Source organism: Lolium perenne, chromosome 6 (assembly GCF_019359855.2).
Source record: "Lolium perenne isolate Kyuss_39 chromosome 6, Kyuss_2.0, whole genome shotgun sequence".
Taxonomy (NCBI): Eukaryota; Viridiplantae; Streptophyta; class Magnoliopsida; order Poales; family Poaceae; genus Lolium; species Lolium perenne.
Window position 1 is genome coordinate 223,000,702 of NC_067249.2, and position 72,089 is coordinate 223,072,790.

General features: G+C 45.2%; 1 long non-coding RNA gene across 4 annotated transcripts; it reads right to left on the bottom strand.

Annotated features, from left to right (window-relative positions):
* Window positions 1-13,067: 13,067 nt before the first annotated feature.
* Window positions 13,068-16,742, bottom strand: LOC127305791 (uncharacterized). 4 transcript variants are annotated; one of them, XR_011747707.1, is made up of 4 exons: window positions 16,602-16,742; window positions 16,454-16,515; window positions 13,964-14,076; window positions 13,068-13,885 (listed from the first exon to the last, which is right to left on the bottom strand). It is a non-coding gene; the product is annotated as an uncharacterized lncRNA (long non-coding RNA). The 4 variants fall into 4 exon arrangements; XR_007854165.1 differs by having other exon boundaries at window positions 16,597-16,742; XR_007854164.1 differs by having other exon boundaries at window positions 13,068-13,593; window positions 13,839-13,885; window positions 16,454-16,742.
* Between the last annotated feature and the right edge of the window lie 55,347 nt (window positions 16,743-72,089).

Sequence of the window (72,089 nt, forward strand, 5' to 3'; positions counted from 1 at the left end):
TGTGAACACCCATGCGGCCTTAAAGGACACGATCGATGTTTTTGGGCCTAACAATCGACCATGTATTACTCCCTCCATTGCTTGATACAACCCATATAGTTTTAGCTCGTTCTAAATAAAAAAAAAGTTTTAGCATGGAAATTAAAAAATGGATATTGAGGGAAAATTGCACCAGATTTGGACGGAATTACTGTTGGACAATTGACATGGGAAAATAGATAACTTTGCATAAGATAAGAAAATGTAAAGTAATCCCAAAGAAAATTGCCCGGACAAGTGGTGCAGTGCAGCGCAATACACCTTATATTTTGGATTTTGATTCTCAAAATACTATATGCCTTATATCTAAGAAAGGAGGGAGTACCATTTTATCACGACTCACAAGTATTTCGGCATTTTGTCACGACTCACAAGTATATCATAATCCAATTTCCCACCGAAAAGCCATAAGATTGCATAAGGACTACTTTGACTCTTAGAATTTATATACAAATTGTGTAGAATTTAGGTCCTAAGAAAAACTTCCTACACAAGTTATTTAGTTTATAGGAAAAATATCCTATAGAAACTAGTCCTATATAAAATTTATAGTGTAAATAATATAGGAAAATCATTAAGTCATATATCATGGAAAATTTCTTCACTACAATTAAAGTCACTTCATTTTTTATAGGAATCAAGCAAGGGTAAGAAAATCGGTAATCGTTAATTGCTCGGTCTGCTTGGGAGTAGTGAACAATCGGAATTTGGATGGGCTATTAATCGATGCAACCTACACAAATTAGCACCCAAAACACATCTATATAGGAACAAAACAAATAGTATATGGGTCTCTATATGCATTTCCTACTTCTCTAGAGCCCAAAATTCTATTACAATATGTACATTTCTCCTCTATGATGTAATCTTCTAGGTCATGAGTGACAAAGGAGTCACAAACAGCCACCATGTTCCTTTCTTTTAATTCTCCTTGTTTGCCCTTTGACTCCCACCACCTATCTAGGGTCCTGCCCCTCTAACACATCAACCATCTACCCCATTTGAAGGCGTCCTGGAGCTCTTCGACGAGCTCCTCAAGGCGGTCGGCATCCTGTATCCAAGGTTTTGGTGGGCAATGGTGATTGTTCAGCAACGGCGGGAATCGATCTCTTGGAGGTAAGAATTGAGTTGAAGCTTCGCAATTTACTTGATTTGGTGGTAGCGGCTGGACGGTTGGAAATTTTGCAACTTTATTGATCAAAGTGGACTAATTAATCGGGAAATTTCATAGTAAATCGGGCCGCCAAAGCAATTAATTAGGTTAAAGGATTAACACGAGCGATTAGACGTAATCGGCATATTCTTGCCCCTAGTACGTAGCGATTAATCGGCTTATTAGTCATTGATTCGGCCTAGTATTTGAACAGTGGAATCAAGTACACATGACATTTGAATCCATTGTATTTCCTATTCTTTTGTTTTTCCAATTCTATGAATCAAAGGAGCCCTAAAAGAGAAACGTACAATAAAATACAAAGTTGATTTGTAAGCGTAAAATGGAAGATTGTAAAAAACAAAAGTTCACGAATAATAAACTTTGATGCGCATCATTGTATTATAAGGATGAAGACAAGAAAGTGGTATATTGATTAATAATGTACACGGATTTGACACGATGACATTTATTTCATCCCAAATCTTCTTCGTCTTCTACCACACTTTCGCTTCAACTTGTTCAAAGACTTGGTTGCCGATGTGGAAATAGGTGTGCTAGCCCGCTCATTTCCGCTAGGAGCAATTATGACGCGCAATATCAGGGTGAGTCCAAGCATAATGAAACCCCATGTGGACTGAAATTAAATTAAAATAGTTTACACTGAACTTGTATACTTTTGTTGCAACTTGTTTTAGGCATGTGTAGTCTTGATGGTATCATTTTATATTATTTATATCCCATAGCTAACCACATAACAAAGTTAATAAATAATAAATGTAGTACTATTTGTTATATTTGGAATTTATATAGTTGAAACTTAAAGTGTATTCTGTGATATTTTTCTCTGTAAATTATCTCTTGACAACTGCATAAACCATTTTCATATATACATATTATGGAAGAGATCCCAGAAAGATGTGGTCTTCACAATATTTGATACTCCATTCGGACTAAAATATTTGCCGTGGATATACTCAAAATATAGGCTAAATCTATCTACGTTCACTGAAACTGCAATAATATTTTGAGCCAGAGGGAGTAGTAGTTTCTAGTTAGGTAATCATATTTATGGAAATTTTGAGAGTATAAATTAAATTTTTGGCATGATTCTTTACTGCTTTCTCCTGGTCAAATGTCTCTCGTGAGTAACAGTTTGTTAGTACTAAGTTGATGGTTCTACTTGGTAACGAAATTGCAAACAAGAACTGAAATAATCAACTAACAATAAAAAAGAATAATTCTATTCTCTTTGCCATACAAAAAGTCTGATATGCTCATCTATAACGTGCATGGTATCATATATGGTGAACAAGTGCTCCTGCGAGTTTATGAAACAAGGAATTCAGGTTAACACAGATTTAATACGACCTGTTAAGTAACCGTAAAATTGAACTACCTAGAAGCCACCATAGTTGTTTGACGTTCTGAGCCATCCGATCAAGCCATTGAACGTCCTAGATCTTCAGATCGTCTCACCGAGCATCTCTGCGTATTTTCACCGCGCCTGAACGCACGTGACGGCCTGTTAGCATTACTGGGCTGCTGCTCCGGTAACAGACCTGGGCGTCTTCTGATCAACCGGGCTGAAACGTGAATTGTGCGGCATATTGTACTATGCGTTCATCTAAAAAATAATGGACCCAAATCATAACAGAACAGAGTTCCAAGCGAACTCGGACTTTTCCTCTCGCCGGCGACGCCGCGCGTTGAGAACTTGCTCCGATCCCAGCCAGCATCTCCCCTGGTTCTTTCTCAGGCTGATTTCGGGAAGCTCTTCGCACCCTTCCCTGGCCTTGGTTTGATCTGGTGTATTGTTTCTGAGCTGGGTTTCGATTTCTGCTTTCTGTTTCTTGGTCTCATATGGCGACGGCGAACGAGAAGACAGCCTCTGGGGGAGCAACGTCTGACAAGGCTTCCTCTTCGGAGTCTGCGTCGGTTGTTGAGGATGTTGATGGTCTGATGGCGAAGTTGGGCCTCCGTGAGGAGGATCTCGACGACGTGGTGTTTGAAGAATTGCCTGAGAGAACGGACGAGGCTACCCGCTGGCTTGCAGTTGGAAAGGTACATACAGAATCAAATTTCAGTCATTTCTGGTTTTTCAAAAACATGCGGACTGCTTGGGATTTGGCCAAAGATGTTAAGATCAGAGTTCATGGCGACAATCTTTTTGTCTTCCAATTTGCGTCCCTGGGAGATTGGGAGAAGGTCATGGCTGGTGGGCCCTGGGTTTTCAGAGGGAAGACGGTTCTTCTAGCTCCATACGATGGATTCACAAAGCCATCAACGATTGATTTGAACACACTTCTGTTATGGATCCAAATTCATGACCTCCCAGTAGGGTATAAGGATTTGGTGAAAACTCTTGCAAGCAAGGTTGGCGAGTTTGAGGCAGCTGAGCCTCAATCATTTGACTACACTGGAAACTATTACCGGGCTCATGTTAGAATTGATGTTCGGAAGCAGTTAAAGCGTGCCGTGTCTATTATTCGAAACTCAAAAAGGCAGATCTTCTTGGTTAAATATGAAAGGCTCCCTGACTGGTGTGCGGTCTGCGGTTTTCTTGGCCATATTTACAAGGAACATGGAGATGGTGTTCACCCTCCGGATGCTCTCATCTTCAAGGACCTGAAAGCTGATGGTGGTTGGCGTCCCTCTATTCGACCACCAGCCCGTGGGTTTGGTCGTGGTTCTGGTCGCGGTGGTAGAGGAGGCCGTGGTTCTGATGCTCTAAAGGATTTTGACACCTTCAACCAGTCTTTTGAGGAGGGAAATGAAAATGAGATGGAAGAGGATGATCAGTTGACGAATGATCCAAACAAGAAACGTCCTGCTCCTCAGCTCCAATTGGTTGGAGGTCGACAAGGGAAGTTTGAAGATTTAAAAAACAAGTTTGACCCTGATTTTTCGTCTCCCTCATTTGTTCCACCTATTTCTTCTTTGAAGAGGGATGTGAAGAGGAGCAGGACCGGAGTTTCGGATGCTGCTGATGAAAGTCACCTTAATAAGTCTGGATCGGCGGGCCTCCTCGAGGGGTACCGCCGGGATCAATGAGTCTGTTTTTCTGGAATTGTCGCGGCTTGGGCAACGACGCGACAATTCGAGAATTGCGCAACTTAGTTGCGCAAAACCGCCCCTCGGTTCTCTGTGTTGTAGAAACTCAAATTCAGAGTGGCCGAGCTCGGAACCTGTCTCGTTCTTTTGGCTTTGATAATTGCTGTGCTGTCAGCAGTGATGGTCGTAGTGGTGGTTTAGCTATGTACTGGAATAATAACCTACGTTTGGAGTTGATCCACTTTTCGCAGTATCATATTGACATGATTGTCTCTGAAGCAGGAAAGGAAAAGTGGAGATTGACTTGTATATATGGTGAAGCTCAGACGCACCTCAGACACAAAACCTGGGATCTTTTGAAGTTCTTAAGTACTGAGTCAGACCTTCCTTGGATTTCTGTTGGAGACTACAATGAAGTTCTCCGTCCTGAAGAACATCTGGGCGTTGGTCAAAGGGATCCTTTGCAAATGCGTGGCTTTCGTGAAGCGGTCGATGTTTGTGGCCTCATCGACCTGGGTTACATTGGCCGTGATTGGACTTTTGAGAAAAAAGTCCGTGGGGGATCTTACACACGAGTTCGTCTCGATCGTGGCTTGGCCTCTCTCCCATGGTGGGAACATTTCCCGAATGCTGTTGTTCGTCACCTCACTGCAGCAAAGTCCGATCATTGCCCTTTGCTGGTCGTCTTGGATCGTACTGAAAGCAGCCATGTTAGGGGACATCGCCAGTTTCGTTATGAGTTAATGTGGGAAGCCCACGACTCTTTTCACTCTTTCTTGGAAGATAAATGGAAAGAAAAAGGAACGGCAATGTCTTTACATGAAGTGACATCTAAGCTCCAGAATTTGTCAGGTGAGCTTTCTAGCTGGAGTACCGACGTGTTTGGCAATGTGAGAAAGGAAATTCATTTGCTGATGTCAAGATTAGCTGAGCTTAGGGATGATCCTCATCGTTTGGGCCCATCTCATGAAGAAAACAAGATCTGTGATAGAATTGTGGAACTGAACCATAGAGAAGAAGTTATGTGGCGTCAGAGGTCAAGGGTCCAGTGGCTACGTGAAGGTGATAATAACACAAAAATTTTCCACCAAAAGGCATCTATGAGGAAACGGAGGAACAAAATTGAGCAGCTTTCTAAAGCTGATGGGTCTGTAACTGAGGATGTTGAGGAGATGAGAGGCATGGCTAATGATTTCTTTAATTCTCTATATGAGGCGGAAGGCACATATAATATGGATGTTGTTCTCAACACGGTTCCTTGCAAAGTATCCAGGGAAATGAATGATTTGCTTCTTGCTCCTTACTCTGAGAGTGAAGTCAAATTTGCTCTGTTTCAAATGTTTCCCACAAAGGCCCTGGGTCCTGATGGGATGCCTGCTCATTTTTATCAGAAACATTGGGATTTATGCGGCCCTGAGATTTCTACAGCAGTGCTAGATGTTCTTAATAAAAGGGTGTCGCCTGAGAATATCAATCAAACTGTTCTGGTTCTCATTCCAAAGGTATCTCATCCAACCCTACTGTCTCAATTTCGCCCAATAAGCTTATGCAATGTCATTCTAAAGATTGTGTCAAAGGCTCAGGCTAACAGACTTAAGGTGATCTTACCTGACATTATCTCTGAGGAGCAGTCAGCCTTTGTCCCAGGGAGGCTGATTACTGACAACATCATTTCTGCTTTTGAATGCCTTCACTTCATGAAAAAGAAACGTCCACAGAACCAGCATTTTTGTGCTTTTAAGCTGGACATGACGAAAGCATATGATCGGCTGGAGTGGAATTATCTTCAAGCCATTATGCTGAAACTTGGGTTTGATCATTCTTGGGTCTCCTCTATTATGAGTGTGGTTACATCGGTTTCCTTTTCTGTCCTTTTCAATGGTAGTAAGTTGGATGATTTCAAGCCCTCTAGGGGGATCCGCCAAGGAGACCCCATTTCACCTTATTTGTTCTTGTTAGCAGTTGAAGGTCTGTCTTGCTTGTTAAGGAGCAGGGGTATGTCAGAAAATTTGGTGGGCATCCAAGTGGCGCCTACTGCACCCCGGGTCAATCATCTTCTTTTTGCAGACGACAGCTTGCTTTTCCTCAAGGCAAATTCTGGTGCAGCAGTTGAGCTTTCTGAAGTCTTACAACTTTACTGTCACGCTTCGGGACAAAGAATAAATCTGAGCAAATCATCTATACATTTCAGTAAGGGTTGTCCACGACTGATTAGGGAAGATGTAAAACAGATTCTTCAGGTGTCCAATGAGTCACTTTCTGAGAAGTATCTGGGCATGCCAACGGAGATTGGACATTCAGTGAACGATGCTTTCAAAAATATCAAGGAAAGGATCTGGAATAATATTCTTGGGTGGATGGAAAAGTTTCTTTCTTTTGGTGGTAAGGGCATTCTGATTAAATCAGTCATTCAGGCTATCCCCACTTTCTCTATGTCTTGTTTTAAGCTGCCCAGAGGGTTGTGTGAACATATAAACTCAGCGATTAGAAGCTTTTGGTGGGGTTCTAGTCAGGGTAAGAGAAAAACTCACTGGGTTTCTTGGAGCGATATGACAAAACCAAAATTTGATGGTGGTTTGGGATTTAGAGATATGGAGCTTTTTAACATTGCGCTTCTGGCTAGGCAGGCATGGAGATTGCTTTCTAATCCTACCTCTCTTAGTGCAAGAATCCTCAAGGCGCTTTATTATCCAGAGAATGATATCTTGACTGCTGATTTGGGCCCAAGACCCTCCAAGATCTGGCGGGCTATTAGTGAAGGTAGAGATGCTTTAAAACTTGGGCTTATCAAACGTATTGGTTCAGGTGAACAAACTCGGATCTGGTCTGATAACTGGCTGCCAAGAGATTCAAGACGTTGCCCTGTAGTGTCCATTAATGAGTACTCGCCTGTGTGGGTGTCCCAACTCATCGACCATGCTAACAGATCTTGGAACTTGGAGCAACTCAGGTTAAACTTCCTTCCAATGGATATAGAAATCATCCGCTCCATTCCACTGGGTTTGGCAAACCATGAGGATTTTTGGGCCTGGCATTTTGAGAAACATGGAAATTTTTCAGTAAGGTCTGCTTACAGGATGTTATCTAAAACAAAAAATGAGAGGGAGGCTTGGCTGGATGGGACGGCCAGTTCTAGTGGCTGTAATAACTATAAGAATTGGACATCCATGTGGCATACTAAAGTTCCATCAAAGATATATAAGGGTCTTTCTCTGGAGACTCTCACACCAATCTCTCCCCACAGGAAATGTTCTTCACCGACGTCAGATGTCTAACAATTGCTCTTGTAGCTTATGTCACGCCCCTAATGACTCATGGAGACATTCTTTATTACAGTGCAACATGGCTGCGAGCACCTGGGCTCTTGTTGATGAAGAGCTTGTCGAGCATTTGTTGGCTAACAATTGTGGAAATGCTAAAGAATGGCTATTCTTCTTGCTGGAAACTTTGTCACATGAGGATTTTGTGAAAGTATCTGTGACGTTGTGGGCGATCTGGACTGCAAGAAGGAAAGCGATACATGAGCAGATTTTTCAGAGTCCTCTTTCAGTTTTTGGCTTTGTCAATTCATTTCTGGCTGATCTCAAATTAACTGATGGTGTTCAGACTAAAAAATGCCCTCTTACTCGCCGGCCAAACCATCAGCATGTTTGGGTTCCTCCACCACCAGGAATGTACAAAGTAAGTGTTGATGCAGCGTTGTCGAAAACTAGAATTGCTGGAGCAGTTGGTGCGATCTGTAGAGATGAGAACGGTGTTTATTTAGGTGCTTCAGCTCGTGTCTTCGAAGGCATTTCTGATCCTGCAACTTTGGAAGCTTTTGCTTGCTCGGAGGGGCTCGCCTTGGCTCAGGATCTCTCACTTAAAAATGTTCAGGTGACCATAGATTGTTTGGTTATCTCGCGATCCATCGATGAGGGAAGTCTGGCTTCTTATAGCCCTGTTTTGATGGAGATTAAGGATCGTCGACGCCAGTTCAATAGGTCCACTGTTATTTATGAACGAAGGACCTATAATGTTGAAGCTCATAATTTTGCAACCTTTTCAGTAGCTTTACAAACTGGTCGTCATGTTTGGCTGGGTTCCTTCCCTGATCCTTTCTTTGTACCCAAAAATGTTACTATATGAATAAAGGAAGGATTGGTTACCTCAAAAAAAAAAAAAATCTAAAAAATAATGAAAATACTAGAAAAGAAAAGAGAAAGTAGAAAAACAAAAAATAAAGAAGAAACTTCTCTACTATATAAAAAGGGGGAACTGGTTCTGTTTCCTTCGATCAAAGGTTTCGTCCTCCATATTTTTATCTGACCATTTTGCCCTCCCACTAAATCACATAATACTTACAGATGCCACTGTACCGATTCATTTATTTCTAGGTCGTCGCCTTTTGTCGCGCTCCTTGTTCCGCGTCTCTCGCGCACAAATAGGTCAAGCCTAACAAATCACTCACGATACCGCATCGCACCTACTGCAGTACACTGCATCTCACAAATCACTGAATCTCGCCGGTTCGCTGGCTTGTCGGTAGGTCACGTTGTCCGGTGGAGGCTCAGGGCTTCGGCGCCGGGGTCGGGGCTGCGGAGTACATGGAAGACCCTAGCGCCGAGGGCTTGACGGGGACTGGGGGAGCGACGGAAGAGTAGCCACTGGCGGAGCGGATCCGAGCAGCCTCGGCGCCGGCGAGGCCGAGGCGGAGACGGCGAGGGTGAGGGCAAACCGGACCACACCATCTTCCCAGCGTCTCGCAAGGAAGCAGTTTCTCACGCCAAGGTCCGTCTCCCGGTCTCCCGTATTTCTTGAGGTTGAGCGACATGCCGCTTCTTGATTCGGTCTTGGCAAAATCGATGTTGTCTCCTGCAATCAGCTAGCCAAGATCCATGAGCTTCTGCTCTGAATCTGGGTGCACGCAAACCTCTGCCGCCACCATCCGGACAGTAGAACTCTGAATCCCAATCCTAAATTGTTTGATATCCTTTACTGTCACATGGGAATGATTTTTTTAGAAAGTCAACCGTGAATGTATGGTTCAGTCCGTAGTGTATTGCTTTTCCAGTTTCATACTACTATCTCGAATTTTTGTACAATGAGAAGATTGTTTGTTGTCTTCATATTTAAGAATGGGGTTTCAATTTACATGTTCTTGAGAAAACAATTGACTGAAACTATTGTAGGGAAACAGCTGTGGCCTGAAACTATTGCTAATAGGTTAGAACTTGGAACAAGCCTGAAACTATTGTAGTCCTGCATATAAATAAAATAGTTGAATAGAAAAAATAATTATTTACAGTTTGCCTTGTGGATTATAATTCTGTGGATTTGGTTATTTATAAACCACATGTTGTTTATAATCGTGTCTTGTCTAGAATGGATCAATCGCCATGCGACTTATTCATCTAACATAACAACATTTTATTTCCATGCGCCTGAAGCTTTGCGATGAGACTGGATCCAGGGTCATGGGCGACCAAGATGCTGCATCGCTGCCTACTCCCCCTAGGATGGCTTTGTTCCCTACTCGCCTTCTTCTTGCGGCTGGAATGTCTCCCAGAGGTGGAGCAGCCCGAGGAAACCATGAGGGAGATGGACTCCCACGCCGGGAGGGAGGGACCGGCAGTGGGAAGGTAGGACGGCTCCTCAGGCCGAGGGAGACGTGGCGCCCGGAGGAGCACGAGCGCTTCCTCGACGCGCTCCTCAAATCAGTGCAACGACATGCCATTGAGACATGCTTTGTCCTACTCTGCCTCTGAATAATCTGCCGTCGCTGCACTAGCTGATTGATTCGTTTGGATTTCAGGTTTGGCCGCAACTAGAAGAAGGACGAGCATCAAAGCATGGTTTTATTTTCCCACAACACTCAAACAACCAAGTCCCCTAACTCTGAATTACCTGAACTTTTGAACACAACAATTCTTCAAACTTTTGTAGGGAGCTGGCATGATAAAAAAAACTAACGATGAATTCCAGTTTTGGGTGTAATCTGACCCGTTCCCTCATTCTTGGCTTATTGTGTTGGTAAGCATTAATCTTTAGCATTTATTGTGCATGTACAGGGCCTCCGTACATAAAGAGTGGGATTCTAGAACCAGCTAAGACATGATCAACATCTTGTGTGTGAGGTCACTGTTAACATCGACCGCGGTACAGGTAAATCCGTATTTAGTCTCGATCAAAACGCCTCATGTTTACTTGCATTATAAGGATTCAACACATGCAGGGATTGTAATGCTGATCTGTCCATGATAATGTTCATGTGTTACTTCAAGCTACAACTTGGACCAAGGAAAAGGTTATTTGTTTATATATGTCCCCTTTTTTAGTGGTTGCATAGGTGAAACCGTGTCCCTTCAGGAAACATATGTTTTGGCAGCAAATCTAACCAATGCGAAACTGTTGGTTTAAGATTAAATTTCGCACATGTACTTACATTTTGAAGTCTATAAATCCCTGGATGTCAACTGCCATATTTATCGATCATTTTTTTTAGATTGGCTCCTAGATGAAATTACTTGTGTTAGGTTAAATTAAGTGACATCCAGCTTTTTATTCTTTAACAAGTAGTATGGATGAACATTAAATAATTGACACTACCCTGCAAATTAATTTGGTGTACTGTTGAGATGCCCATGAGTTTGCATCCTTTGTGTTTTAGTTGCACGTTTTTTTTGGCTTTACTTTTGGTGAAATGAGAAAATGTGGCTTTCCTTGGTGGATGCGTGGAGCATACCTAAGATGCACTGAATTTTGTAGGACAATGGCTAATGCAGATATTTTTTAGTGCCTCACTTCAAAGTAATTATACTATATGAATTCTAGGATATCAATTCTGGTTTGTACTTGCGAGTGACCAATTCCAAACTGAAATCGAGATTGTCAACGTGCAGGTACTTATCTCCATTTGAGAAGTACATACGAATTCTCTTTTGAACATCATATTGCCTGAGAAGAAAATGCTATTTGTTTATATAGCGGTAAATGTTGCAGTTTGGCTTCGCTATCAGTTCCCTTGATTTAACTTCTGATTATGTTTAATTGATAGTAACTCTAGAATAGAGGTAGGATGATGACTAGGAGGCCGGTTGCTTGAACCTAGCTCACTCTACTTTAGCTGAAGACAAAGATTCTGTATAGATCAGGCATTGCCCGTTTGCCACTCTAGATTTTTCTGTCTTCAAGTTAATATGCACCAAGTATTATGGAATTGATTCCAAAGAATGATCTAGGAGCTCGAATTGACTGCTTACAATTTCCTTGGGTTTGCAGATATAAAGTGGAGTACCTATGAGATATATATGCATACAATTTATTTTGTTCCAATATGTATATTTGTGGATTTCTATCTTTTTCTATCTTTGAAATGAAGCTCTTGCATTAAATTATCTGAAGTGGATTTATCTAAATTATCTGAAAGCTCTTAGAAACTGCACTATGAGTAGATGCAAATATTCGATGGACATTTTGATGTGTGGTTGTTTCAGATGTGATTCACTCGACATCCACACTAGCATGAATACGAGGTGGATGTGAAGAAGAATTTCCGTTTCGTAGCACAAATCCCATGTTTTGTAGTACTTTAATTAGTTCAGAACTTATTTAGTATTGATGCAAGACATCAAAATATAATAGTCAAATAACAAGTCAATGACCTATGATGTTAAAAGCTTTTGACTTCTATCTGTGAAGGAAATTATATGGTTAAATGGAAAAGTCTGATAAGTTGAAAAATTTACGGAGAAAACATGCTTAGAAATGCAAGTATTGAAAAGGATAACTTAATTGGGCAAAAAGTTGTAACATATGCAAGTTATGGGATATGCACTCCGCAGAGTAGTTTGTAAGCATGTAAGGACAAATGATACTACCTAACTGTTCTTGTAAACAAATATTTCTATTAGGATTGAAATTTTGAGAGAGATTTTGTAACATAAGGAGTTTCAAAGTGTTGCGAACTTTTGTAAGAGAATAAAACAAGTTGTACCAAATAGCCAAAAAAAAATTGTTCGCTGCATAGTCTATCCTTTAAAACCGCAAGGCTTGAGACAATGTGACATGGACAACCAAGGAGATGAGGGGAATGAGTGGAGGTTAACTATCATGTTTCTTAACTGACAACAAATGCCATGTTTTTCTCATGTTGCAAAGGACAAACAAATTTATTATACATCCAAAATAAGAAATTGTTGAGTTGATAGTTATGACGGTCCATAACACGGGTGCGAGACTTACCGTGAAAGAGCAACAAGAATGATCTAGAACTTGAACCACGCAGATGCACAACAATGATGTCTTGTTATTGCGTTCGGTATTATCATGATGTACTATATTTATGATATTCTTGATTTGTTTTAAAGTTTCATACTAAGCTATGGATTATATATATTCATTGAGAAATAAAATTTAAGTACCCGTAGTAACGCACGGGCATTTGTACTAGTATAAGAAAAAAAAAGGAAACCTCCGATTTGGTGCCCATTGCGTGCAATATGAGAGATCTTTTTTTTGAGAAGTCCTATTTGGTTGGCACACCCGTGACCACTGCTTTAGTTTTGGTTACGGAACCGACCAACACAGTGCGCTTCAAATGGAAACCTCCGATTTGGTGCCCATTGCGTGCAATATGAGAGATCTTCCTATGAGGTTTCTTCATGAAATAAACTAGCATGAAAGGGCGCGGCGGCACGCCGCGCTGACTATGTAATGTGTAATACGCTGATAGTAATAACTTTAAGGCCACACTTGAATTGATGAAATATCTTCTTGTTTAAATATAGTCCATTTTAAGATGATTGGTAATGAAATCTGATAATCATACATTGAAATCACGTGCATAAAAAGTTAACCTTGAGAAATAGGTAAATGGTATACACCAATAGTGGGAGGGCATAGAGAAATATGGTAAACACGCACACTATAATAGTAGACTTGCTAGTTTTGATAATATACGTTTACACAATGTTCTAACTCCATACACAAACTCTATTTTAGCCACTCCCGTCTTCACTTGGCAATGATGCTCTTCTCAAGCTTGATCCAGGCTGTCAGGCGAGAAGTAGGTCGAGGAGTGATATGTGTTTAGCATGCAATGCACACTGTCGGACAAAAAGGCACATCCTCTAAATATTTATATTTAGCAGGCACAAAGAGTTTCTAGATAACTTGCAAACTATGAGTCTGTTTGGATTTGAGGAAAAGCTGGCCTTACCAAATTTTTTTTTTTTGCATGCCCATGTAATGTAGTTGCTGTTTAATTGGAAGCCAAAGTTTTTACGACGGAGAAGTGCTAGAGATCTGATAAGATCAATGCGAAACATGACTATTGAGGAAATGAACTTAAACCATCTTCTCTGTCCCTACACAAAATATATTAGTCAGAAAATAATAAGTAGAAATACTAAGTAAGCTGATGGTATGCACTCTGATTTTTCAGTCACATATAACATTTCAAGTGACACAAGTCAGAAGTGATGACAACATGACATATTTCAGTGAGATGTAACATTTTTCGTCCGATCATGTAAAGAATTTTAAAATCGCATGTATTAACAACTGGGTAATATAATTTTACTAACTTCCCATTCACAGAGGAGCAGCTTACATATATTCATCAGATCCCACAATAGCTCCAAGATAAAGAGGCAACACCTGGTGCACAGAGATATATGAAATGCTGAAATAATGTCTATGTGGTAAAAGAAGATAACAGATTGCCTAAGAACTTACACCATACATGAGCCTTTATAAGAGTTATAGCTTCAGATTCTCTATTGACATGTACCGGAATGCCTGGATCATAGAACTGAATGGAGCCTTTCTTGAAATGTCAGCTTCAATTTCTACATATAGCCAAGAGTCAGCAGGGCCTCAACTTCAGAGTGGCAGTCATGATGGTTGCTCATAATCTATACAAAAAGTTACGCAAAAATAGAGTACAACCTCGTGATGATTGTTAATAATCGCATGGCTGAAGGAAAATATAATCAAAGCTAACGCCATTGGCTGATTGCAAACAATCTCAATGGAATACCTAGCTTTCCTACAAAATTTCATATAGTATAACCATAGCCCTTGTAAAATGCAAAACCTTTATCATTCTTGTACCACATGGTTTCTTTAGGTTTCTTTATATAGAATATTTCTACTGAAAGAGTAAACGAAGTATTGTAGCTACAACAGCTAATTCACTCATTGCTTAGCAAAACAATGAATGTGGCTGCAATAATATATGGGGAAAATGTGATTATTATATTAAAGATGCATATTAAATCAAGCTTACTAAGTGACAACACACGATGCACTCCATCAGTGTATATATAAATATAAACCCAAAAAAACCAAGTAGATTAGTACACACACATGTTCCTTTCAGGACAAATAATTTGGCATCCGCAATTATTTCATCAAATACTACAAAGTCCTTAAAGCAAGATACACAAAGACCCCTAACCCCAGGTTTTCTAGGTCAGCTACGCAAATCCCATTGTTTAATTTTCTTTGTGTTTTGAAGTAAGACAGACACTGATGAGATCTCATGTTCTGAGAGCAAAATGACAACCCCCTTAGATTGCAGAGAAACACGAGTTGTGCTTTGACCCAGATAAATTATGACCATCACACCTATCAATTAAACTTCTTGTACACCGATATGCTCAGAATCCAGGAGCTCGTTCAATCATAGGTACTGCATTGTGTTCAGTTGTTTTCCCTTGAGGATTCCCTATGTTAAAAGAAAAACTGAAATTTCCGTTTGGCTGCTAGAAGAAGAAAGGGCCAGCTAGTTTCAGACGCATGGATGAAATCACCGGAGGAATTAGTGTATAGGTGCTATAGAAAGATTCAGGTATGTGGAGGGTTATTGTCTTCATTTAAAAGAGCAAACATGTGGCTTTTAGAAAAGGAACAATTGCTCGTTGTGGCCCTGGCTGGCAGCATAGCTGGCGAGGGGAATAGTTGAGCAGTTGGACGTCCTTGAATCTGTAGTTCGTCGTTGCTTGATGCGACCCGCTAGCGATCGTCCTATATTTATTAAATACAGTATGTATGTTCAATTGTGCTCTGTCGTGTTCTTATTTTCCAGGTAAATACTTAGCCAACACCCCAATCCCACCCTAACGGGTTCGCTAGACTGATTGGGTAACATTGCAGCAGAAGTTGTAACTTCAGACATCATATAGTTATTGCAGAATAGATAATAAATTACTCTGTAAGCGTTCAGATGAAGGTAAATATGGAACAAATGGGAGTGGCAAACGTAAGGCACCACTATTTGATGAAGAGCTTTTATGGGTGAGAAAGGATCTTGCAATTGAAGGGTTCACTTGTCCAAATGCAACCTCGACATGGGCTTCTGCCATTGTAACGAATCAGTATGTTATTAATAACTTAATAAACTAAATACGATACTTTTTTGGGCAAGTCACGTGCTGCCTTTAAATTTAAAAATTATTATTCTATATTGTAACGATTATACAAGAAATCATGTTGTGTGTCTGTAGTTTGGAAAATAAATCCATTCTCCTTATATCTAGGCTAGTGAAAATTTCATGAGATACCTCAGATTCTTCCTGGCCTAACACGTCTACTTAGACAAAAGCAAATTCAATGGAATTTGCATATTAATTTGACTTAAGATACCATACGCCCTTGCACTTCGTCAGTTTCTCGTTACTCAACAGGCAACAGGTATTCTAGAAATACATATGTGGTATGAATATGTCAAAGATATAGAGATCCTGGTGTGTTATTTTTCACAATTGGTTCGGTAGCTCTTAGTGATGTAAAGAAGGTAGCAAAAGGAAGTTTGTGTAACAGCAGCTAAACTTAACTGATAAGCCGTTCCCCATTGAGAATAATCTAGTGAATACAAGATTGCACATTCAACAACTAACCATTTTTATCAGCCCTGGATCCTCATTCAAGAGCACCTATGCTCTGCAAATGAAACTATGGAATAAAACACCACCAATCTAAATCAAGTACATAGAATGCTCGGACATACAAGTACCTGAGGCACTCCAGTTTCAAGTAATCGAACATTTAGGTGAACATGTGGTCAGACCTTAGCACATATAGGTAACTACCTCGTTGTCTACATCTGTCATATTGATTTATCTGGCTATCTAAATTAATCAGATTCATTGAGTGCTCCCTCACTCTAAACTGGAAAAAACTAATCGCAAGCCAAACAACGAAATGGAAAAGAAGAAGATATACCTGCAGGACGATGAGTAGTATGATTGTCGCCCTCTTTGCGATCTGGCTATCCTGGTCGGAGTCTGCAAGAAACCAAACTCTCAACACAGTGGAATCCAAGAAAAAACACATACACCAATTAAGAGGAGAGCGTGGCTGGGCACCCAACTTCACCGCCGACATGCTCGGGTCCGAGTTGCAAGTCCTCGTCTTTATACATGTACATGGTATCCCTGGGGAAGGGCCTGCAAGCAATAGAGAGAGCCACTCTCAAGAGGCCAAAAAAATCAAGAAAGAGTGGACTCCAAGAAGAAGATGTAGGGATTCGAAGCATAGAAAACAAACAAATTCCTACCGCGAGAACGCAATCCAAGCTAAGATGCAATCTAGAAGATGGGAGCAACGAGGGGATGAACGAGACTAACCCTTGAAGATTTCCAAAGCCTACAAGAGGAGGCTCTCGTTGCTGCGGTAGACGATCACTTGCCGCTTTCAAAAGCGCGTAGAAGATCTTGACGGTGCCACAATCGGGCAGCACCTCCGTACTCGGTCACACGTTTGGTGTTGATGACGACGTCCTTCTCCCCGTTCCAGCGGGCAGCGGAAGTAGTAGATCCTCCCCGGAATCCTGGCAGCACGACGGCGTGGTGGCGGTGTCGATGGAGAACTCCGGCAGGGCTTCGCCTAAGCGTATGCGGGAGTTGTATGTGGAGGAGGGGCGCTAGGGTTTGGGGAGAGAGGTGCCTTGGGCGCCGGCCATGAAGGGGGCAGCCAAGGTTGGAGGCAAGAGTGGCCGGCCACCCTCCCCTTGTCCCTCATTATATAGGTGGAAGCCCCAAGAGTTGTAGTCCAAGTCTTCGAATAAGACCCCAACACCAAAACTTCCCAAAGGTGGGAAACCTACTCAAGGGGGGAGTCCTACTCAAGGTGGGACTCCCACCTTTCCTTGAGGTGGGGCTGGCCGGCCACCAAGGTGGAGCCCACCTGGGACTCCTTCCCCTTAGGGTTTGGCCGGCCATGCTAGTGGAGTCCCTCCGGGACTCCACCTTCCATAGTGTCTTTCTTCCGGACTTTTCTAGAACCTTCTAGAACCTGCCATAAATGCACCGGATCATTTCCAAACTTGGAATATGACTTCCCATATATGCATCTTATTCTCCGGACCATTCCGGAACTCCTCGTGATGTTCTGGATCCCATCCGAGACTCCGAACAAAACTTCGAACTCCATTTCATATTCCATATCTACTTAAACGACATCAAACCTTAAGTGTGTCACCGTACGGTTCGCGAACTATGTAGACATGGTTGAGACTTCTCTCCGACCAATAACCAATAGCGGGATCTGGAGATCCATAATGGCTCCCACAAATTCAACGATGACTTAGTGATCGAATGAACCATTCACATACGATACCTATCCCCTTTGTCTCGCGATATTTTACTTGTCCGAGGTTTGATCATCGGTATCACTCTATACCTTGTTCAACCTCGTCTCCTGACAAGTACTCTTTACTCGTACCGTGATATGTGGTCTCTTATGAACTTATTCATATGCTTGCAAGACATTAGACGACATTCCACCGAGAGGGCCCAGAGTATATCTATCCGTCATCGGGATGGACAAATCCCACTGTTGATCCATATGCCTCAACTCATACTTTCCGGATACTTAATCCCACCTTTATAACCACCCATTTACGCAGTGGCGTTTGATGTAATCAAAGTACCTTTCCGGTATAAGTGATTTACATGATCTCATGGTCGAAAGGACTAGGTAACTATGTATCGAAAGCTTATAGCAAATAACTTAACGACGTGATCTTATGCTACGCTTAATTGGGTGTGTCCATTACATCATTCATATAATGACATAACCTTGTTATTAATAACATCCAATGTTCATGATCACGAAACCATGATCATCTATTAATCAACAAGCTAGTTATACAAGAGGCTTACTAGGGAATCTTTGTTGTTCACATAACACACATGTATCAATGTTTCGGTTAATACAAATATAGCATGGTATGTAAACATTATCATAAACACAAAGATATATTATAATAACCATTTTATTATTGCCTCTTGGGCATATCTCCAACAGTCTCCCACTTGCACTAGAGTCAATAATCTAGTTTATATTTGTAAAGATATAACACCTTGGCCTTCTGGTGCTTTATCATGTTTTGCTCACGGGAGAGGTTTTAGTCAACGGATCTGACATGCTCAGAAACGTATGTATTTTGCAATTCATTTGCGTCTCAACGCATCACTCATTTCCAAATGAGTCGGCATTAAATATGTTTGGTCTTCTGGTGGAACCTTAATTCCGCAGTCTGAAATATGTCACTAATATTGTCATACACAATATAGCTTCAAAGTTCTGACTCTGTCGGAACTACACCAAGTTCTCAAAGAACCTTTTGACTTAACATCCTTTGTCATTGTCAAAATAATGACATACTCGGCCTTCTTTTGTAGAATCCATCACAATATTTAGAACTCTTCTAAATCTAGCATAGACAACTTCTAGCTCATTGTGCTACCTTTTAAAACAACACTTAGTCTAATTTGAGATTGAAATTTTATTTTCATATGTGACAAAACAAATATCGGTGCAACACCTTACAGTGATTTGTTTGTCATATCTCCATACAAAAAAATATATATATCCTTGGTTCTTCTTAAGTACTCAAGAATATTCTTACTGTTTTTCAATGATCATCATATGAATCATTCTGCTACATGCTCATAACACTTTTAGAGCACAGGACATCTGATTGTGTACATATTATTCGTGATCTATAATCACTCATGTGTTTTTACTCATCGAGTGTCAGATACACTTAAGTCTTGTTAAACCTTCACATGACAAGAACATTTTCTTAATATTTCTATATTGAACTGCTTCAATATCTATTTTATGTACTTTGACTTAAACTTATTATGTGTTTCAATCTATCTTCATAGATCTTGACACTAAATTTGTTTCAGTCCATATCCTTTCATTGAAGTTAGTTTCTCAATGAAACCTTTTAATCAAGTATATAATTACATCATTTATAACCAACTATATGTCATCTACATAAGTATTATAAATATGTCTTAGTGCTCCCACTTAATTTCTTGCAAATGCAAGTCTCTTCATCGTCTCTAATCAAAAACTCTTTTGACTATTTCATCCGGTGAAGATTCCAACTCCGCGATACTCACTTCATCCAATTGAAGTTCGTATACCTATCTAGTATTCTACGGACTAGCAAAAACTCTTGGTTGTATCTTGTATACACCTTTGCTACACACTTCTGTTAAGTAATGTATTTTGCCATCCTACTAGCATATCTCATAAAAGAAATGTGTAGCGATTACTAGAATAATCCTCATAGACTATAAGCATTGCTACGGAAGATCTAATCTTATCGTAGTCAACTCTTTGAACTTTGCCGTAAACAACTTTTCGACAAGTCAAACTTCATCAATTTTGTAGATCAATTTACTTTCAATAAGTATTCATCTATCTTGGATTTCATGGCGTATAGCCATTTTAACGGAGTCAGGGCCCATCATAACTTCTTTGTTTATAGTTGGTTTATCATTTGTTCAAATTCAATCCTTTGTCCACAAATCATTTATTTGATCACAAAGTAAACCATACCTACAAGGTTCAATATGTACTTCGATCTCCATGGCTAAAACACTTTGTAGTCATGGGAGCCATGATCGTCGTGGCCGCTTCCGGAACCAATTTCCGATGCTGCGCTACTCTGATCATTATGCTCAGGTTCATAAACCTTATCAAGTTCTATTGTCCTCCCACTCAAATACTTCGCTTAGAAAACAATTTCTTGGAAATAAGCAAGTAACATTAACAAACACTTTTGTCTTTTACTTCATAGTGGAAAGAATTCCCAATCAATTCTCTGGGATAACCAACAAAGACATTCATCCGATTTTGGTTGTAAACTTATTTACTTATGCTACGCATACCAAAATTTAAGAAAGAACTATTAGGGTTCATACCCATGCCATAACTCGTATGGTGTCATTTCAACAGATCATGATGATGCTCTATTCAGTGTAAAAGCGGTAGTCTCTAAAGCATAATCCACAAAAATATAATGGCTTCCTTTTATTTTATCTCATCATTAATCCAACAAGGTTTGGATACGTCTCTCAGATACTTCATCATCACTATGATACTCCAAGAAACGTGAGTTGTAGAACAACTTCATAACTCTCTTAGATGTTCGCTAAAACTCGTAATTCAAATATTTCCACTATGATCCAATCATAGATATTTGACTTTTCTATTACGATGATTTCCACTTCATGCTGAAATCTATTTGAATCCATTCAAATGTTTCAAACTTCTTCCTTATAGAATATATCCACATATATATACTCAATTCATTGTTGGAAGTTTTCATGTAGTGTAAGAATCTCCCGCACACAACTATGTCCAGTGAACCATATACATCATCATGTATGTTTCCACTAAGTTAGTTGCCCGTTCTAATCTTGGCCTGTGAACGGTATTTCAGTCATTCTTTTAGAAAAGATTTTGCAAGCGCCAAATGTTTCAAAAATCAAATGACTCCAAAAATCCATTTGCATGGAGTTCCTTCATGCGTTCCTTTCCAACATGACCTAAATGGCGGTTCCACAAATAAGTGGAATTCAAATCATTTGCCTTATGGCATTTTAGCATCAGTATTATGTGTGTGTGTTTCACCATTAAGATTTATAATAACCTATCCATCGTACATGGAGTAATGTCATAATTTGAACAACTCATTGTTTTTATTTGACCAGAGCAAAATAACAATTATTAAGTTCTTTATTATAAATTCTAAGGGCTAGATAGAATGCCAACGACGAACATAATAACACTTTATTTTTGTTCCAGACGTGCCTTGTCGGTCACTTAGGCCATTGTATTCTTGTATTGCGTTGTTTTGTATGACATCTCATACCAACCAACCTGGTACAAATACCCAAGAATTTCATTATGTGACCAAACAAGGAATACATCCATAACATGTATATCATTTATATACACCTGAGCTAGACTTTCTAGTCTTTTCTTTCTTTCTGCCAATAAAATTTTGTAGTTTCTCTTTTAGTTTTCCTCATTATTCAGAAAAACACTTCAACATCAATAACTTCTAGGTTTGTTGGTCAAATACCAATAACCTTGAGGTTCTTACTTTGAAGTTGATCATCATATGACAAGTGTTCCGGATTTCACTATTAGTAACCTTTTAATATGATGAACAATTTCACTCATAATTTTATCCATCATATCATGACGACTTTTCGAGACCATGTCTGTACATGCTAGGCTCGTAAAGTATAACCTTAGTATTCGGATGTGCAAATCTGGCTTGCACCCATTGTATGCACACGTAGAATCTATAACACCCGATCATCACGTGATGCTTCGAAACGACGAGTCTTAGCAACGGTGCATACTAAGGACGATCACTTCATGGATATGCGAATATCGTTAGTGCCCCAATAGTTGGAGGATTGGGACACCTGGCGTCTTCAACCTTCATACATTCCCATAAAATTTATGAGTTTATGTAGTCTCACCAAATTATATTCTATCATCTTGCAATAAGGTCTTAGATATCACATATATCTCATACCTTGATTATTTCTGAAAACTAAATTTTCAGCTCCTTACTTATCAAACAGATTTGAACTTCAAGTTTCACGGAGACAAGATAACTTTAGGTACTAATTGAAACTATAGCTCTTTGAATCAACAGTGTGAGGTTTACTAAAAGTTTGCAATAGGACTTAATCAATTCTTGATTCTTTAACAATACGGTACCAATCCGTAAAGTTTCTTGTCAGATTTTAACAGTAATTCTATCTCAATTACAAGACTAGCGCATGGTAGAAAACGGATGCCAATACTATAAAATTAATTCAAAATACTACCCAGACTATGTTCATGATAATTAGTTCATGTTTTAATGTAATTACTAATGAACTCCCACTTAATACAACATCCCTCATAGTTATTAAGTGGTACACGATCCAAATCCACTACACCAAAACCGATCATCACGTGAGATGATGTAGCTTCAATGGTGAACATCAACATGTTGATCATATCATCCATATGACTCGTGTTCAACCTTTCGGTTTCCGTTGTCCCGAGGCCATGTCTGTACATGCTAGGCTCGTCAAGCAAACCCAAGTATTCCGCGTGTGCAACATGGCTTACACCCGTTGTATGTGAACGTTGAGTCTATCACATCCGATCAACACGAGATGCTTCGAAACGACGAACTATATCAACGGTGCATACGAGGGGAGAACACTTTATTATCTTGATATTAATGTGAGGGATCATCTTATAATGCTACCGTCGCGTTCTAAGCAAAATAAGATGCATAAAGGATTAACATCACATGCAATTCATATGTGATATGATATGGCCCTTTGGTCTTTGCGCCTTCGATCTTCATCTCCAAAGCACGGACATGATCTCCATCATCAACGGGCATGATCTCCATCATCATCGGCGTAGCGTCAAGGTCCATGGCGCCGTCTTCATGGTTGTTCACCTCATGTAGCAACTATTACAACTACTTTGAAATACTACTCAACATGAAATTTAAAGACAACCATAAGGCTCCTGCCGGTTGCCACAATACAATAATGATCATCTCATACATATTCATCATCACATCATGGCCATATCACATCACCAAACCCTGCAAAAACAAGTTAGACGTCTCTAATTTGGTTGCATATTTTACGTGGTTTAGGGTTTTCGAGTGAGATCTAATCTACCTACGAACATGAACCACAACGGTGATACTAGTGTTGTCAATAGAAGGATTGTTGTGGGTATACTTCATGGGTGTACCATCGACAGTGCCTAGATCCGGCAAGCCCGGGTGGCCCACAGATGGTGATGAGGCATGTGGCCCATCGGGCGGCCCAGTTGCTGTTGATCATGAAGGAAGAAGTCCAGCCCAGGATCAGCAGGCCGGATCCGTACCGACCTAGGAGTGACCCGGATCCAGGGAGGCCCATGAGGAACCCGGATCCAGTACGACGTGTATGGAAGGCGGATCCGTGACGTGCACGGCAAGATATTGTACCGTAGCTAGGCTATCTGTAATCCGGCTAGGACTCTCCATGTAAACCCTAGATCCGTGCGCCTTTATAAGCCGGATCCCGGGAGCCCTAGAGGCACAACCACAACTCATTGTAACAACGCGAAAGCGCCCAGATAATTCCAGACAAGCAGCAGTAGGCCCTGTCATCGTGCAGGTGTTCCGAAGCTGGGTAACTCGCGTACCACCGTCCCGAGAGCACTCCGCCCTATGGCCCCTACTTCTTCTCCCCCTCGTGAGGATCCCTCCTCCGGGGTACCGTCGATTAGGCAACGACAGTTGGCGCCCACCGTGGGGCCTGTGGCGTCTGGAGGCCGGAACCGGGAGGGTTCCGCCATGGGAAGCTACGACGACACCATCGCTGTGGGGCGCGTCCTTTACGCCGGGAATCTGCCGATCGTCCCTCCGGATGAGTGCTGGATTCCGGCTAGGACAAACCCCGTCAAGCTCTCCATCGTCCCAATTGGCGGCATTCACATCTTCATCGGGGAAACCGTCGATTCCGACGGAAACCCACTGGTAAGTAACGCAGACGCGACCGCCGCAGAGCTGGACGCTGTCGCGAAGGTCCGATCTGAGATGCAGGAGCTTCCCAAGGAAGATTCCGCCTTGGATCTGGAAATTTCAAAGCCCACCCAATCCGCCCCTGAGCAGGAAACAAAGGTGGAAGACCAATGCAGATCCGCCTGGGTCTCCCAGGTGTTAGAAAAGCAGAGGTGCCACTTCGTACACTTCTTGGCCCACACCGCCGGAACCGCCCCTCAAGCAGTCGGAGCTGGTCCTGAGCATGTAGAGGCACCGGAGCACAACGCGGATCCGGATCAGGCTCAGCTTGTCGGAGAAAGCGAAGCTCCGGTTGAAGAGTCGATCTTGGGCAATCTGAGCCCAATTTCCGGCGACACCCCGTCCACGGAATCTGATGACTTCGTTCGCAAGATAAGGGAGTACGGATATGGCGATCAGCCTGAAGTCGACTCCGCCCAGCCCAAGCAGGTTCTCGCAACGGTAGCAGCGCTGGGGCAAACTGGATCCGGAGACCAAGTCAGCCAATCTGACCCCCAACCATCCCATCAAGGATCTCCAATGTCTCGGGTGCGACCCCAAAGGGATTCTCCCTCGGAGGAAATCTTGTCAGCAGAAGAGGTGGCCGCGCGAGCAGTTCTTAACACACCTATAACCCCGGGCGACGCCGCAGATCTGGAGGCCCTAGAGACCGCCAGAAAGGAAATGCTGGCCACAGCCAAGAGGCTCGCCGACACCGAAGCTGCGTTAAGGATAGGAAGGGCAGATCATGCGGCCTGGACGGAAAACTTCGAGAGACAGGACCGCGAGATTGCTGCCACACTCGAGCAAGTCAAGAGCATGAGGGCTGAGTGGGAGGTAAAGATGACCTATGCGCAGGCGGAGGCCGATCGAATTGTTAGAGAAGCAATTCCGCCTCGCAGAATACCCTTCAACACGCCCGCAGATCACCAGCCGCTGGAAACTCCCAAGGACAACATACAGAAAGCAGCGGAATTGCTGAAGAAGAAGGACGAAGAAGTTGACATCAACTATCTCCGCACACTTGTCGCTTCAGCAATGCAGCAGCAGAGCAAGGCAGATACTTCGCGCAGGTTGGAATCCAATCCGGATAACTGTGTATCTACCGCGCAGAAGGACGATGAATCGCACACCGGATCGTCGGAGCACAGAAGAAGGGCCAGGGAGCACCCAAATCCGATCCCCGTTCCGTCACAGACGCCTCCGTCGGATCCAAGGAAGGGAAAGGACGCGATGTACTCCGGAAGAGACAAATACCGCAACCCCTCACCTCCACCCAACGGTTACCCGCGACCCCCTCGCCGCCGTAGTCCAGCCGGAAACACCAGGCCCGTAGGGCATGGTGCGCTTGTTATCCGCGACAACGTGCTGCCAAGAAACAGAAACAGGGAGCGCTCGCCGGAACCTCGCCGGAATCAGAACAATGTTCATGAGCCCGAGCCCAGGAGGAGTCGGAATGAAGACCGCGGTCCAGAGCCTCGCCGGAACCGCGATCCAGAACCTCGTAGGAGCCGGGACCCAGAGCCTCGTCGGAGCCGTGACCCGGAGCCTCGCCGGAACGACCAGGGCAGCCAGCGCCAAGGCGAAGGCAGCCACAGGAGCCGGAGTCAGCACCAGGAAGGCCGAGGAGATTCAGACGGCGGAAGCAAGAAGTCAGACCGCCCACCTCGCAGGTCTCCCTCCCCACCACCTAGCGGTGGCGGCGGAGGTGGAGGCGGAGGCAATGGCCGGAGATCTCGCTCTCGCTCTAAGTCTCCTCGCCACGGCTCGCGCGACGCGCGGGACCGCCTTAACGAGTACAGAACCGACTACATTGGCCCGAAGTGCTTTGGCAGGATGATTCGAGAGGAACCAAAGCCAAGGATGAACCTCAAGCTACCCGGAAATCTGAAGCACTATGATGGCACCGAAAGGCCGGATACCTGGATCGAGGATTACTACAATGCTGTAACCTTCGCCGGAGGAACCCCTAACATCGCCTGCCGCATGCTCCAGTTGTACCTTGTAGGTCCAGCCCGGATCTGGCTCAGTGACCTCGAGAAGAACTCCATCTTTTGCTGGTTCGACCTGAAGAATGCTTTTGAGAAACACTTCAGGGGCACCTACAAGAGACCTGCCACAACAAGCGACCTACAGGCTTGCATCCAGAAGAAGGGCGAAACATCGAGAAACTTCCTCACCCGATGGTTGGCATGCAGAAACGAGTGCGAGAACGTTGACAACCGCACAGCAATGCACGCCTTCATTGGGGGCTTGCAGCGAGGAGGATTGCTGCGACACAAGCTAACCTGCATGGTCAATGCAAATCAACTGACGTTGGATGACATGATCACCATCGCTAGCGACCACACTGCCGCCGATGACGACGCAGGCGGTGATCTCGCAGCTACAGCAATCCCCCTGCACCAACAAAAGAAGAACCGTGACAATGGCGGCAGTAGCAGCCATAAGCGCAAGAACCCTGATGACCAGAAGAGTGGCGGATCCGAGATGGTCGCCATGGCGTTTCAACGCGGAGGTCCAGGAGGCGGAAGAGGACGCGGACGCGGAGGCGGAGCCGGCAGGGGTCAGCAGCATACCTCCGAGGTCACTGCTGCCGGATCCCGCGCACCGCAAACCTATGAGGAGTACAGAGACATGCCCTGCCTGGCCCATCTGGATCCGGTTACAGGGAAGTCCACTCATACCAACCGCAACTGCAAGTGGGTCAATGATCTAAAGAACGACCCGGAGGCCGGATACAAGCGCGCCCGGAAGCACCGCCCTCGCGGAAAAGGTGGCAAGGGCAAGAACAAGGACAAAGAGGATGATAGTTCCGAGGCGATGGATGAGGATGATAACTCGCCGGATCCCAAGGCAGGATCCGCAGGAAAATCCAACCCATTCGACAAAAAAAGCGTGGGGGCTTACCACACTTTCCTCGGAACCCCAACAGTACGCGCCTCCAAGTCAGCTACCCGGATCCTGAACGCCATAGTTCCGGCTGTGCCGCAGTACGTCAGGTGGTCGGAAATTCCGTGCACATTTGATCGGAAGGATCATCCCGCAATTGTGCCAAAGGAGTGCTACGCCTTGGTTGTAAGTCCCCGCATAGACGGGTATGACTTCTCCAAGTGCCTCATGGATGGCGGAGCTAGCCTGAACATCATGTACCTGGAGACTCTAGAGCGGATGAACCTCACCAAGGAACAGCTCAAACACAGCACCACTGAGTTTCATGGCGTGGTTCCGGGTAAGAAGGCGAATTCCCTCGGCAGCATCACACTTCCCGTGGCTTTTGGCGATGTTCATAATTTCCGCGAAGAGAAGATCACGTTTGAAGTTGTGCCCTTCAAGAGCTCCTACCACGTCATCTTCGGCAGGCCCACCTACCACAAGTTCCACGCAAGAGCGTGCTACATCTACAACAAGCTCAAGATTCCGGGTCCTAAAGGTATGATTACCGTATCCGGAGACTACAAAAAGGCTCATGAGTGCGAGTTAGGCGAAGCCGCCTTCGCAGAGTCTGTGATATCCGGAGAAGAGCTGAAAGGCTATAGAGCCGCGGTGGATCCGACTGAGATGCAGACCACCAAGAAGCAAATCTCCGAGCAGAAAACCTCCTTCAAGCCCGCGATAGAAACCAAGAAGCATGACCTCATTCCAGGTGACTCTTCCAAGCAGGTTTCAGTCGGAGCCAACATGGACCCCAAATAGGAAAGCGCGCTCGTCGAGTTCCTCCGCGCTAACATGGATATCTTCGCATGGCAACCTTCTGACATGTCCGGAGTACCTAGGGAACTCGCCGAGCACTACCTCAACATAAATCCGGGGGCCAAACCAGTGAAGCAAGCTATGCGACGCTTTGGAGATAAGAAGCGCCGCGCCATAGGGATGGAACTAGCAAAGTTATTAGAAGCAGGTTTTGTAATGGAAGTTATCCACACCGATTGGGTCGCGAATCCCGTCCTTGTACCCAAAAAGAACACTGAAATACTAAGAATGTGCATCGATTACTCTGGCTTGAACAAACACTGCCCGAAGGATCCGTTCCCCTTGCCGCGCATTGACCAAGTCATTGATTCGACGGCAGGGGCGGAACTTCTGTGTTTTCTTGATGCGTATTCCGGGTATCATCAGATCCGGATGAAGGAATCCGACCAAAAGGCGACTTCATTCATTACCCCGTTCGGTACTTACTGCTATGTTACTATGCCCTTTGGTTTGAAAAATGCAGGTGCTACCTACCAGCGTACGATGCAGCGGTGCCTGAAGGACCAAATTGGCCGGAACGTGCACGCTTACGTCGACGACATCGCGGTCATGACCCGGAAAGGATCCGACTTGATCAGCGACCTCACAGAAACCTTCGACAACCTCCGCAGGTACAAGATGATGTTGAATCCGCTGAAGTGCGTCTTTGGCGTGCCAGCCGGAAAACTCCTTGGCTTCATAGTCTCTCATAGAGGCATTGAGGTTAACCCGGAAAAGATCAAGGCAATCCTGTGCATCAAAAGGCCAACTTGTCTCAAAGATGTGCAACGACTAACTGGTTGTGTTGCAGCAATCAGTAGGTTTGTTAGCCGTCTTGGCGAGAAGGCACTACCTCTGTACAAACTGCTGAAGAAAACAGACAAATTTGTCTGGGACGACGCAGCTGATGCAGCTCTTCGAGGGTTGAAGGAAATACTCACCTCCCCGCCTATCTTGGCAGCTCCAGTAGAGTCAGAGCCAATGCTCCTTTATCTGGCAGCTACCAACAAAGTCGTCAGCCTCGTCATCGTGGTGGAGCGAAAGGAAGAAGGTCATGAATATGACGTCCAGAGACCTGTCTACTACATCAGCGAGGTGCTGACGGAATCAAAACAGAGATATCCTCACTTTCAGAAGCTAGCTTATGGCGTGTTCCTAGGCAGCCGGAAGCTGAGGCATTATTTCCAAGAGCATCCGAATGAGTTGTGAGCAAGGCTCCGCTGTCAACAATACTCAACCACGCCGACGCAACAGACGTACGGCTAAATGGGGCATCGAATTATCCGCCTTCGACATCGCTTACAAGCCAAGGACCGCGGTAAAATCCCGAGTTACGGCGGACTTCGTTGCAGATTGGACAGAAGCTCCGGATGCAAGTCTGGAGCCGGAACCAGAGACATGGGTCATGCACTTCGACGGATCCAAACAGCATCAAGGCTCAGGAGCCGGAGTCACCCTGAAATCCCCTACCGGAGAAGAATTGCAGTATGTTCTGCAGATCCACTTCGAAGCTACCAACAACATGGCGGAATATGAGGCTCTACTGCACGGTCTGCGCATCGCTAAGGAAATTGGGATCAAGCACATCATATGCTGTGGAGATTCCGACCTGGTGGCACAACAAGTAGCCGGAACCTGGAACGCCAGAAATTCCGTCATGGCGGCCTACAGAGACGAAGTTGACGAGATTGCCAAGAGCTTCCTCGGATACGAAGTCAAGTACGTCAGGAGAGACGATAACACAGCGGCAGACATGCTATCCAAGCTCGGATCCGGCAGGAAACCAATTCCGCCTGGCATTTTCCTGGAGCATCTCCGGATACCCTCAGTTAAGGGCGCTAACCCGGAAAACCCAGAGGTGGCAGTGTCTCCGGCTAGGGAAGTGATGGCTATCATTCCGGCTTGGACCCAGCCTTTCTGGACTACCTCATCGATCGTAAGTTGCCAGAGGACGAGGTCCTCGCACGACAGATCATCAGACGAGCAAGAACCTACACAATAGTTGATGGACAGCTCTACAAACGAAGTGCAGCAGGGGTATTTCTTAAATGCGTCTCCAATCAAGATGGCATTGAAATCCTCAGAGAGATCCACGCAGGGGATTGCGGGCATCACGCCGCTCCCAGATCACTCGTTGCAAAAGCTTTTCGGCTAGGTTTCTATTGGCTTACAGCTAAAGAAGACGCTGATAAAATAGTCAAGACCTGCCGAGGTTGTCAGTACTACGCTACTCAACCAAACGCTCCAGCCCAAGAGCTGAAGACCATACCTATCACCTGGCCATTTGCGGTCTGGGGGCTCGATATGGTTGGTAAGTTAAAAAGATCATCTCCTGGCGGTTTTGAGTACCTCCTGGTCGCTGTTGACAAGTTCAGCAAATGGATCGAGGCTAAGCCAGTGAGAAAAGCCGACGGTGCTACGGCACTAAAATTCGTCTGCAGCCTCGTGATGAGATTCGGCATCCCGCACAGCATAATCACAGATAATGGCACGAACTTTGCTCAAGGAGAATTGAGGGATTATTGTGAGACAATGGGGATACGACTGGACCTCGCATCTGTGGCTCATCCACAGTCCAATGGTCAGGTTGAAAGGGCTAACGGCCTAATATTATCAGGAATTAAACCACGCCTTGAAGGACCGCTGCGACGAGCAGCCGGAGCTTGGGCTGATGAGTTGGAGGCTGTTCTGTGGAGTTTACGAACTACCCCTAACAGATCAACAGGGTTTACCCCTTTTTTCCTGGTATACGGATCCGGTCGTACTTCCCTCCGACATCATCCACGATTCACCGCGAGTTTCCGCCTACAATGAAGAAACAGCTGACGAGGCCAGACAGCTATCTGTGGACCTGATCGAGGAAGCTCGGAACTTAGCAGATCAGAGATCCGCCATCTATCAGCAAAAGCTCCGACGTTATCACAGTCGTCGAGTTCGGAAACGCTCCTTTATGGCGGAGACCTGGTCCTCCGCCTTCGACAGTGAAAGACCATAAGCTGCAATCTCCATGGGAAGGACCCTTCGTCGTTAGCAAAGTGCTTCATAACGGGTCGTACTACCTTGTTGATTTCCGCGAGTTAAGGGATAGACCTGCTAGCGGCACCGGAAACGCATAGCGTGAGGATCCGGATGACATCTACGATGAAACAGATCGCCCTTGGAATATCGCACAGCTACGTCCTTTCTACACTTAGCATATATTTTCCGAGTTCTAAACTCTGTAATAGTTATACATGATCAATGAAATAAAGCTTCTGGTTCACTCTTTTGAGTCTTTTACCTCCTTTACTTGTTCATTTTAGATCGTGTATGTTTTTTCCGACTAAAACCGCAGAGCTGGATTTTTTCCGCCTAGGCGTGTATGAAAGTTGTGATTTTTCAAAATCGTCCTTTAGGACGTAAGCTTAAGTTTTCTGATTAAGTTGTTATACATTGCGAACTCGTGGATTCCTAGTAGCGATCTCCGGCACCATGGCCATGGGGCTTGTTTCCGCGGTTATGGACGGACTGCCATTGGGCTTCGTCGCCGCTGGCGAGCGTTTCCGGCTAAGGTTTTCCGGCTCGTGGAAGGTCAAGCGAGCAAGCCGGAAAATAGCGAAATCAGCACTTGCTTTCCGACATAAAACGAAACATGCACATAATATTTAACGGATAGCAGGATAAGTGTTTCCGCCCCATGCATTATCGTTTCATTCCTAGCTACTTAAGAATTTAGTCTTATTACAAACCCTCGCTGGGGCCAAAATGATGCAACTTTTTTCAATGTTTCAAACAGGAACTCTACTCGGAGTCCTCCTCTTCAGATTGCTGGTAGCTGGAGCCGTCGTCACTGCCACCAGATCCGGCTTCAGAGTCGTCTCCAGAGTTTTCTCCGGAGAGCTCGCTGCTGGACCCGGATCCTTCCCCATAATACTCTGGCTCGCCCGCTTCCTCCTCCGCATCGGAAAAACCTTCGGGCAGATTGTGCTGCTTGTACCAGAACGAGTGATCCACTCGCCTGACAAACAGCTCTTCATAGCCTTCAGTTTCCGCGAGGAGGGCGCTCATGTCGGAACTCTCGGGGGCTCCGCGTGCAGCTTGCGCCAGGTTGAGTGAGGGGAAGAAAGCCTTGCAGGTGGCCAGGACTAAGGAGGCGGCTCCGCGCGCTGAAGACTTTTGCCAGTCCTTCATAAACTCCGGCACCTGTCGCATAAGTTTGGTCATCGTGTCGATGACACTGGTTTTGGCCTTCTTTAGCCGCAGAGCCGTGGCGATTCCGCGACAAGCTCCAAACAGCGCATCAATTGATTTCCGCGCTTCTTCGTACGCCTCCGTCCTCGTCAGATTTGAATCCTTTGTCCATTCAAAGCCAAGGCTCGCTGCGGAAGAAAGAGGATCAGTTCCGTCAGAGAAAATATGCAAAGGTGGTCGGAGCAACGACGCGGAAACATGCTTACGGAAGATAAGTTTGTCAATGGCTTCCGCCTCCGCTTCCAGGGCTTTGTTCTTGGTAATTAGGGAGAGCGCGCGACCTTGGCTTTTCTCCAGCTTGTCGATCAGTTCCGCCTTCTCACGAGCATGTTTCTCGGAGAGCTCCTTCCTCGCCTCAGTCTCTTTGCTTGAAGATTCTTTCATGAAGTTTTGGAGGGACTCGTTCTCCGCCTCAAGCACCTTGACCTTGGCGGATAGTTCATCAAGCGAGGAATGCTTGGCAGTTTCTTCTGCAAGCAGAATTGAACATGTTATGCACCCTGAACAACTGTCAGCACAAGTGAATATCCGAATCTCGTACCTTGAAGTCGGGTCTCAAGCAGCTGGATAGCCTTTTGGCTATTTTCCGCGTGTTCGCGCAGTCCCTCGATCTCCTTGATTTGCTCCAGCACGTGAATGCGCAAATCTTCGTGCAATTTCCGCGTGGACTGAGAAGCAGCAGAGAGTTAGTCGGATATTAAAATCTGGGGGGCTGGCGAAGATTTCAGACTTGGCGAAGATTTCAAATTTCCGCCTAACAGTACATTTTGAGAAAGCATTGGCTAATACATTTTACACGAAACTATATCACCCAATGCTTGGGGGCTAGTATTACCTGCCGCACTTCCTTGTGCTTGGCGAAAAATTCCTTCAGGCTATCCTCCAGTTCCGCGAGATAACCCACTTCCTCCTCCGGTTTCCCCCATACCTTGTTCAGCATGGCGGAAACTTCCGCGTGACGCTCTGCGAGGGTAAGTTTTCGGAGGGACGGAGTTGGCTCGAGGCTGACGCGGGTCGCATTGGTAACTTGGAGGAGCTTGGCCTTTTGCTCTTGCTCCTCATCAGTAGGTCCCGCGAAAGCGGAACTTGGTTGATCTGGTGGAGGCATGGGAGAGGAGGTCCCCTGGGTGGAGTCGCCATGGTGGGCAGGGCCTTCCGGAAGGTCATCAAGGTCAATGATGTCCTTCGGATCCGGCTTGCTGGCAGATGAAGCCTTTGGTGGAACTTCCACTTCAGGAGTGATAGGGAAGGAAGCCGGAGATGGTTTGGCTTTCTTCTTGATGACCCTTGGGGCCTTGGGAGGCTGGCTTCCGGAACTTCAGGAAAAACATACAAATATAAGAGCAAGTGTTAACCAGAACTTGGGTCTAGGAAGAAGACGCTTACCCGGAAGGCTTGAAAAAGTGCTGGATGGCAGGCTGCCCCTTGTTGCTGGTATTGATCAGCGCGAGGCGCTTCTTTTCCGCCTCAGCTTTCCGGGTAGCCGCGATGCTGAGAGTTTCGCGGGGGCGTTTCGCGTAAGGGCTGGAAGGGGCTGGCTTCTTCCTCTTCGCGGGACGTGGAGCTTCAGGAGCTTCCGCCTCTGACGTGGCTTCCGGATCCGTGAGGCCGGTGGATGGGACTCGGAGGAGAGTTCCGAGCTCATTTTCCTCAAGCGCCTCGAGCTAGTTCAAAGTTACACTTAGCCAAAAGTTTGAAGAAAAGCGATAAACCAAAGTCAAGACGACGTACCGCAGTTCCGGATCCCTCCGTGTGGATGTCTTTGTTGCATACGTGAACGTGGAGTTCACGTGGGATCTTGATGAGGACCCGGATCCTTTTGTCGATGGCGTCGGCGGAGAGGTTATCCTTGGTGGCGCGCATCGGATCGTCGCGCCCTGTGTATTCAAACATCAGGCGGTCCCGATGTTGCAGCGGCTGGATCCGCTTCGTAAACCACGAGAGGGTTAGGTCTTTTCCCGTCAGCCCCTCCTCCGTAAGCTTGCAGATCCGCCTGACAGCGCGGGTCAGCTGAGGCGAGTCGGAGAAGTGGGGGCAGTGCGTCCAAGACGGAAGCTCGGTGGCGGGGCAGTTCTTGAAAGGTGATAGCTTCTTGTCGCTCGCAGGGTCGGAGACGTCCTTCAGATAGAAGAAGCCCCCAGACCAGTATCTCGCGGATTCGTGGCGGTCAGTGGGGGGGTAAATGCGGCCCGGGCGGATGATGAAGGTGACGGATCCGCAAGTCGCCAACTCGGAAGTTTGGCGGATCTTCTCCTCCTTGACAGAAAAGTAGTATTGGAAGAGAGAGAGCTCTGGGGTTACCCGGAGGTGGCCTTCGCAGAGAGCAACGTGGTTGCTGATGGCGAGCACGCTGTTCGGAGATATGTTGTGAGGTTGGAGTCCGTATGTCTTCAGAATCTCCTGGAAGAAATCTGAAGGCGGAAACGAAAATCCGCGCTCCACCAGTGCCTTCGTCAGCACCATCTCGTTGTCCCTTGGAGCCGGAGCTGGTTCATTTGGAACTGTTCTCCAGCTTCCGGGTTGCAGGAAGCCCTCTGACTCGAGATTCTTTAACTCCATCTCGGTGGTGGTACAGGGCCACCACTTCCCCTTAGCTTCGGAGTCGCGCTTCCGAGCTTTTGATTTCTTGGCAGCCTCTTCTGTTTGCTGCTCCGACTGGCCCGCCTCGGAGGTTTTCTCCGGGTGAGCAGAGGTCCCCTCAGTCTCCTTGCCGGAATCCTTTGTAGGATCCAGCCTGATGGGAACAAAGGGAGGAGGGGCGGAGGAAAGGGGCGTCGCCATGATCGGTTCCGAGCTCGGAGGCGGAGTCGTCGAAGACATCTGAAGAAAAAAAAAAGGTTGGCGGAAACTTTCCTTAGTCGGATCTCAATTCGTCTTCCCCAAGTTCATCCCTACCAACTACGGCGCGAAGTTTGAGCTCGAGGATTTACCGTAATGGCGCGTGCGGTGGTCGGGGTTGCCGGCGACGAGTTTTTCCGCGCGGTGGTTCGCCGGAGTTAAGAACACGAAGAACACTGCGGCGGAGGGCTTGCTCCGGCGATGCTCCGGCGACTTTCCGGCAGGTTCCGGCGCGGCGGAGAAGAGGCTCGCGGGCGGCGCTCGGAGGAGAGGTGAAAAGGGGGTGAATGGGGTGAGAAGGGGTCGACGGCTGATATTTATAGGCTGAGGGGATAAGATTCGTGTTCCGCATCCTATGGTCAGAACGCAAGCGTCGCGCCGTTGGATGCGTGACACGTGTCCCAAACCCTAGCGGTAAAAATGGCTAGAGATAAGTTACCGCGCAAATCGCGCGAAAATGGCGCCAGAATTGGCGGAACCGTTTGAGTCTTTTAAGATTCCGGGTGATTGCGTGAAGATAAGTTGGCTCTTGTTCGCAAGCAGGGAGTAACCCGGAAATGTTCTTTGGAACGTCGATGGATGAAGTCCCGCAGGATGAGAGCATTTTCCGGCTATAAGTTGGAAAAAGAAGAAAATGCAAAGTTTGAGCTCTTCAAGTTTCTCCGCGTTGCCGACGATGCCGGAAACCTAAGAAACAAGCATGGCGGAAACTGCTGGCGAAACTCGAAGAACTCTGGGGGCTACTGTTGTGGGTATACTTCATGGGTGTACCATTGACAGTGCCTAGATCCGGCAAGCCCGGGTGGCCCACAGATGGTGATGAGGCATGTGGCCCATCGGGCGGCCCAGTTGCTGTTGATCATGAAGGAAGAAGTCCAGCCCAGGATCAGCAGGCCGGATCCGTACCGACCTAGGAGTGACCCGGATCCAGGGAGGCCCATGAGGAACCCGGATCCAGTACGACGTGTATGGAAGGCGGATCCGTGACGTGCACGGCAAGATATTGTACCGTAGCTAGGCTATCTGTAATCCGGCTAGGACTCTCCATGTAAACCCTAGATCCGTGCGCCTTTATAAGCCGGATCCCGGGAGCCCTAGAGGCACAACCACAACTCATTGTAACAACGCGAAAGCGCCCAGATAATTCCAGACAAGCAGCAGTAGGCCCTGTCATCGTGCAGGTGTTCCGAAGCTGGGTAACTCGCGTACCACCGTCCCGAGAGCACTCCGCCCTATGGCCCCTACTTCTTCTCCCCCTCGTGAGGATCCCTCCTCCGGGGTACCGTCGATTAGGCAACGACAAGGATTAAATTGAATCTTCACTATGGTGGGAGAGACAGACACCCGCAAAGCCACTTATGCAATACAAGTTGCATGTCGAACGTGGAGCAAGTCTCATGAACGCGGTCATGTAAAGTTAGCCCGAGCCGCTTCATCCCACCATGCCACAAAGATGCAAAGTACTCGAACTAAAGACAACAAAGCATCAACGCCCATAAATCAATTGTATTCTACTCGTGCAACCATCTATGCATAGACACGGCTCGGATACCACTATAGGGATTCGAAGCATAGAAAACAAAAATTTTCCTACCGCGAGAACGCAATCCAACCCAAGATGCAATCTAGAAGATGGGAGCAACGAGGGGATGAACGAGACTAAGCCTTGAAGATTTCCAAAGCCTACAAGAGGAGGCTCTCGTTGCTGCGGTAGACGATCACTTGCCGCTTTCAAAAGCGCGTAGAAGATCTTGACGGTGCCACAATCGGGCAGCACCTCCGTACTCGGTCACACGTTCGGTGTTGATGACGACTTCCTTCTCCCCGTTCCAGCGGGCAGCGGAAGTAGTAGATCCTCCTCGGAATCCCGGTAGCACGACGGCGTGGTGGCGGTGTCGATGGAGAACTCCGGCAGGGCTTCGCCTAAGCGTATGCGGGAGTTGTATGTGGAGGAGGGGCGCTAGGGTTTGGGGAGAGAGGTGCCTTGGGCGCCGGCCATGAAGGGGGCAGCCAAGGTTGGAGGAAAGAGTGGCCGGCCACCCTCCCCTTGTCCCTCATTATATAGGTGGAAGCCCCAAGAGTTGTAGTCCAAGTCTTCGAATAAGACCCCAACACCAAAACTTCCCAAAGGTGGGAAACCTACTCAAGGGGGGAGTCCTACTCAAGGAGGTGGGGCTGGCCGGCCACCAAGGTGGAGCCCACCTGGGACTCCTCCCCCTTAGGGTTTGGCCGGCCATGCTAGTGGAGTCCCTCCGGGACTCCACCTTCCATAGTGTCTTTCTTCCGGACTTTTCTAGAACCTTCTAGAACCTGCCATAAATGCACCGGATCATTTCCAAACTTGGAATATGACTTCCTATATATGAATCTTATTGTCCGGATCATTCCGGAACTCCTCGTGATGTCCTGGATCCCATCCGAGACTCCGAACAAAACTTCAAACTCCATTCCATATTCCATATCTACTTAAACGACATCAAACCTTAAGTGTGTCACCCTACGGTTCGCGAACTATGTAGACATGGTTGAGACTTCTCTCCGACCAATAACCAATAGCGGGATCTGGAGATCCATAATGGCTCCCACAAATTCAACGATGACTTAGTGATCGAATGAACCATTCACATACGATACCTATTCTCTTTGTCTCGCGATATTTTACTTGTCCGAGGTTTGATCATCGGTATCACTCTATACCTTGTTCAACCTCGTCTCCTGACAAGTACTCTTTACTCGTACCGTGGTATGTGGTCTCTTATGAACTTATTCATATGCTTGCAAGACATTAGACGACATTCCACCGAGAGGGCCTAGAGTATATCTATCCGTCATCGGGATGGACAAATCCCACTGTTGATCCATATGCCTCAACTCATACTTTCCGGATACTTAATCCCACCTTTATAACCACCCATTTACGCAGTGGCGTTTGATGTAATCAAAGTACCTTTCCGGTATAAGTGATTTACATGATCTCATGGTCGAAAGGACTAGGTAACTATGTATCGAAAGCTTATAGCAAATAACTTAATGACGTGATCTTATGCTACGCTTAATTGGGTGTGTCCATTACATCATTCATATAATGACATAACCTTGTTATTAATAACATCCAATGTTCATGATCACGAAACCATGATCATCTATTAATCAACAAGCTAGTTATACAAGAGGCTTACTAGGGAATCTTTGTTGTTCACATAACACACATGTATCAATGTTTCGGTTAATACAACTATAGCAAGGTATGTAAACATTATCATAAACACAAAGATATATTATAATAACCATTTTATTATTGCCTCTTGGGCATATCTCCAACAGAAGAAGAATACACCTGGGAGCAGTGGTTGCTGGGGAGGAGTCATAGTCGTCTCCGGCCCCCTTCCACGGTGGAGGCGGCAAGATGGTCCTGGAGCATCGTCAGAGACCTTCCCTTCCCTGACATTCTGGCTCACCTCACCCAGATCGAATCTCCAGGGAAGAACATGCACAAATAACAAATACTGACATGCTCCAATGAGGGATAGGAAACTGTGCTCCAATCAGGGTGAGCACTCGCAGCCCCCCTACAGCCACCGCCTCTGTTGTGGGAGTGGGAGGCGTTGAGCGCTCCGGCTCCCTCCTCTTCTCCCCTATTCCTCCAAAAAAAATTAGATAAAAAAGGCTATCGTCGCCAAGGCGAGGCGGTTCCGTCGGCAGGCACGGGAGCTCGCCCCTCGATCTACCGCGAAGCGCCGCAGCAGCGAGCGGACACCGGGTACGGCAGCGGCCAGAGCTCCGGTAAATGGAGCTTTTCCCTTGACGCCTTTGTCCGCCCGGCTTCATAATCTTGTCCGCGTCGCCGGGAGGAGGGCGTGATGGAATAGCTTGGAGCCTTGGAGGAGCGGCTCTGCAGCCTTCCCAGTGCCCAGCGTGGCCTCGAGCAAGGAGGACGCCCTGGCTAGCTGCTTTGAGATTAAGCGGCCTCCTCGGCCAGTGGAGATCACCACAGCCCCGCGCATCAGTAGCCCCTCCACAACCAAGAAGCCGACCGCCGCCGAACAACCGCCACCACCTGAGCTCGACCGCCGCGCCGTCGGCCGCAGTTTCCGAGTTCCATCGCTCGAGGCAGCACCTAGGAAAGGTCCCGACGCAGCTGGAGGGAAGGAAGCGGGAGATGACTCGACGGTAGGGGAGGGAAGACGATGAGGGGCTACTCGTGCTACAGGTTTGACCGAGGGGAAAAGGCAAGGAGAAGAGCCGTGTGCCATCGGTTGTGTTGGTACTGTGATGCCGCTTTGACTGAGCATCCACCGCATCGGCGCAACTTCCCATACGTGTCTTAGCTGTGGTCACACGGCCGGAGAACCACAAAATCCCAACTTACATGCACCAAGAAAAGAAACCAGCAAAGTTGCACATATGTAACCACGAATCCCAGCGCGTTCAAAAATTCCCACGGAGCACCAAAACTGCACACAAATAATAGCCGACATTAATTCAGAACAGGTTCAAAATTAGGAGAAAAATCAAAGCTGTTCAGCTTTAATATAGTAGTTATGTGGTGTGTCCCAATAGTTGGTACTGCTTTATTTTTCTTTCCTTTTATTTATACTGAGCCTATGTTTATTTTTAAGTTTTTTGATAAGGCAAAATATATTAATGCATTACAAAAGTTATATGTTTGCTGATGTCAAAATAGATGTCCATGTTTTGCATATATGCTCAAAAATGTTCATGATGTGCAAAGAAAATGTTCATTTGTTCAAGGTGAAATGATCAAAAGTAATAGTTTAATATTCTTGTAGCCACACTTAAAAGTTTATGTACTTCAGATTATACCAAAATAATGTTTCGATTTTTTAAAAAAGTAATGTAGAAATAGAAATAAAACAATACCAAAAACTAGAAAGATAAAAATAAAGCATGCTATAAAAATGATAAATTCAATTGAAACTAGGAATTGAAAATTATAACAAAAAGTAAATAAATTTAAACGAAAAAACACACGAAGTTGTTTGGCAGTCAGGCAGTGGGAGGCTTTAGGTGGCAGTAAACTTATTTGCCGAGACAGGCAGCTAATAGGATGTTCCCAATAAGAGAACCCAAAACGGGAGCGCCTAATCCCCACTTTAAGCGTGAAGCCTTGTGTCCACCGACGGAGCCTAGTTAAACGTATGTTTTACGTTTCTGTTTTGTTTTTTGTTTAGATTTTTTTTCAAAATCTGAAGTTTTAAAAATATCTCATATTTTTTGGAAATTGAAATTTTATTTAATTTTTTTATTGTTGTTTTGAAAATGAGCACTTTTTTGTTTGAACATTTTTAGTTCAAACATTTTTAAATTTGAACATCTTTTAAGTTTGAATTTTTTTAATTCAAACATTTTTAAATTTGAAATTTTATAATTTGAACATTTTAAATTTGAATATCCTAAAATTCGAACATTTTATAAGTTCGAACATTTTTAAATTTGAACATTTTTAATTTAAGCATTTTTTAAATTCGTAAAATGTAGAAAAACAGGAGATAGAAAAGTGCAAAAAAATAAAAAAAAACTGGTGAAACTAGAAAAAACCGAAGAAACCCACTGAATCAGGAAAACCGGGCTGAAAGTTTCTAGAAACCACTCGAAACCGACAGAACCAGGAAAACCAACTGAAAAACCACCTATTTCTCTTGCTAAATGGGCCGGCCCAACCGCTGATCGCTTCAGGCGGGAGGATTCGCTTCCGTAGTGAGCGATGAATAAGTTTGGCAACCCAAAACCGGGAGCTCCTGTTTGCCAACCAGGTCGGTGCGGGGGGCAAATCCTATACACCGACCAGGTCGGTGTATACGGATCGCCGCACACCCTCTCCGAGCATGGGCCAGGCCCATATAGCACGTTGGTTTTTCCGTTAGCTGCGGGTTTTTTCGTTTTTTCAAGTTTTTGCTGGTTTTGTTCGGTTTTTCTTTTCGGTTTTCTTTTTCCTTTTCTGTTTTCTTTTTTTGTGTTTATTTTTTTATCGTTTTATTTTTCTGTTCAAAAATAATTTTCAAAAATTTTCAAATTTTAAAAATGTTCTAGTTTGAAAATTGTTCATATTCAAAAGTTGAACAAATTTCGAAATTAAAAAAATTGTAATTTGAACAAATTTTGAAGTTTGAACAAATTTTGAGTTTTGAACGAATTTCGAAATTTGAACAAATTCAAAAATCGTTCAATTTTAAAAAATTGTTCAAATTCGAAAATCGTTCGATTTCAAAATTTGTTCAAATTCGAAAATCGTTCGATTTCAAAATTTGTTTAAATTCGAAAAATCGTTCAATTTTCGAAATTTGTTCAAATTCGAAAATCGTTCAATTTTAAAATTTGTTCAAATTCGAAAAATCGTTCAATTTTTGAAATTTGTTCAAATTCGAAAATCGTTCAATTCGAATTTTGTTCAAATTTAAAACTGTTCAGATTTAAAACAGAGAAAACATGAGAAAAGAAAAAAGAAAAACAAACTTGGGCCGGCCCGTCCGCACCGAATCCACAGCAAACTGTTTCAGCAAATCGTGGGCCGGCCCAACAAGGGGGTGGTCGGTGGCTGCTATACACCGACCAGGTCGGTGTAAAGCAGCTCCCACGGCGGGGTTCGCACCGCATACCCTGTGTGGCTGCGGTGGCTTGCTGGGCCGCGACCCACTAGAAGGTAATTTGTGTTTTTCTTTTCTGGTTTCGTTTTCTTTTCTTTTTCTGCTGTTTTTTTTTTATTTTCCATAATCCGAGTATTTTCGGAAAAAAAATATTTTTTCACAAACATGAATTTTTTTAAATACGAATGTTCTTAAAAATATATTTTAAAAAAATTAGAACAGTTCACAAATTTGAACGCTTTCAATTTTGAACGATTTTTAAATTTCAATAATTTAATGTTTGAACGATTTTTAAGTTTGAACGACTTTTATTTTTGAACAATTTTTAAGATTGAACGATTTTATGTTTGTACGATTTTTAAATTTGAACAATTTTTAAGTTTGAACGATTTTCAAATTTGAACATTTTTAAAAAGTTAAAGATTTTTATAGTTAAATATTTCAAAATCTGAATTTTTTTTAAAGTTAAACATTTTTTCATTTTTGAAAATTTTCATTTTTGATTTTTTTAAGAAAGAAAAAAGAAACAGAAAAAAGAAACCTGGTCGGTGTATAGGTTTCCCCCCCCCCCCCCCCCCAAAACTGTGGGTGCTCCTATACATCGCTTTAAGCGATGCAAGGGACCGAATCGCTTAAGGACCCACGACCTGGGCTGGCCCATTTGGGTTCGCTGTAGCTAGACCTCTGGTCGTTCGGGATTCAAATCCCTGAATTCTATCGTTATGGTTTTCTGTGGTTTTTTTTAATATTCAATTTTTAAATAAATGTTCGAATTTAGAAATTGTTCAGATTTTGAAAATGTTCAAACTACAAAATTGTTCAGATTTGAAAATTGATTATTTTTGAAAACTAAGAATTTTAAATTGAACAAAATTCATATTTGAACAAATTTCGAATTTGAACAAATTTCGAATTTAAACAAATTTATAATATGAAAATTTTAAAATCAGAACAGAAAACAGATCTGAAAATTGTTCAAACGCAAAAAATGTTCATATCTAAAAGTGTTCAAAATAAAAATTGTTTAAACTTAAAATTTTGTTCAAATTTAAAAATGTTCAAATCTAAAAATATTCAAACTTAAAAAACGTTCAAATTCAAAAAAGTTCAAAATTTGGAAATTCAGAAAAAACCAATCAGCAAAACAAAAAACTGGAGGCAAAAAACCAGCAGAACCAAATGAAAAACAAGTAAAAAATGAGAAAACTGAAAGAAAAAATCGAAGGAAAACAAATTCCGTCGCTAATGGGCCGGCCCAACTCGATCCCGCTCTGAGCGGAGCGACTGCGCGCTCCCGCGTTGAGCGGAGAATAGGGGATCCGCCAAAACTGTGCATACAGGTCTAATCTGGTCTCGATATTGGGCCTAAAGCCCTTTCTGCCTTTCGTTCTGGCACTGCATATTCTAATAAATGGAAATGAATAGGCCCATATTCCCAAGTTCCAGGCGTTCCTTCGGTTACGGCCTACCCACAATTTGTCTTCTTTTTGGATAGTGCTGAGCGTCCCCCGGGGGATCAAATCCCAGATCCCCTGGATCCGCAACCGTCGGATGCTAGCGCACCTACGGTCAAGATTAGACATTGCCTGGTCACCCGAAACAGCCCACGCAACCCATGTACACCTTGTCGTCTTCACCGATTAGAAAAATAACTACGATTCCCAGCGAACGCGACATTGCATCCCCTCTGTCGCTCGCCTCCCTCCGGCGCGCAAAAAATCTCAAGTCATCGGCGTCGCTCGTTTCGTGCCGCCGTCGTCCCTCATCACACCGCCGGCAAGGAAGGTCCGTCTCCAGCTTGCAGCAGCAGCGGAAGCTTCGCAGCACAAGCCCACAAACCCATCCCCAAAAAGCTTCGCATCAGCACCTCTCCCCCGACAGCGATGGCCGTCGCTGGAGAAGACGCCCATCGTAGCAACGGCGGCGGGGGGTCGCAGCAACGGCGGCAGCAGCTCGTAGCAACAGCCGCGGCGGGTCGGAGCAATGGCCACGGATGGTCGCAGCAACGGTGGATGGAAGGAACGGCCGCGGAGGGTGGGAGCAACGGCGGCGGCGGCTCGTAGCAACGGCCGCGGCGGGTGGGAGCAGTGAGCGCTGGCGGTGGACTACTTGCAGCAGCAGCGGCGGCTCGCAGCAGTGAGCGCTGGCGGCCAATTATAGCAGCTCCGGCCGCCTTTTGTAGCAGACGCGACGGGTAATTGTAGCAGAGCCTGACGGCGCCGGCGGCCACTTGTAGCAGCTGTGGCCGTCTTCTGTAGCAGACGCGGCAGGCAATTGTAGCAGAGCCGACGGCGCCGGCGGCCGATTGTAGCAGCTCCGACAACCTTTCGTAGCAGAGCCGTCGGTTTTTTTGTAGCAGAGCCAACGGGCTTTTGTAGCAGAACAGGCGCCCCATCGTAGCAGCACCGGTGTTCGACTGTAGCATCTCCGGCGAATATCTGTAACAGCGCCGACGGCCTTCTTTAGTAGCGCCGGCTGCCTTTGTAGCACCGGGCGGCCGGAGCGGATGGCTAGGAGCAAGCAGGATTTGTAGCCAGGATGACCGCCGCTGGCAGCAAATGATCGTAGCCATTAAACTAGTACTCCATAACCACCGCCGCCGACGGGGATGATGAAGAGGTCGAGGAGCGGCCCAGGACGACAGATGAGGAATCGTCTCCCTGCCCGAGCTTGCGGGGCGGCGGGCTAGGGATGGAGCTCGCAGCGAACGGAAGAGGACGAGGGGGGCGAAGCTACTCCTCGAGTTTGGGGCGCTTGCCGGAGTGGGGAGCGCCATGGGCGGCGGTGGGCAGAGGACTAGAGGAGGAACCAGGAGGATTTGCTCGGGACATGGGAGAGGAGGATTTGCTCGGGACATGGGAGAGAGAGCGCGAGGAAGGGGAAAATGAGTGGAGGAGAATCCATCTCAGAAAATAAGACAGGTGGTGGGCCCTACTCACCGCTATGCGCGGTTTGAGTCGGTCGCTGTGCGTGCCAGCGAGGCGGACGATCCGTGACGTGATCCCCCGGAGGATTGCAAGTGTTTCCCCTTCTTTTTAGGAGTCACACTTGGTCATTCATATGCTAAAAAAAAAACTTGGTCATTCATAACAGCAGATACTGGGTCCAACGAGTTGAAGCTTCAGCTAGCACTTGCACATCAACCAGGGAATCCTTTCAGGGAACAAGTATATACAAAGAACAAAATTCAACCGAGAAGTGAAACCTATAACGCGTTCCAACACAAACATGCACGTTGTTTGTTCGGCTAACCGCCTAATCACTTCTCAACTCCCATGTGCTTCATTTTACAAGTCAGCTCTGATGAGTCACGGCTGTTCGTTGTTAATTCGCAGCATCATAGACCAGTAGCTCCAATTGAGTAATGGCACACACATTTTCCTTGTCATTTCGGTTGCTAACCGCTCTGGTATTTAGTAGCGGATAGGAGATTCCGATAAGAAGTCTCGCGTCCAACCGATGATCACTGATGATTGGGCACGGCAGTATAGAAGAGGCGTTTCATATGTATTTCCCATGCGGCGCCAGGTCGGACGCGAAGTTGACCTGCGGCGCCGAGAGCGAGAGGGACAGGAAGAGGTTGATGTCGAGCACAGTCAGCTCGACCGGTGATGCCACTCGCGATCTCATTTGCTCACGCTGAATCTCCTTCTTTAGCCGGCGTCACTGTCATCTACACACACACACACCGCCGCGCGTACCTGCCTTCGGCTTCAATTCGTAGCACACTTTTTAAATTTGAAGGGCCACTCGACTCTTCACATTTCTGGTTCTTAATCCGCGTGTGTCTATGTGATTGTGTCCGATGCTATTGTACTTTCTCACGCGATGTCGCCTTCGTTGTTGATGCTGGAGGCTCGAAAAATGTAAAGGTCATGGAATATGAGGCCCTGAAGATGCAACAACCGTCACTCTGAAAGTGGCGACTCACGGTTGCAGCGACGGGTTAACTACTATGTGGAGAAGCCAAATCGGTCGATCGTTTGTTTACTCGAGTAGTATATAAAGCTGGATTTAGTTTAGCTAGCTGGTGGATCGCTAGTGCCGGTCAGATCTTAACTAGCCTCCTAAAACAAACCATAATAAGATGCTAAGGATCGGCCTGGCTAGTTATTTCGCTGTCGATCCTCGCCTCCTCAATTCACAATTTTTTTGGTGGTATGATTGTAAATGCCGACTGGGTTTGGAGCTCTTTTGTTTACTCAGGTACTATCCGATGATCATTAATGTCAATTGAGTTGGGATCGCTTGTTTACTCGAGTAGTATATAAAGCTGAATTTAGTTTGGCTAGGTGGTCGATCGCCAGTGCCAATCAGACCTTAACTAGCCTCCTAAAACAAACCATAACACGATGCTGAAGATCGCCGTAGCAAGTTATTTCGCTGTCGCTCCTTGCCTCCTAAGCGCAATCTTTGTTTTCTCTCCCTGATAGGTCGTTTGCCATTTCTTTTGGCGGCTTTTATTATCTATGTCAACTGAGTTTGACAGCACAAAGGATTCATGTAATTTAGTTGAGTCTCTGGTGTAATGTCGCTCTCTTAAATATGTGCATCCATACAATATATTGTACTCGTCAAGCTGTACTTATAGAATTGCTTGCAGTATTTGTACGGAAATGATTACCATAAGACTGTACACTAAATAGAGTACTGTACTACTGTTACAAACTATAACTTCCGTAGATTCTATTGAGACAAAGCATATTTTTCATTTAACCAACAGTTTGCAACTTTTATTTTTAGGGATTTCTATTTTCGTGCCCCTGCTTCGTTAGTTGTACTCAGTTTTCCCCAGCTCGTTAGTTTTTCCTCAGTTTTCCCCTCCCTCTAGTTTGAAACCCCTCGAAGACGCGGGTTGCCGTCAGGTCAGAGGCCTTACCGTTACCGTGAGGTCAGTTCCTCGCTGACCGTCTCGTGCTGACGGGTGGATCCATCTACCGCTGACGCGTGGGCCGTTTTATTTCCTGATTGTATACGCGGTGCTGCCAATGACAAATGGGGCCGCTCTATGGGGCTGCCGCAGCCAATGACCAGTGGGTCGTCTATTTATTTATAGAAAATTATATATTGCCGCTCTGTGGGGCCTCCGCAGCCAATGACCGCTGTGGTCGTCTATTTTATTTAGAGAATATAATATAGAGCCGCTCTGTAGGGGTCGCCTCAGCCCATTTTCGCAGCTTAATCTAAAGTGACTCTTATGCTAAACATTGTGTATCCCGACGTTGACCTAGCAGTGGCGGCGAGCATAGCCGTTCTGACCATGCCGATATCGGCATCGGCATCGGCATCGTTTGGAGGATGTGGTGCTCGAATAATAGTGGAAATGCGATATTATTTTTTACATGCATAATATATAGAAAATAGCTAGATCTCTAAATCGATGCATATGAAGCTACATATATATTCTTGGTCATAATCCCCTTAATTATCTAAAGGGGATGGATGCATGGCTTCACGTCGTCGTCGCTTTCATCGTCAGTATCTTCGTCGTCTGAGTAGTAGTACCTCCTGCACATTGTTCCGTCGAACACCTTCACTGTGAGCACATCATCGCCTTCATATTTGAAGTGTACGAACCAGCCGAAATCCACACCGTGCGCGATGGCGAATTTCTCCCAGCCCTTGTCGAGGTACATCCGGCCTTGTCCGTCAAATAGGACCTCCACGGTCCAGAGACGAGGACCGCGATCGGCTGCTCGCAGATACACCTTAGCTGGCTCCTTGCCGTCAAGATAGTCCGCAAATTTTTTTGGGAGTTCCTGCAAAGAGATCGAGCGCCGATCGTTTGAAATTAGGGAACCCTTGAAATTAAAGGTTTTTTAGAACATGCCCATAATTAATCACATGCATCATATATGTGGGAACGCGTACGTACCTTCTTGACCAAAGGGTCTTCATAGACGACGATGAAGAACTCCTCTATGATCAATGGCAGTGTTGACGGTGGTGGTGGCAATGATGATGATCCACTTCCCCTTCCCCTTCCCCTTCCCCTTCCGGTCCGCGTCCGAGACGTGGAAGCCATGGCAATGGATAAAGTGTATGTGAACGAAAAGAAGAGAGAGGCAGAACCTATTGACACAAGGGATGGCCGTGTGGGTGTTTATAAGGGAGAGATGACCGTTGTAGGGTTTACACAATAAAATAAGGAGGAGATGACCGTTGTGGGGGTTTATACACAATAAATTAAGGAGGAGTCGACCGTTGTGGGGGTATAGTTTATCATTTTACCGTGAAAAGTAATGCCTAAAAGGAAAGTAATGGCTACAAGAAATCGGTGATGGTTTATCGTTTTTTGCGTGAAAAGTAATGGGTACAAGAAATGGGTGATGGTGTATCATTTTTGCGTGAAAAGTAATGGCTACACGAAATGGGTGATGGTGTATCATTTTTGTGCGTGAAAAGTAATGGCTACAACAAATCGGTGATGGTTTATCATTTTTGTGCGTGAAAAGTAATGGCTACAACAAAATCGGTGATGGTTTATCATTTTTTTGCGTGAAAAGTAATGGGTACACGAAATGGGTGATGGTGTATCATTTTTGTGCGTGAAAAGTAATGGCTACAAGAAATCGGTGATGGTTTATCTTTTTTGCGTGAAAAGTAATGGGTACAAGAAATGGGTGATGGTGTATCATTTTTTGCGTGAAAAGTAATGGCTACACGAAATGGGTGATGGTGTATCATTTTTGTGCGTGAAAAGTAATGGCTACAACAAATCGGTGATGGTTTATCATTTTTGTGCGTGAAAAGTAATGGCTACAACAAAATCGGTGATGGTTTATCATTTTTTGCGTGAAAAGTAATGGGTACACGAAATGGGTGATGGTGTATCATTTTTGTGCGTGAAAAGTAATGGCTACAACAAATCGGTGATGGTTTATCATTTTTTGCGTGAAAAGTAATGCCTAAAAAGAGTTTATAATTTAGCTCGTGAAAAATAATGCAGAAAACCAAACTTTGCGTGAAGCTAACCGACGACAGAGAGAGAGAGGGTGGTGGCCCCGACGAGAGAGAGAGATAGGGGTTATCCTGCCGTTAGATCATACGATCAACGGTCGTCGGGCACGATCCGCGTGACATGGGCTAGACCAATCAGGGCAATGTTGGGCGTACGCGAGAGTTTGTGAAGGGAGAGGGCAAAACTGAGTAGTATCAAGAAACCAAGGGCAAGTGAGTAGTAAACAGACTAAGGGATTCAAATATGAGATTTAAAAAAATGGAAAATGCGTGTTTTGTACAATGAAACCCATCTTGGCCTACCTCAAACTATTTGCAATACAAATCTACATGAGTGTGAAAATTATGGTCTCATTCAGACAAAGTATGTTTTGGGGAAAGCTGTTTTGGGTAGGGCTTATTATGGAAAACCATGCACCTTCATAGCTACTAGGTGATTTGAGAAGTGGCAATTTGTGGTGAAACTTGATTTATCTACGATTTATCTATGATTTGAGAAGTGGAAATTTGTGGTAAAGACTCCATGAGTAAGTGCCACTCCTTTTCGGAATTTTTTGCACATTAAATAACTCATTTAACTAGTTAATCCCATTTGTTGACTCTCTGTTGACCAGCCACTTGAGGGTAAAACTGAGTATATTGCACTAGCCGCATTAGCACTCAAGGTGAAAACTGAGCATACAAAAAATGCTAGTATATGACTCGAGGGTATACATGAGTATATCTAAATTTCCAGGGTTAGACTCGAGGACGCGTGTTGCGATGCGAAGTGGAAGACGTGCCATTGTTGACGCGTGTCGCGGTGCACGTGGAAGACGTGCCATTGTTGACGCGGGTCGCATTTAGGACGCGTAAGCCCCTCTCTCCCTCCCTCTGCACACAATACGTCTCATTATCGCTCACGCACGAAACCACCCCTTCACGTCCCATCAACTTCTCCAAAAAACCCCAACCGCCGTACGAGCCCTCCCCTGCCGGCGATGGAGAAGAAGAATGCGCCGGCGGCCATCGCCCCGAGCCCGTCGCCTCCGAGCCCGTCGCCTCCGAGCCCGTCGCCGCCGAGCCCGTCGCCGCCGAGCCCGTCGCCGCCGAGCCCGTCGCCTCCGAGGGCGGCGCATCCGAGGGCGGCGCATCCAAGCGCGGCGCCTCCGTGAACTGGGCCGGTCTCACGGCTGACGGACCACTTCACAAGATCGGCGAATGCTTATTGGCGAAAGAGGAGTACGTGGACAGCTACTCTGCTATGAGGCAAGTCTGTAGAAATTGGCGCTCAGGTTTACCTGATCCCGACGTGCACCTGCACGAATGGATCATGCTACACCACGCCCTTCCACGCGCCGCTGAGTTCACCTTCCTCCATCTCGGCACATCCCGCTACGTCACCATAGATCTATCTGCAGTTCGTGCAAGGTTCAAATTCCTCGGCTTTTCCCGTGGCGTCACCATAGATCTTATTTTCAATCTTAGTGCTGAATGTTATCTTTTCAATATATTTTAGATTCTACTTCGTCGGCTTTTCCCGTGGCGTCATCGTGCTTGACCCGAAGAACCCGCCGCACAAGATACGGCTGCTGAACCCACTCACAAAGAAATCGAACACGATGTTTGAGGCGCAGATGCCATCTGTTTTTCTGAAATCAGTCGCTGTTATCAAATCCCCGACTATGGTCTTCGTTGCCACACATTACCCGCCGGAAATTGGTTGGGTCGATGAGAGCACTCCAACTAAGGATATAAATGAAGATGGGGATTGGGGAGAAGGAAGATTTTCGATCAAGAACCATGTTTTCCGTTGCATTACCCCGTTCAATGGTGAACTGTATGCGGTAACTTCGGACAATTTTGAGATCGGAAGAATAGTGTGCACCAATATACAGTTGCAGCAGCGCGCGAGCACTGTCAAGATGGAGACACTAATTTCATTTCCAGAACTTGGACGTCAGAAGTTCTACCTTGTGAAGTCGGATGGTGATCTGCTGCTTGTGTTGTTGGTCAGCGCGGCTTTGGCGGGCAAACCATTGGTGTACCGTGTGGACACTCGTAGCCGCTCTCTCCATCCGGTCACTAACATTGGCGTAATGCCTTCGTCGGGAATTTTATCCGGTGTATCTCCATCGACACCAGAGTGTACCCGACACTTCAACCTGGCAGCATCTACTACACGGATTTGGGTTATATCAGAGCGTACTCTCATGATACAAATGCCTGGGATGAGTGGCCACTACGTGTGGATAGAATAGGACTCTACGGTTTGAGAAATGAACACAGGCCATACCGTTTGGAGGATGTATTGGCCTCACACTGCAGACGGAAGGAGTTCAATGAATATTTCCTTGGGGAATTGCACGAATGGAGAGACGGAGAAATATATGAGGAGGAATGAAGAACAAATTCATTCATCCTAATCTTCTTGTTGTCCATACATTGCGTGCGTGATCTTGTATATTTTTGCAGCTTAGTTTGTCGTGAACATTAACAATGTTATTGGCTGCTTTTGGCTGCTGTATGCAGTTTACCTATGTATTATACTTAGTTTTCTGATTATGCTGCTGTGAATTTATCATATAATAGCTTCTAGATTTGCTACTAGATTTGCTGCCATATTGGGCAAAAAACGAGGGCCAAAAGGCATAAATAACCCCAGAGATTTGCTACTAGATTTGCTGCCATATTGAAGAAAGACAGAAATAGAAACTTCTCTAGATTTGATACTAATTTGGTGAAAAAGACAGAGAGAGAAAGAGGGGAAAAGGTGCTTTTAAAAATGCCAATTTGGGCCGAGAGAGACAAAACCCAGCTCCTGCTCACGTGCAACCAAACGCTTCTCGTCCTGTCCCACGCGGTCCCTTTCTACCAGCCCCACGCGACGCGGCCCCACACGACGCGGCCCCACAGACGACGCGGCGCAACACGTCAGCACAGAACGTCCAAATAAACGGATTCCTTCCGTCTGAGCTCCTTCTGCGGGTCTTCAGACAAAGGCTAGGGTAAAACTGAGGAAAAACTAAGGGGCTGGGGAAAACTGAGCACAACTAAGGAACCGAGGGCACGAAAATAGAAATCCCTTATTTTTATTACAGTACATTTTTTTTCTTCTAACTTTGAGCATCCTCTTGTGAAAACGAATCAGATCGGTTCCACACCCAATGGTGCAGTGTTTTATCGATCGTGCCTGCCACATGACCCTCTGTGTTGTCTTCTTCCCGTTGTAGTTCTATTTTCATCCTCACTCGGTGTTCTTCTCTCCGCTACCTCCTTGCGACCTCTTGATCCCCATGGTGTTATGTCTCTCACCTATTTCTCTTTTGTTATGTTGACATGAAAAGTTCATATGTGAAAGTGCACGGAATCTCCATGTGTAGTTTTTGTAATTAATGATAATCCTTATGTACTAATGTTTGCATCGAGCTATACATTAAGTTCGTGTCCACATGCACTGCTTGAACCATATGGCTTCAAGGTTAAAGGTATAAGAAAGTGAAGAAAATTCAGTGATGACCAAGGTGTAATTCAAGGAGGGTCATATGAGAGTTGAGCCTATTTGAAGCATGTCTTGAAGAAGAAGATTGTATGATTATTCATGGTTCTCTTCAAGACATAATCATTATAAATAAAGAAGAAACCATCTGAGTTTGATCAAGTCAAAGTCAAGATCAGGAATATCCACCTAGAAGATGCTTGAATCTTACTGCCCATTTGGATTAATGGACATGTAAAGATGTGCCTACACTAGTACATATAGACTCTATGGACAATGGTCAAAATCCCCTATGGCAATGGAGAAAGGGCTCGTTGCAAGGAGCATGTATATGATATGAAGGCCACTTTGGCAACGGGAAAAATTACCATCAACGATGTGGCACCTTTTTGGCAGCATTCATCTAGATATATCTCCGTTTTTGATGATCCTGCTCATCAATAATGGTTATTCTAGTTTAACCGTTTGCACTGAGTTTGTAGAAAATTAAACTAACACACATCACAAACAATTAAACTATAACAGATTTCGTTCATATGATAGACTAACTCAAACACCATTACATTTCAATCACAAAGTAACCAAGCACACATTGTCATGTCGATGACAACAATATAACAAATTTTTGCAAGAAAGAAATGCTAAGGAAATACCCGTTGAAACATATTGGTATGTTTGGGCACCATATATTTTCTTTGGACGACATATAACTTCATTTTCTCACGAGGATCATATTGTTTATGTTTTATAACTTGGAGGTATTGATGAATCTTGAGGTGTTCAGGAAGACGTGATACTTGGTATATAGCCAATACTTTTATGGAAGTATCTTCCCGCTCCGACTATTCAAATTTTGAACTAGCCCGATGCTTCCGAGGATTTTCAAGAGAACATCTAGGCATGTTACCGTTCCGTGTAACAGTCAAATCCGTCCTTAGCTATATATACATGCTGCTACCCCTTAGGGAGTTGTGGTGAAACAGAGACAACCAAAGGCTTTGAATCCTAACCTTTTCCCCCACATTCCCATCAAATTCACACCAATCTTTGGTGTTTTGAGTGATTCCTTTGAGAAATTTTGCAAGAGTTCAAGCTTCAAGGAAAGCACATCTATTGTTTTCATTTGGAGGGGCTTGCGGTGTTAGAAGTCTTTGTATCTCCTAGAAGTCTTCAGAATTGTGAAGGAGCAAAAGAGATTTTGAATGCTAGAGATCATCTGCTTTGTGTGAAGGAGCATGAACTTGATGTACCTTGTCAAAATATGGATGGGAGGGCCTTGTTAGGTGGGGACTTTGTGGGCTTAGTATTTTCTGTCAAATACTCCTACACCAACAAAAAAAAACCTAGGATTCCTAAATAGTTCGAACTCTTTGTGTTTGTGATCTTCTGAACTTAACATCTTTACGTTGTGTAATATAATTTTCCCCTAGTTTTTATTTTTCATGAATTTCATGCTACAACACTTCTGGTAACAAGTTGGAAACCAGTTAATAAAATTCACAACTTCTCCTAAAACAATTAGGATCGATAATTTGCGCCGCTCACATGGATAATTGTCAGTATTTAAAGGAGCATTGTCGAATAACACATCGTAGTCAATTCCTTGCACTACTAATGACACAATTCTAGTTGTAGATTGTATATAAAAAGGTTGTAAATGCCTTTTTAGATGGAGCCAGAATTAGAAATAAATCGTGAGATAAGTACTTTTCATAAGAAATATAACATGTCCACTAGGCACATGACCGTGATAGGGAGAAGATGCTTCTCAAATAACCCCACAATACTTGAGCTCTTAGGTGTAAACGTAATCAATTTTATTGTACATAGAATCGTGCCTATGATATGGATATCCGGGCCTGGTACTCTAGGACAGCCATTGATATGATATTTGGGTCTAAGGTTGTACCAGTAGTTTATTATAATCTTGTTATTAGGAGAAAATAATGTAGCCAGGTCATGCTGTGGGCCATCTAGGGTTTTAATAGAGTCCGTTTGACTTGGGCCTGTCCAAGTCGAACTAGGTTAGGCCCAATAAAGGCTGGCTGGCCGGCCACCCCACCCCTCATATAAGGTGGAGGTGCGGCTAGGGTTTCAGTAGTCTAGAATTGATTCAGAATAATGTAGAACTCCAAGTTCATATTATCACCGTCCCTATGGGATCGGCGTGTGTGACGGCGTCTTGGACGTTCGTCCAGTTATCCAATAAAGGTGTGAGAGTTCTTGAGTCTGTCAAGAGTAATCATATGCGCTTGAGTATCCTTGAATCTGTCGAGGAAGTTCAAGATCTATCGGTCCTATGTCCTGCTAGGGAGGAATTGGATTCACGCCAACTGCTGCATTCCATCCACGATGCACCAATGCCTGATACAGTGGGATGGAGATGAAGTGGAGGTCGTTCATGCATATGACTCGATCGAGATCTCACTAGCTGGCATGAATATTTGGGATGCAGACGACCAAGAGCCGATCTCTGGAATCAGTTTGGACGGCTGTGAGCGCATCGAAGCTTCAAAAAACGGAGTGAGGCTGGTCTTATCCATCGGCCTGACAGAGTAGCAAGACTAAAGGCAATGGACGTGCGTGGCAAGGCCGATCCCTGCGATCGGCCCCAAAAAATAAAAAGCAATGATCTCACCTCAAGCATGTCACGTAGTCGTCATAGAGCACCAATAAGTTGTAAACCCTCATTGAGCAATGTAATGAAAAAGGAGGCCGATTCCAGCAATCGGCCCAAATTATCCTCACCATATGTTTTGCCTGTGTTCAACATCGATCTAGCAGGCGACGGAAAGCTAGGATATGGGTTTACATCGGCTGATGAGCTAGAAGAGATTGACATTGGTCCTGGGGATAAGCCACGACCAACATTTATCAGCAAAAAGTTAGATCCGCAGCTGAGGGGCCTGATGATAGCCTTGTTGAAAGAGTACCCAGACTGCTTTGCATGGGATTACACAGAGATGCCCGGGTTAGACAGGAGCATCATTGAGCATCGGCTCCCTCTGAAGAAAGGATTTCGGCCGTTCCAGCAGCGAGCACGACAGATGAAGGCCGAAATCTTAGAAGAAGTCAAGAAAGAGATCGAGAAAATGTTGAACGCCGGGTTCATCAGGCCATGCAGGTATGCTGAGTGGATTTCTAGCATCATGCCTGTAGAGAAAAAGGACGGCCGATGGCGCGTCGCCATAGATTTTCGAGATCTCAATAGAGCCACTCCAAAGGATGAGTACCCAATGCCGGTAGCAGAGACGTTGATCAATGCAGCTGCTGGTCATAAGGTTTTGAGTTTCATGGATGGCAATGCCGGTTACAACCAAATTTTTATGGCTCCAGAAGATATACACAAGACTGCATTCAGAGTACCAGGCTCGGTGGCTTGTTTGAATATGTGGTCATGACATTTGGACTGAAGAATGCCGGCGCAACGTACCAAAGAGCCATGAACTACATCTTTCATGATCTGATCGTCAAGTTGGTGGAGATTTACATCGATGACGTGGTAGTCAAGTCTGTTTCAGTGGAAGGACACTTGGAAGATTTGCGACACGTCCTGGACCGAACTAGAAAGTTCGGACTAAGAATGAATCCAAAGAAGTGTGTTTTTGGTGTAACGGCCGGTCAATTCCTGGATTTCTTGGTTCATGAACGCGGAATTGAGATCGGCCTAAAAAGTCAAGAGGCAGTGCGAACAATGAAGCCACTTACCACGAAGAAAGAACTCCAGTGTATCATCGGCAAAATCAACTTCGTCAGGAGGTTCATCTCCAATTTGTCAGGACGGATTGAGCCGTTCATGGGGTTGGTAAAAATTAAAACTGATGAGGAGTTTCACTGGGGGGCAGAGCAACAACGAGCATTTGACGAAATTAAGGAGTATCTAACGAAGCCACCTGTGTTGGTTCCGCCCCAGCAAGACATGCCTTTCTACATTTACTTGTCAGTAGCTGACACTTCCATCGCCTCAGTAGTGGTGCAAGTTTATGATGGTCTGGAGAAAGTGGTTTTCTACCTCAGCAGAAGGATGTTGGATGCAGAAACTAGGTACCCTGAGATCGAGAAGTTGTGCCTTTGCTTATTTTTCACCTGCACCAAGCTTCATCACATCTTGCTGTCAGCGGAAATTGTCGTCATATGCAAATCAGATGTCATCAAACATATGCTGTCGGCTCCTGTGTTGAAAGGCCGACTCGGTAAGTGGATGTTTGCATTATCGGAATTTGATATCCGGTATCAGCCTGCGAAAGTAGTCAAGGGACAAGTGTTGGCCGATCTTATTGCTGAACGAATCAACACTGATATAGCAGCACTGTCTGTGCGTGCATGGGCAATGTTTTTCGATGGATCGGTTTGTGATGATGGTTGCGGCATCGGCATTCTGCTCGTGTCGCCTCGGGGGGCAACATATTCCTTCTCCATCAGGCTACCTACCCCTTGCACCAACAATGTCGCTGAGTATGAAGCAATACGCAAGGGAATGGAGTTGCTATTGGAAGCCGGGGCAGAAGCAGTGGAACTTTTTGGAGACTCCAAATTGGTGATTTCCCAACTCACGGAGGAATACAGATGCGAGAGCAAGTCGCTCTTCCCATTATGGATGCAATGCCGTGAGCTAATGGCACAATTTAGGTACCTAAACTTCAATTGGATCCCAAGGTCACAAAATACCGAGGCAAACGATCTCGCACAGATGGCGTCAGGCTACAAGGACGTAGCAGATGGAGCCGATGTTCGTGCACGATTTACGGAGCCAGATGACTGGAGAGCCGATATCTTCAATTACTTGAAAGATTCGGCTCGGGGGGCACCTAAACGGATAAGATACAAGGCCATGAAGTATGTCCTTATTGGGGATGACATGTTCTACAGAACTTTGGAAGGGTTACTCCTCAAATGTTTGGGAACGGCCGAGTCAAATCGGCTCTTACACGAGGTACACGAAGGCGCCTGTGGAACTCACCAATCGGCTCATAAGATGAAATGGCTGATCAGGCGATCGGGATTTTATTGGCCCACCATGCTTGAGGATTGTTTTAAGTACTATAAAGGGTGTCAAGCATGTCAGAAGTTTGGGAGTATTCAGATGGTACCCGCATCAGCGATGAATCCCATCATCAAGCCTTGGCCATTTCGAGGTTGGGGCATGGATATGATCGGCAAAATTAATCCTCCATCGAGCAAAGGCCATGAGTGGGTTCTGGCCATTACAGATTATTTCACTAAATGGGTGGAGGCCGTCCCTATGAAGTCAGTGGCATCGAAAGATGTCATCAATTTCGTGAAGGAGCATGTCATTCATAGATTCGGGATTCCCTAGACTATCACGACCGATGGAGGTTCGGTTTTTATTTCTCGCGAGTTTAGAAAGTTCTGCGAGGACATGGGAATTAAGCTGATCCGATCGTCTCCATACTATGCTCAAGCAAATGGGTAGGCTGAAGCGTCCAACAAGAGCCTTATCAAGCTGATTAAGAGGAAAATCAACGAGCACCCTAGACGTTGGCACGAGGTATTGTCAGAGGCTTTGTGGGCTTATCGCATGTCATGTCATGGAGCGATAAAAACCTCGCCATACCATCTGGTCTATGGACAAGAAGCCGTGTTGCCCTGGGAAATCACGGCTGGTGATGTCTACGCCCCCTCCTTTTCCTGTAGACAGTGTTGGGCCTCCAAGAGCAGAGGTTTGTAGAACAGCAGCAAGTTTCCCTTAAGTGGATCACCCAAGGTTTATCGAACTCAGGGAGGAAGAGGTCAAAGATATCCCTCTCATGCAACCCTGCAACCACAAATCAAGAAGTCTCTTGTGTCCCCAACACACCTAATAGGTGCACTAGTTCGGCGAAGAGATAGTGAAATACAGGTGGTATGAATAAGTATGAACAGTAGCAACGGTGCCAGAAAATAGCTTGCTGGCGTGTAGTTGATGGTGGTAGTATTGCAGCAGTAGTAACGCAAGAAACAAGAAACAAGCAGCGATAGCAGTATTTAGGAACAAGGCCTAGGGATCAGACTTTCACTAGTGGACACTCTCAACATTGATCACATAACAGAATAGATAAATGCATACTCTACACTCTTGTTGGATGATGAACACCATTGCGTAGGATTACACGAACCCTCAATGCCGGAGTTAACAAGCTCCACAATTCAATGTTCATATTTAAATAACCTTAGAGTGCATGAAAGATCAATTCGACTAAACCAAGTACTAACATAGCATGCACACTGTCACCTTCATGCTATGTAGGAGGAATAATACACATCAATACCATCATAGCAATAGTTAACTTCATAATCTACAAGAGATCATAATCATAGCATAAACCAAGTACTAACACGGATGCACACACTGTCACCATTACACCGTGCAGGAGGAATAAAACTACTTTAATAACATTGCTAGAGTAGCACATAGATAAATTGTGATACAAAATACATTGCAATCATAAAGAGATATAAATAAGCACTTCACTATGCCATTCATAACAGTGAATAAGTATTCTGTGAAATATAGCCTAAGAGACCCACACGGTGCACACACTGTCACCTTTACACACGTGGGACAAGGAGTCTCCGGAGATCACACGAGTAAAATTCACTTGACTAGCATAATGACATCTAGATTACAAGCATCATCATATGAATCTCAATCATGTAAGGCAGCTCATGAGATTATTGTATTGAAGTACATAGGAGAGAGATGAACCACATAGCTACCGGTACAGCCCCGAGCCTCGATGGAGAACTACTCCCTCCTCATGGGAGACAGCAGCGTTGATGAAGATGGCGGTGGTGTCGATGGAGAAGCCTTCCGGGGGCACTTCCCCGTTCCAGCGGCGTGCCGGAACAGAGACTCCTGTCCCCCAGATCTTGGCTTCGCGATGGCGGCGGCTCTGGAAGGTTTCTGTGGGTTTCGTCGAACGTATCAGGGTTTTCGCGACGGAGGCTTTAAATAGGCGGAAGGGCAAGGTCGGTGGACTTCTGGGGGGCCCACACTATAGGGGGGCGCGGGCCCCCCCTTGGCCGCGCCAGCCTAGGGTTTGGTGGCCCTGTGCCCCCTCTCTGGCGGTTCTCGTGTGTTCTGGATGCTTCCGGGCAAAATAGGAACCTGGGCGTTGATTTCGTCCAATTCCGAGAATATTTCTTTACTAGGATTTCTGAAACCAAAAACAGCAGAAACAAGAATCGGCACTTCGGTATCTTGTTAATAGGTTAGTTCCAGAAAATGCACGAATATGACATAAAGTGTGCATAAAACATGTAGATAACATCAATTATGTGGCATGGAACATAAGAAATTATCGATACGTCGGAGACGTATCAGCTGGCTCGAGACGGATTACGTTTCAGAATGATTTAACAACTGAAGAATATGCAGCCCTGATGAGTGATAGCATAGAGGATGTCACGGAACTTAGACTGTGGTCGCTTGAGAAAATTAAAGAGAACAAAGCCAAGGTAGCTCGTGCGTACAATAAGAAGGTGAGACCAAAGGAGTTCCACGTTGGTGATCTGGTATGGGAAGCTATGTTGCCGTTGGGGACTAAGGATAAAGTGTATGGTAAATGGTCTCCAAATTGGCACAGGCCGTACAGAGTCGACCAAGTTTTAAAGGGTAATGCATACATGCTCGAGGAGCTGAGCGGCGTGAAGTTCCCAGTGGCTGTCAATGGCCAGCATCTCAAGAAGTATTTCCCAAGTATGTGGGATGATGGGCAGTAAAATATGGGGGCCGATGCATGAAATCGGCCAGTAAAAAAAACAAAAAAGCCGATGCGCAGCCATCGACTCTAGTGGAACAAACTGTTACGAGCAGGCATCAAGTTACCGTTTGAATTTGTGGAATGTCTGTTTGGACCTGTCTAATTAGGTAACTGAGTTTGGCCTTATTGGCGTTTTATGGCGAAAGACCGATGCGTTGCTATCGGTTCTTGGTGCGTGGACTTACTCTGATAATCGGAAGAATCAAATTGGACAATCGGAGAAATCGAATTGGGAAACATTCTTCATTGATAAGAGGATTTCTTACAACTAAGAGCCGATTTCTCTCAAAAGGATGATCTACCACCTAAATTACTACTACTAGCCCTATACTAGGAGTCCCTAGCCTAGGGGCCGTCGCTGCCCTCGTCGTCGCCGTCGTAGCTACCGTCGGCGCTGCTGCCGGTGACGCCTTCGTCACTGCTGTCGAAGCCGCCGGCAGGGGCTTCGTCTTCTTCATCATCATCGTCGTCGTCATCATCCTCCGACCCGGCGCAGAAGCGCTTCATCAGCGGGTACTCGTCGGAGGAGGTGTCCTCCTCCGTTTCCTCATCCTCCTCCTCGTCGGAGGAGATGTCTTCGCCCCAGAGAGCGTCGTCGTCGCTCTCCTCCTCCAAATCCCCATCAATGAGGAAATGGAGGTCATCCTCCCCGTCGGTCAAGGAGTCGTCATCCTCGGACTCGACGGAGAAGTTCCAGTCCCTCTCATCCCACCACTCTGGGGCGCGGGCCTCGTACGCCCTTATCGGGTCGTACTCCGGCATCGGCTCGCTGGAGGAGGAGGACTGGAAAGAGAGGGCCGAGGAGGCAGAGGAGGAGGAGTCCATGGCAGAGGAAGGGGTTTTTTTTCGAGTGCTAATGCAGAGGAACAGAGGATGAGGAGGCGACGAGGAAGCGAACTGCGCAGATGAGTTTAAATAAAGGGGAATATAGTGGAAGATAATTCAATGCTGTGGTAGTTTCGAGGATGCGGTGCCAAAACTGTCAAATCGTGCAGTGTGGAGAAGTTGAGAAGGCAAGGCATCATGATGAAAGGGCACTGTAGCATTCTGCTCTGCAACGCATGACCCGATGAAGGAAAAACAGAGTGGTTTTGGAATTATTATTGCCAAAACCAGGGGGGCATGTGTTATCACCAGATTTTGGCCAAATCAGAAGATGGGCCGTAATTGAGATGGGCTTGGAGGATATTTACATGAAGTGTCTCTGAATCGGCCTTGTGCGAGAATTTGGGCTAGATTGCCCGTGTATCTGTACATTATGGTAGATCGCATCTTAGTTTAGAATTAAGAGATAGAGTTTGGTCGTATACGACTAGGTTTATTCCAAAGATAGAAAGTCCCCGGACTATAAATATGTACCTAGGGTTATTGAGAAAGAAGGACGACCACGTTCACAACAAACACAATCTAGGCGTATTGCCACCCCTTGTTTCGAGGGTTTCTTCCGGGTAAGCATCATGCTGCCTAGATCACATCTTGCGATCTAGGCAGTATCGGTTTATTCATTATCTGGTGTTGCTCGTACTGAAGCCTTGTTGATAGCGAGTAACACCCTTATCGTAGATGTTTTGGGGCTTGCATCGATGCTTTTCTGAATATGCTTGCTTAGTTATGCTGCCCCTCGATATCTAGCTGCCTTTACACCTATCTTAGGTGTAAGGGCAACACCTTGCTTCATCTTTATTTAGTAGATCTGATCTGTTATAGTTGTTCCTTGTTCTTCAAGGATTGGTTTGATATCCGCATGGTTAGGCCTTGCAAACGGGTTGAATGATCCAGTAGTGCGTAAGGTATGGTTTGCCAATCCTAGAAGGGATGTTCCGGGAATCGACTCCACGTTGGTTTTTAGGCCTCCTCTAGGACTAGTTTTCCGTTATCTTTCGTATCTGCCAGGCTCAATTACGTGTAGGATGTTCCGGTTATGCGGTGAAAACCCTAAACTGTCGTAGATTGATTTAACTTGGTTTTGATAAAGCAGGATCCCCATGTTGTCATAAATCCAATATGAACCATGGGGCAATCGGCTCTTTGAGCCGATTCACAGGGTAACCTGAGAGCCGATCGAGGCTCATTTAATATTTACGTGTCTACCATGCAGGAAGCTGATCGAAGCAATCCAACACCTTCCTGACCAGTTATAGGTCAGGTGGCACGCCCTTGCGACCGTCAGGACGTGTGCCGGAGCATTGCGGGCCGTTGCCCGAGGGACCAGGGCCCACCAGCAGTCCTGGGAGCCTCTCGGCTCTCCGTGTTGCTCGTCGCTGCTCGCCGGTGGGTTTTGGCAGGCAACAGGATGTCAGTACACGAAATACTCAAGGTGTCGACGGCCAGAAGCCATCGGCATAGACATATTTGGCTGTCGGCGTAACCTATGCCGATGGCTGCTGCCGGTATTGCCCCGTCGGCACCTCAAGGCGTCAATGCAGGTGAGTTTGCCGTCGGCGTACCATCCGGTTGGCAGTCGGCGTAGAGGTTGACGGCTATTGGACAGTTTGAAGTTTCTCAATTTGGTTTCATTTTTTTGTATTATTTGACACCTTAATCTCTTGTAACCGACCATCAAAAAATTCAAATGTTCAAGTAAAAGAGTAGAAACCTATTGCATGTTCTACACGGTTGATTTAGATTAGGAGTGCATCTAAATAAAAATAAAAGTGGTTTCTAGAAAAAAAAATTGAAGGAAAAAAAAAGCAAATTGAGTGAATTCACGGAAATAACAATTGGCCAACGAGAAAGCGAATTTCAGCCAACTTAATCTAAAATTATTTGTGTGTTGTGGATGTCACTACAAGAAACGCTCAAGGTGCCAACGCCTTTTTCTGGCTATCGGCGTAGCATATGCCGACGGCTACCGTCAGCACAGGCGAGTGTGCCGTTGGCGTAGCCTATGCCGACGGCTGGTCGTCAGCGTAGCATACGGTTGGTCGTCGGCGTAGAGGTTAACGGCCGTTTGACGGTTTGAAATTTCAAAAAATTTAATTGTCTCAGAGCTTAATATCTTAGCATGCTCTCAAGTCAAAATTTTCACTCGCGGTCAAACTTCTCGGTCGGCCACCCATTCTATGGCTACTTCCACAGTTCAGCACGCTTAACTTATTCATTCCTTCCGGATGAGCTTCCGGCAAAGTAGTTATAGTTTGTTGATAATCACTAGTGGAGAAGAGGCCTTTGGTCCCAAGCAAATGTCCCAGTGCTGAACCAAACCGGGTCCAATGGGGGCATTGGTCCCGGTTCGTTTCTGCACAGGACGACCCCACTCGCTGGCGCCTGTCCGGTAGTGGCCTTTGGACCCGGTTTGTATTACAAACCGGGACTAAAGGGTCCACCGCAGGGCGCCGCAGGCCGTGTCAGTCGTGGGGAACCCTTTAGTCCCGGTTTGTAATACAAACCGGGTCCAAAGGCCCCGCCTCTGGCTATATAACCTTGCCCCTGCCCAAGTGTGAGCCACACTTGGCTATTTTTTCACTATCTTCACAAGAGGGGTGTATTGCTTTCCTCTCTTCTTCACATGCACAAGAGCTGTTCGATGAAATGCTTAAGAGGATTTGCCACTTGAGTTTACACAAATCAAGCCACACTTAACTTGCTTTTTGCTTCTTCATCGAGGTTAACAACTTTATCCTTTTCATCTGCAATTGATAAAATGCATGTGTATATATACATCGTGATGTTCTGTAATGGTTTTGATCAGCTTAATTATATCATGCAGATGAATCGGCAATGGATGTACATTGACCGACAGTTTGACGAGTTCACTGCGGGCCTGGATAATTTTATGGCCGTGGCGGATGCAAACAAACATGGTGGCTTCATGTATTGTCCATGTGTGGACTGCAAGAATACCGTAAATTACGCTCACTCGAGTCTCATTCACAGCCACCTTCTGCGATCCGGTTTCATGCCCAGTTACTATTGTTGGACCAAGCACGGAGAAAGAGGGGTTATGATGGAAGACAATGACGAAGAGGAAGAGGATGATGACGGTTATCCCAATTTCCCTGAATACGATGATACTGCAGAAGGCAATGAAGACAATGAAGTAGAAGATCAAGAGGCACCAGATGAGCCTGCTGATGATGATCTTGGCCGGGCCATTGCTGATGCAAGGAGAGAATGTGAAACTGAAAAGGAAAGGTTGGCCTTCGACAAGATGATATAAGATCACAACAAATTGTTATACCCAACTTGCGAAGATGGCCATAAAAAGCTAGGCAGCACACTGGAATTGTTGCAATGGAAGGCAGAGAACGGTGTCACTGACTCAGGATTTGGAAAGTTGCTGACAATAATTAAGAGGAAGCTTCCAAGGGGTAACGAATTGCCCGCCAGTACGTACGAAGCGAAGAAGATTGTCTGCCCTCTAGGATTAGATGTGCAAAAGATACATGCATGCATTAATGACTGCATCCTCTACCGCGATGAGTACGAGAATTTGGATGCATGTCCGGTGTGCACTGCATTGCGGTATAAGATCAGACGAGATGACCCTGGTGATGTTGAGGGCGAGCGCCCCAGGAAGAGGGTTCCTGCCAAGGTTATGTGGTATGCTCCTATAATACCACGGCTGAAACGCTTGTTCAGAAATAAAGAGCATGCTAGGTTGTTGCGATGGCACAAAGAAGACCGTAAGAAAGACGTGATGTTGAGGCACCCTGCTGATGGCTCCCAATGGAGAAAAATCGATAGAGAGTTCCCAAACTTTGCACAGGATGCAAGGAACTTACGGTTTGGTCTAAGTACAGATGGCATGAATCCTTTTGGAGAGCAGAGCTGCAGCCATAGCACCTGGCCTGTGACTCTTTGTATATATAACCTTCCTCCTTGGTTGTGCATGAAGCGGAAGTTCATTATGATGCCAGTGCTCATACAAGGCACGAAGCAACCCGGGAACGACATTGATGTGTACCTGAAGCCATTAGTCCAAGAACTTCTACAGCTGTGGTCCCTAGCAGGTGTACGTGTGTGGGACGAGCACAAGCAGGAGGAATTTGACCTAAGAGCGATGCTTTTCGTAACCATCAATGACTAAGGATGGCAATTTTACCCATGGGTATGGGTACCCGCGGGTACCGTACCCGCATGGGTAGGGTATGGGTACAGTTTTATGCCCATGAGTAGTACCCATACACTACCCGTTAAGTCATGGGTAGGGCACGGGTATAGCTTTGTACCCGCGGGTATACCCATACCCTGCCTGTTTATTGACAATTTCTTATGTTACACGTCTACTTTTGTTGACTTATAAGTTACTATATGAGAATGGGTTTTATATTTTTTTTAATAATTATGTACTACTCAACTACCTGTTATTGAGTTGAGATGATTCATTTTTTAATAAAATTTATTATCGATAAATGTAAAATTGCGAGAAACGTATGTACAATTTAGCCTACCCACCGGGTACCCAATGGGTACGGGTACCCGCCGGGTATGGGTATGGGTAAAGTTTTATATCCATGGGCACGGGTATGGGTAGAAGTTTGTACCCATCGACTATACGGGTATGGGTATGGTATTGCTCTACCCTGCCCATACCCTGCCCATTGCCATCCTTATCAATGACTGGCCTGCTCTTGGTAACATTTCAGGACAGTCAAACAAGGGATACAATGCATGCACACACTGTTTACATGAGCTCGAAGGTGATTATTTGGAAAAAGGTCAGAAGGTCGTGTACCTGGGGCATCGTCGATTTCTTAGGATTACCCATCCCGTAAGAAAGAAAGGCAAGCATTACAACGGTGAGGCTGATCACCGGAGGAAGCCTCCCCATCGTGATGGTGTTGATATATTTGGTATGGTCAAGGATCTAGATGTAATATTTGGAAAGGGTCCTGGCGGACGGTCTATTCCGAATGACGATGCCGGACACGCGCCCATGTGGAAGAAGAAATCTATATTTTGGGATCTACCCTATTGGGAAGTCTTAGTGGTCCGCTCTTCAATCGATGTGATGCACGTGACGAAGAATCTTTGCGTGAACCTGCTAGGCTTTCTGGGTGTGTACGGGAAGACAAAAGATACACCAGAAGCACGGGAGGACCAGCAACGTTGGAAAGACCCCAAAAAGCTGCATGAGAGAGTTAAAGGACGTCATTTATCCAGCTACGCTCTTACAAAAGCAGAGAAGGAAATATTTTTTGAATGTCTTAGCAGTATCAACGTCCCGTCTGGCTTCTCCTCCAATATAAAGGGAATAATAAATATGGAGAAGAAAACATTCCCGAACCTGAAGTCTCATGACTGTCACGTGATAATGACACAGTTGCTTCCGATTGCATTGAGGGGGCTTCTACCGGAAAATGTTCGACTGCCCATTGTGAAGCTATGTGCATTCCTCAATGCAATTTCTCAGAAGGTAATAAATCCAGAAATTCTACCGAGGTTGCAGAATGATGTGGTCCAATGTCTCGTTAGTTTTGAGCTGGTGTTCCCACCATCCTTCTTCAATATTATGACACATCTCCTCGTTCACCTGGTCGATGAGATTTCCATTCTCGGTCCTGTGTTTCTACACAATATGTTCCCCTTCGAGAGGTTCATGGGAGTCTTGAAGAAATATGTTCATAACCGTGCTAGGCCAGAAGGAAGCATCTCCAAGGGCTATGGAACAGAGGAGGTCATTGAATTATGTGTTGACTTTATTCCTGACCTTAAGCCGATTGGTGTTCCTGAATCGCGGCATGAAGGGAGACTAAGTGGAAAAGGCACGCTAGGAAGGAAATCAATGATATGTAGGGACGGGATTTCTTTGACTCAAGCACACTACACAGTTCTACAAAGTTCCACCTTGGTGGCTCCGTATATCGGTGACCACAAGAACTTTCTACGCTCCCAGAACCCGGGGCAGTCGAACGATTGGATTAGACGTGAACACATGTCGACTTTCGGCGGTTGGTTGCAAAAACATCTCCTGAATAACAAAGATATTGAAGATTAGTTGTACTTGCTGGCCCAGACACCATCTTCGACTGTAGTGACTTTCCAAGGGTACGAGATAAATGGGAATACATTTTACATGATCGCCCAAGATAAAAAGAGCACCAACCAAAACAGTGGTGTCCGGTTTGATGCAATAATGAATGAAGGCCCAAATGACACATATTATGGTTACATAGAGGATATATGGGAACTTGACTATGGACCTTCTTTTAAGGTCCCTTTGTTTAGGTGCAAATGGGTCAACAAAACAGGAGGCGGGGTTCAGGTAGACAAGTTGTATGGAATGACAACAGTGGATCTCAACAATCTTGGGTATAGAGACGAACCATTCGTCCTAGCCAAGGATGTGGCCCAGGTTTTCTATGTGAAGGATATGTCTACCAAACCAAGAAAAAGGAAACATAAGGAAACAAATACATCAAACGATGAGCCAAAGCGCCACATAGTTCTTTCTGGAAAAAGAAACATCGTGGGAGTGGAGGACAAGAAAGACATGTCAGAAGATTATAATCAGTTTGATGAAATTCCACCCTTCAGAGTGAACATTGAGCCAAGCATCAAGTTAAATGATGAAGATGCTCCATGGTTACGGCCGAAGAAGATTAATTAAATGATGAAGATGCTCCATCATCAAATTAATTGAAGAATGTTCATGGCACAAATGAGTATCTCAACATGGCAATCAATTTCCCATTTATTTTTGTGTAATCATGTAACTGTATGTAAGATATTAAAAGTGGAGATGCGCCACGGGAGATTTCCCAACCCTTCCCTTCATCCATGGGAATGAAACTCTGCTTGGCTTGTTGATCTGCTTGGCAAGGCGTATCGATGCTCCTTTTATAGGCACGGCACCTCTTCTACTTTGTCTTGTTCCTTCGACAGGGCGTCGTGCGCTACATGCTTTATCTCATCGAGCAGTGCGTCCACCCATGCGTTCTTATCCTGCCGACATCTTTAGTCCCGGTTGTACCCACCAGCCGGGACTAAAGGTTACCCACACGTCCTTATCCCACCGACAGTTTTGTTAGATGACACAAAAAAGGATCTTTAGTCCCGGTTGTACCCACCAGCCGGGACTAAAGGTTACCCACACGTCCTTATCCCACCGACAGTTTTTGGCGCCACTGCGTTCCCGCCTATTTTTCTTCCCGCGCTTTCCACTGCTTCCCGCCTCCGTCCTCCCGCCATTTTTTCACTATATATATGTTGGCTTGGCCTCCATTTACATATCACATCTAGACTCATATCTGCAAACCTCATCACCAGGTCACATGGCTTCCATCGTATCTCTAACCCTCCGGGAGGCGGAGGCGCTTTGCGCGTCGAACTACCCCTGCCCGCCGGGCTACCGCGTCCCTACCGGCTGGTTGCTGAGCGTCGGAGGGGTACCGGTCCCTCCTGTCCCTCTAGGTGTGGCGCGCGAGATGGCCATCATGAACCACTACTACTTCGAGCTCACGCCAGAGCAGCGGAGGAATCCCCAGTGGCATCCCGACTACAGCCCGACTTGGGAAAGCTTCTTCATCAATCGGCGTGAGAGGGCGCTCGCCAGGCACGAGGAGGGCGGCCCGCCTCCTTCGAACTTCAACGAGGCCGGCCGTCGGCTGTGGTGGCGCGACCGGACTCTCCAGGGCGTCATGGCCCACCATGGCCCCCGCCTGCGCTACCCTCAGTCCCAACCCACGCGTGCTCTCCCGCCGAGGTTTGACTACCGCGACCCCGATGCCAGCGACGATGATGACGGCGACTACGACGACTACAGTGGCGAGTACTATAGGGCTAGGCACGAGTATGACTGAATGACTCGAACAGTCGAATCTGGCCATGTATCTTAATTAATTTTCAGTTGAGCTAGGCACGAGTACTATAGGGCTAGGCACGAGTACTATCTAGCCATGTGTCTTAATTAATTTTCAGTTGAGTTCTGTACTTTAATTCCACATGTAATCTGGCGGGAAACTTTTCTCATCATCAGCGTCTGCCACAATGATGGCGTGTATTTCACACGTTCGTTGGGCAACCCCAAGAGGAAGGTATGATGCGCACAGCAGCAAGTTTTCCCTCAGAAAGAAACCAAGGTTTATCGAACCAGGAGGAGCCAAGAAGCACGTTGAAGGTTGATGGCGGCGGGATGTAGTGCGGCGCAACACCAGAGATTCCGGCGCCAACGTGGAACCTGCACAACACAACCAAAGTACTTTGCCCCAACGAAACAGTGAGGTTGTCAATCTCACCGGCTTGCTGTAACAAAGAGTTAACCGTATTGTGTGGAAGATGATTGTTTGCAGAAAACAGTAGAATAAGTATTGCAGTAGATTGTATTTTAGTAAAGAGAATTGGACCGGGGTCCACAGTTCACTAGAGGTGTCTCTCCCATAAGACGAACAGCATGTTGGGTGAACAAATTACAGTTGGGCAATTGACAAATAAAGAGAGCATGACCATGCACATACATATCATGATGAGTATAGTGAGATTTAATTGGGCATTACGACAAAGTACATAGACCGTCATCCAACTGCATCTATGCCTAAAAAGTCCACCTTCAGGTTATCATCCGAACCCCCTCCAGTATTAAGTTGCTAACAACAGACAATTGCATTAAGTATTGCGCGTAATGTAACTAGTGACTACATCCTTGAACATAGCACTAATGTTTTATCCCTAGTGGCAACAGCACATCCATAACCTTAGTGGTTCTTGTCACTCCTCCAGATTCACAGAGGCATGAACCCACTATCGAGCATAAATACTCCCTCTTGGAGTTACTAGCATCAACTTGGCCAGAGCATCTACTAATAACGGAGAGCATGCAAGATCATAAACAACACATAAGCATAGCTTTGATAATCAACATAACAAGTATTCTCTATTCATCGGATCCCAACAAACGCAACATATAGAATTACAGATAGATGATCTTGATCATGTTAGGCAGCTCACAAGATCCGACAATGATAGCACAATGGGGAGAAGACAACCATCTAGCTACTGCTATGGACCCATAGTCCAGGGGTAGACTACTCACACATCACACCGGAGGCGACCATGGCGGCGTAGAGTCCTCCGGGAGATGATTCCCCTCTCCGGCAGGGTGCCGGAGGCGATCTCCTGGATCCCCCGAGATGGGATCGGCGGCGGCGGCGTCTCCGGGAAGGTTTTCCGTATCGTGGTTCTCGATCGGGGTTTTCGTCATGGAGACTTTTTATAGGCGAAAGGGCAGGTCAAGAGGCGGCACGGGGGCCCCACACCACAGGGCCGCGCGGCCAAGGGGGGGGCCGCGCCGCCCTAGGGTGTGGCCCCTCCGTGGCCCCTCTTCGTCTCTCCTTCGGACTTCTGGAAGCTTCGTGAGAAAATAGGCCCCTGGGCTTTGATTTCGTCCAATTCCGAGAATATTTCCTTACTAGGATTTCTGAAACCAAAAACAGCAGAAAACAGCAACTGGCACTTCGGCATCTTGTTAATAGGTTAGTTCCAGAAAATGCACGAATATGACATAAAGTGTGCATAAAACATGTAGATAACATCAATAATGTGGCATGGAACATAAGAAATTATCGATACGTCGGAGACGTATCAGCATCCCCAAGCTTAGTTCTGCTCGTCCCGAGCAGGTAAAACGATAACACAGATAATTTCTGGAGTGACATGCCATCATAATCTTGATCATACTATTTGTAAAGCATATGTAGTGAATGCAGCGATCAAAACAATGTATATGACATGAGTAAACAAGTGAATCATATAGCAAAGACTTTTCATGAATAGCACTTCAAGACAAGCATCAATAAGTCTTGCATAAGAGTTAACTCATAAAGCAATAATTCAAAGTAAAGGTATTGAAGCAACACAAAAGAAGATTAAGTTTCAGCGGTTGCTTTCAACTTGTAACATGTATATCTCATGGATATTGTCAACATAGAGTAATATAATAAGTGCAATAAGCAAGTATGTAGGAATCAATGCATAGTTCACACAAGTGTTTGCTTCTTGAGGTGGAGAGAAATAGGTGAACTGACTCAACATTGAAAGTAAAAGAATGGTCCTCCATAGAGGAAAAGCATCGATTGCTATATTTGTGCTAGAGCTTTGATTTTGAAAACATGAAACAATTTTGTCAACGGTAGTAATAAAGCATATGTATCATGTAAATTATATCTTACAAGTTGCAAGCCTCATGCATAGTATACTAATAGTGCCCGCACCTTGTCCTAATTAGCTTGGACTACCGGATCATCACAATGCATTGTTTTTACCAAGTGTCACAAAGGGGTACCTCTATGCCGCCTGTACAAAGGTCTAAGGAGAAAGCTCGCATTGGATTTCTCGCTATTGATTATTCTTCAACTTAGACATCCATACCGGGACAACATAGACAACAGATAATGGACTCCTCTTTTATGCATAAGCATATAACAACAATTAATAATTTTCTCATTTGAGATTTGAGGATTGTTGTCCAAAACTGAAACTTCCACCATGGAACATGGCTTTAGTTAGCGGCCCAATGTTCTTCTCTAACATATGCATGCTTAACCCTATGGTGGTAGATCTCTCTTACTTCAGACAAGACGAACATGCATAGCAACTCACATGAAATTCAACAAAGAGTAGTTGATGGCATCCCCAGTAAACATGGTTATCGCACAACAAGCAACTTAATAAGAGATAAAGTGCATAATTACATATTCAATACCACAATAGTTTAAAGCTATTTGTCCCATGAGCTATATATTGCAAAGGTGAATGATGGAATTTTAAAGGTAGCACTCAAGCAATTTACTTTGGAATGGCGGAAAATACCATGTAGTAGGTAGGTATGGTGGACACAAATGGCATAGTGGTTGGCTCAAGTATTTTGGATGCATGAGAAGTATTCCCTCTCGATACAAGGTTTAGGCTAGCAAGGCTTATTTGAAACAAACACAAGGATGAACCGGTGCAGCAAAACTCACATAAAAGACATATTGAAAACATTATAAGACTCTACACCGTCTTCCTTGTTGTTCAAACTCAATACTAGAAATTATCTAGACCTTAGAGAAACCAAATATGCAAACCAAATTTTAGCATGCTCTATGTATTTCTTCATTAATGGGTGCAAAGCATATGATGCAAGAGCTTAATCATGAGCACAACAATTGCCAAGTATCACATTACCCAAGACATTTATAGCAATTACTACATGTATCATTTTCCAATTCCAACCATATAACAATTTAACGAAGGAGAAACTTCGCCATGAATACTATGAGTAGAAACCAAGGACATACTTGTCCATATGCTACAGCGGAGCGTGTATCTCTCCCATAAAGTGAATGCTAGGATCCATTTTATTCAAACAAAACAAAAAAACAAAAACAAACCGACGCTCCAAGAAAAAGCACATAAGATGTGATGGAATAAAAATATAGTTTCAGGG